This window comes from Vigna unguiculata, chromosome 5 (genome assembly GCF_037176805.1).
Source record: "Vigna unguiculata cultivar grain cowpea cultivar isolate G323 ecotype 2 chromosome 5, ASM3717680v1, whole genome shotgun sequence".
Classification (NCBI taxonomy): Eukaryota; Viridiplantae; Streptophyta; class Magnoliopsida; order Fabales; family Fabaceae; genus Vigna; species Vigna unguiculata.
This window is the reverse complement of record NC_140796.1, coordinates 43,757,403-43,829,491: the sequence shown is the minus strand read 5'-3', so window position 1 is coordinate 43,829,491 and position 72,089 is coordinate 43,757,403. Positions and strand designations below refer to the sequence as shown.

The 72,089-nt window shown below is 32.3% G+C and overlaps 5 protein-coding genes and 1 pseudogene across 10 annotated transcripts; 5 read left to right on the top strand and 1 right to left on the bottom strand.

Moving 5' to 3' along the window:
- Window positions 1–17,237: 17,237 nt before the first annotated feature.
- On the top strand, window positions 17,238–24,008 carry LOC114183165 (protein yippee-like At5g53940). Its single transcript, XM_028070082.2, has 5 exons — window positions 17,238–17,481; window positions 18,341–18,384; window positions 22,445–22,553; window positions 23,054–23,109; window positions 23,618–24,008. The coding sequence occupies exons 1-5, from the start codon at window positions 17,386–17,388 to the stop codon at window positions 23,700–23,702; spliced, it is 390 nt and encodes a 129-aa protein (XP_027925883.1). The 5' UTR covers window positions 17,238–17,385; the 3' UTR covers window positions 23,703–24,008.
- A 709-nt stretch (window positions 24,009–24,717) lies between these two features.
- On the top strand, window positions 24,718–31,737 carry LOC114183804 (zinc finger BED domain-containing protein RICESLEEPER 2-like). 6 transcript variants are annotated; one of them, XM_085673131.1, is made up of 6 exons: window positions 24,718–25,137; window positions 25,331–25,418; window positions 25,871–25,962; window positions 26,899–28,933; window positions 29,013–29,080; window positions 31,671–31,737. In XM_085673131.1, exons 4-5 carry the CDS (start codon window positions 26,908–26,910, stop codon window positions 29,051–29,053), a joined length of 2,067 nt encoding a protein of 688 aa, XP_085529257.1. In that variant the 5' UTR covers window positions 24,718–25,137; window positions 25,331–25,418; window positions 25,871–25,962; window positions 26,899–26,907; the 3' UTR covers window positions 29,054–29,080; window positions 31,671–31,737. The 6 variants fall into 6 exon arrangements, with proteins under 6 accessions (XP_085529257.1, XP_027926750.2, XP_085529258.1 ...); XM_028070947.2 differs by lacking the exon at window positions 31,671–31,737 and adding an exon at window positions 29,422–29,583 and having other exon boundaries at window positions 24,719–25,137; XM_028070948.2 differs by lacking the exon at window positions 31,671–31,737 and adding an exon at window positions 29,214–29,583 and having other exon boundaries at window positions 24,719–25,137.
- PRA1.H (prenylated RAB acceptor 1.H) lies at window positions 30,406–33,143 on the top strand. Its single transcript, XM_028070688.2, has 4 exons — window positions 30,406–30,863; window positions 31,671–31,807; window positions 32,663–32,734; window positions 32,824–33,143. Exons 1-4 carry the CDS (start codon window positions 30,478–30,480, stop codon window positions 32,892–32,894), a joined length of 666 nt encoding a protein of 221 aa, XP_027926489.1. The 5' UTR covers window positions 30,406–30,477; the 3' UTR covers window positions 32,895–33,143.
- A 3,722-nt stretch (window positions 33,144–36,865) lies between these two features.
- On the top strand, window positions 36,866–39,655 carry LOC114183320 (Tetratricopeptide repeat (TPR)-like superfamily protein). Its single transcript, XM_028070293.2, has 2 exons — window positions 36,866–37,643; window positions 37,896–39,655. The coding sequence occupies exons 1-2, from the start codon at window positions 37,042–37,044 to the stop codon at window positions 38,728–38,730; spliced, it is 1,437 nt and encodes a 478-aa protein (XP_027926094.2). The 5' UTR covers window positions 36,866–37,041; the 3' UTR covers window positions 38,731–39,655.
- A 5,417-nt stretch (window positions 39,656–45,072) lies between these two features.
- LOC114184671 (uncharacterized) lies at window positions 45,073–47,708 on the bottom strand (annotated as a pseudogene).
- A 12,481-nt stretch (window positions 47,709–60,189) lies between these two features.
- Window positions 60,190–63,420, top strand: HPY2 (RING/U-box superfamily protein). Its single transcript, XM_028071027.2, has 7 exons — window positions 60,190–60,379; window positions 60,454–60,525; window positions 60,611–60,721; window positions 60,827–60,937; window positions 61,803–61,942; window positions 62,976–63,061; window positions 63,140–63,420. Exons 1-7 carry the CDS (start codon window positions 60,287–60,289, stop codon window positions 63,265–63,267), a joined length of 741 nt encoding a protein of 246 aa, XP_027926828.1. The 5' UTR covers window positions 60,190–60,286; the 3' UTR covers window positions 63,268–63,420.
- Window positions 63,421–72,089: the final 8,669 nt, after the last annotated feature.

Here is a 72,089-nt window from a genome sequence, read left to right as displayed (position 1 = left end):
CGTCGTTAAACCTTGACGATGCAGCTAACATGTTTGAGATTGCCTTACCTTCATCATGTTTTCCACTCTTTACAACCATAGGCCCGAAAAGCCAATCCTCCCTTATCCAACGTTTTCCCCTGAACAATCTATTCCACCACTACCTCTCTTCTAATGTTCACCAAATTGGCAGTCATCCTTGTGGTTATACTTAGTATAAGCCACTACTTCTCCAACATCTCCACCTCCGCATTTACTTCAGACTCGCGGTAGGAACCATTCCATTAGGGACTATTGTATCAAGTTCCTCTTCAGGCACCAATGCAGAGGGGAACTTTATCACACCAAGGTCAAAACTCTGGTACTTGTTTCACAACATGTCTATAACTCCTTTACCACTGAGATCCTCTTCGTCTATCATCCACTTTCCCTCGTCAGATATCTTTGATTCACGTGAAGCTTTGTTCCCACTATTTAGCTTGATCCATACTTCACACGCCACAATTGAATAATCTCTTGTTAATCCAAGAACACCACCTCGTTGGTTGTCCCAGCTCATCGGAATGAGATTGAGAAAACAATTGATTCACCCTTGAGACTACGTCCCAACATCACATAATTCAGATCGGGTTTAAATTTAAATACTTTGATCACCACAAAGGCACCATACCCCCGAGCGGGTCTCCATTTGGTCGTAATTGTAGCAAAAACCATCGTCTCAACCTCAGTCCCTTCTTAAAGACAACCATGACTCCTTTACCATACTAGCGACATCAAGGAGTACACGATCCCAAGAAAATTGGCCCTTAGTCCAAGCATCTCTTAGTAAGGTGCATCTTTGTATGAGATTTATTCGTGCTAACCACTTTAGCATCAACCATCGTAGACACCATGTCAACCACTCAAAACTTCTCTTTTAATTTCCCACATCATTGTGTTATGACATCAGTTGGGTTGTCCTTCCTTACGAGAATAACCTTTAAAGGTGTGCCCTTCCTTCTGGTACGTGAAATCTTTCACTTTATACCCAGGGTCAGATGTCCTACTCATGGGAACTACTTTCCCCTTGAAGCATCCCACTAACAAATTTGAAAAGACCCATCATTACCTGCTGACTATTAATCCTAGTATGAATCCCTTATGTCACTTCTTTCCTATCCATAAATTGTTATTTCCCCTACTTAGGAACATCATCTTTCCTGACTGATCAGTAAACCCTCATCCATCTCAGCCTCTCACTAGAGGTTTGTCATCCTTTCGCACTTCCCGGCCTCCTCCTTTCTTACCTTTCTCGTCGCTAAGCAATCCCTCCACTTTCAGCAACCTATGGTTTGCCAATTGTCCCTCTTCCACCACTCCAAGAAGCACTAGGTGTGACAATATGGCTATATTCCATGACAATCCATCTAACACCGTCTACATTTGCATAACTCGGAACCTCACCATCGTCGGAGTGTAGAATCAGCTTAATTTCCTCAAACGATGTGGCACTTGCATGCGCTGATACCCTCAGTGTTCTTACCCTTTGGATTCAACTCCTTTTAGAAAACTTGTAGCATCTGTTTTTCGAGAGTCTATCCTTAAAGTTCCCTCTGACCAATCGTTATTTTGGGAACTCTAGCATATTCCCCCGTTTATTAATCCAAGACATTGAATCTGCATTCCCTTATCTCTGTAGACACTAGACACAAAGCACAAAGGCGCAACAAGACAAACTAGATCATACCAAACAACAGTCTATCATTTACAGACAATGAACCCTTTTTTATCTGTCACCCTTCTCTCCCCAAACCATTAGAATTAAGAAAGGAAAGCAACCTTTAATCTAGTCATGAGTGTGCACCCTCATTACTCTATCAAGGCGTTTTCTGTTCCTAAAACTTTTGGTTTCACTAACAAACTTGACTAGACATGACTACTTACGCCTGCAAGGCACGACAAACCCACAACCTCAGGTCATCCTAAGGACGAACTGCTCTGATACCATTAATGTAACGTCCCATTTAAATTAATAGCGTAATTAAAAGAAACGTCACACAATAATAGTTTCTTAACGCAGCCCCAGAGTTTAAAAGTAACTCCATAATACCAACCAAAACACGTAACGCGGTCAAAAGAAACAGTTACAAAATATTCTACAGAAATCAACTTGAAATGTAAAAGATAGATGCTACATGGGCTGTGGCCTTAAAAGAAAATCATGGATTAGGATCCAGTCTAGGCGGGCTACACAGTGGAGTCACCATTCCCCTGTTGACCACGAGAACCTCTCGCTTCTGCTCACATCAATAATTTGATGATCATCGCAAAAGAGAAGTACCACACACAAGACAATCAAACAAGCAAAGGGTAAGCTAGAGCCAAAAACCATTTCATTAGAGAAATCAGATACATATTCACAGCCCATTATACATATGTTACACAAGCATGTTACGACCTTCCAAACAATACACTAAGACTCGACTCGACTCATCCGGATACATATAACCTAGTCGGATTCAGCAGATGCTTGCACTTGTGGTGGATACCTCTGCTCACCCCCGAGCTATGTGTTACAAGTGTTACAACGAATCAATTTTCCCTCACCACAAGGGTAGCCCTTAATGAATTTCAAGCCTCCTACTACTCTCACCACAGGAGTCAGTCCGCTCTAGGTGAGACTAACTGACTCCTTAGAGTGTCAGGATGCAACCTTACCTTGAATTCTTACCTAGTTATACAGATGGGGCACCACCATGGACACCCACTAACAGGGGCCATGGGATTACGTCTCGACCATTGAAGCACGACCCTGAGAATCTCACCTAGAGATCCCAAGGAATTACGCACTGACATGGACCAACATTCTAAATCAATCAAACAGATTCAACATGCGTATACACATATATACATATACATCACATACATTCTCTCATAATTCACCTCTTTCGTATTCCCAACCAAACCATACCAACTCACTATTCTCGAATCATGAATATGGAACCTTGTCTCATATCATTATCATGCCACATTTATACCAACCCTTTCGTGTCTCATGTCGAACTCATACCAAACTCATCATTTCAATTCCATGAATCATCTCATACATATGTCATACTCACATCATGTAAAACTCATAAATCTCAACATTATCATCTCATGCATACAAAATCACTCAATTCATAACTCATGAACCACATCCCTCATGCATAAACATCCAGAACATACTTTAGCATAATAACCCAGTCATACATGTGATATTCACCCAATTAACATAGAAGAAAACAGTACAGGGTGCATCCTCGCCCAAATCTCGCTCAACCTGGGGGTACTCGCTCAGACGAGAGGTTTCCCTCGCTCAGGCGAGAATTCGAGGAGTGGAAATAGTGGATCCCTACGGGGTCTTGCTTAGGCGAGCCCTCCTCGCTTAAGCGAGAATGCATCTCGCTCAAAACGGGGACTCTTCGCTTAAGCTACTCTTCGCTTAAGCGACCCCTTGCGTAGGAATCCTGGGCGAAACCTCTGCTAGTCTCGCCTAGGCGAGAGAAGCTCGCTTGGGCGAGATTATCAGACTTCGCCACTGTCCGCACCTGCATCAGTTGTATTTTACGCATTTGCAATATTACCAACCCTTCCCCGCATTCACAATAGCATACTAGTTCAAGAATCACAAAACACCAACCAGATAACGGACAAGCACATGAAACAGAAAAAGAGGTCTAGCTTCCCTTACCTGGAAAAGACTAGCACACGACCTTGACCCCAAACAGCGGAACGCAGTAACTCGAGGGACAACACAAGGAGCTGGAAAAACATAACCAACAGTGGAAAACATGAGTTACCTAGAGCAACAGTTGCGGAAAAACAAGCACAGAACGAGGGAGTACTTACGTAGAGAAGAAGGAACTGGTTCGAACCCGCGTGCTCACAGTGGTGACAAACCCTTACAGAGATGGAAGGACGGCTGCGGCTCTTAGGACCAGGAACCATTTCTGAAAATGAGAATGAGTGTTAGGGTTAGGGCAGACTTAAGGGTTTTATCTATTGGGCCGACCTTAAGCCCACATACAAGGGTAGCCCTTTAATTTAGGGCAGAAAACTGGGCCTTACATAATGTAATTTAAAATTTATATTTTCATTTTGAAGGTTAATTATCAATACTAATTATTAACATTTTAATGTCATGGTTTATTTTAAATTTTTAATTATTAACTAGTTTTTACTTTCCTTGTTTACTAACTACAAGGGTAATTCAAATCAAACCTGTCCACGAAAATAGGATTAAATAATGACATATTTGATTCAAAAAATAAAAAAAATCTAACTATTTTTAAAAGGTCAAAGAAATCAAATAATTAATTATTATTTTTCTGACCTCAAATTTATTTGGTATAACACAATTTTTATCTTAAAAAACTAATGAAAGAAATAAAAGAATACACAAATTAATATTAACATCAACTTCTAAATAATTTAGGTCTTGATTAAGTCTAAACAAGTTTTTTAGTCAAAAGAAGAAGATGATGAAGTGGTTCACTTCTCTTTTTAGCATATTCTAACTTTTAAGTTTTCTAACACTATTATTGATTATCACATTTAAAATATTATGCTGTTTACAATTTCATAATTCTTATAAAAATTATAAAAATGTTTATAAACTGCCGAATATCATATATTAATTAAGGTTGGCATATCAAAATAATTAAAACCCACAACTTGATGTACAAAGTTCACAACTTTTATTATCCCCTTTGTTCCCTTTTAGAAAAGAAACTAAGTAAGACTTTTCTACCTTATTTTGGCATAACTTACAAAATAAGTGTGTTAGAATAGAGAAATAAATATTTTGTGAAAATGATAATATAGTTTATATGAGATAGTTATCAGAAAATTAAAATAGAATTTTGTATGACATAAGGTATTACAAGAGGCACGGTTATATAATTCCATAATATTCATTAAGACGCCATACAAAACTAACCATTCATTTAAAAATAACCAATTTCCCTGCAAATATCAGCTCCCATTCAAGTCAAAGGACTACTATAGTTTGACAATTCCTTCTTTCAACTTCGCAAAATTTTTTTTTCTTCTCTATTGCATCGGAGACTACTAATAATGGGAATATTTTTTCTAAATTTGCAAAAATATACTAAGAACAAGAAGTATACAAAATGATAATATGAGAAAGCTCTCCCAATATGAGAATTAAAAATTTGTTGACATAAATTAATCAATTAAATTTCACAAAGATCAAATAAAAATATGAGAGAATAAGATCAAATGTACAAACAATAAATGCTTATAATCAACAAATACATTAATATAATATCACTTTCATACCTAAGGTACAAAAAAAAAGAGAACTATCTATAAGAGTAATGATATGAAAACTTGATCTAATGGTGAATGAAGTAGGAGTTATAATTTTACTAAGGTTAAATATGTTTTTGGTAACTTTTAGTGAATTTTGAAATTAGTCTATTTCGAAATTTTGGACTAATTTAGTTCTTCATATTTCGAAATACGTGAATTTAGTCCTTTTAATCAAATTTTGTTAAGTTTATTTGATATTTTGTACGCATTTCAGGATTGTATTTGAGTTATTTATATTGTTTGACACATTTTTCCTTAATGTTAAGTCAAATACTATTATGAAACACGATTGAAATGTCCAATAAACTTAACAAAATTTGATTAAATGAACTAAATTCAAGTATTTCAAAAGATGAATGACTAAATTGGTCCAAAATTTCGAAATGGACTAATTCCAAAATTCACTGGAAGTGAAGGGACCAAAAATATATTTAACCATTTTACTAAAATATGCTAACTAATCTTTTTACTCTCTTTTTTTCGCACAAAGGCTACAAAAATTAACACTTTCTTATCTAAAAGACCCTACGTTCTCTTAGGATGACAATGGGATAAGGCATGTTTAATTATCTTATCCCACTTTCAAATAAAAATTTATTCTCATCAGTATATTCGTACTCGTCCCTTTACTATTTGAAATATTCAATGTCAAAGTGATACATATTTTCTTTTCTCCAATATAAAAAATGATAAATTATATCAAATAAGAATCGAATAAAAGTCAAATAATTCTAGAGAAGAGTAAAAATGGTCCTAATGTGTTTTAAAAGTTAATATCGGGTGATAAGATGAATATGTATATACTCATTCATCTCCAAACGTAATTTAAAAATTGAATATTAATCGTATTTATATATATGTATCCAATCAATATGAGATTTTTCGTCAAAATCAGAAAACTTTTGGAAAATTCTCATGTGACAATTCATTTGTCATTCCTATCATTCGATTAAATTAAATGGGACTAAACAAACTAATTTTTTAGATACACAATTAACCTTTCCACCAAACAATTTTTGAGTTATCTTTTGGTTAACCCTCTTCGCCCATTAAACAATTTCCTTCATATATGTTTATTCTTCCTTGTGCAATTTGGTAGTTTCCACTTTCTGAGGCAAAAGCTATCAAAAAGGGTGTATTGAATTATTGAATTATATAACCATGCTTATGGTTTCATCTTTGGACAAAGTAGAGGGTTCACTTTGAATTTGCATTTTATGAAATTTTGATGTTATTTACATGGTACACCTTCAAAATAAATTAATGTTTACTGATTAAAACATATTAGAAACCTTTTATTAATATATTAAAACCAATATAGTTTGAAATTAAAACATAATAATAATAATACGACAAAATTTAATAGAAAAATTGGATTGAGAGATGACATATTTTGTAACATTTGAAGGAGATTTTATGACTAATTTACAAACTATACAACCTTATTGAAATCCATAGTAAAATCGAAGATCATTATCTCGTGGAATTGACCTTCACCTTCAATGTTGAAAAACATTTTCTTTGCACAAGTGTTGACCCATTGTGTGTGCTAAATTACTATGATAATGATATTTGAGTGTAAGAAAGAGTGTGACATGCTGTGAATTAAAAACCATAGAGTGGCAGCAGGGGAAAATTGGTTACAATGTGGCATTTGAAGAAAAAATGCCTCGAATATAATCTCGTTCCTTTTTTAATTTGATGAAGTGCTTCAAACTTAATTTGTGATTTGTATGAATATTTGATTAGGGTTAGAAGTTCACTTAATAATCTAACTCCTTTTATTATATACAAACTCGTCTAATATATATTATTAAACTCACCTACTCATATATGGATAAACTCATTCTACATCCAAAACATATGTGTATGTCATTCATTTCCCAATATATATAATCCATCATTCGAACGTAAACAAAATTAAAATTTATAGGGCCTAAATATTAAAAAACATATTTGATAAATGTCTAGAATATCTTAAAATTCATATCAAATTTGCACTTATCATATATTAAAGGACTATATTTATGAGTAAAACAACTTTCTTTGGCTTAAAAATACAAAATAAGGTATTAATAATCCGAGTTTTATAAATAATGATGATATTTTGTTGTTTTTCCAGTAATTATGAGAAACATATCAAGCATGTAGAAAGGGTGACAAAAGGGTTTAGGATGCCTAAAATAAATTTAGAAATGATGTCTTTTATTTAAAAATAAATTTTTGTGATTTTTTTATGCAAAATTATCTATAAAATTATGGCAATTAGTTTCATTTAACATTTCTTTTTCAATAGATAATAATAAGGTTAATCCATTTAATTTTTGTGAAGACATTTTTTTTTATCTTAAATAAGTTTTTATCTTCTTTAATTTTGAGAAACTCCTTAGCAACTGATACTTGAATGATTCATTGCTTATTTCATCATAGATATCATCTCCATTATTTATTAAAAACTCTAACCTAGCCAATAGTTGTGAAATTCAATCCAAAAAAAATTCATTTTTTCATCAAAATATATACAGAAAAACTCTTGAAACTTATGAGTCAAAAAAGGTACCAAAAAAAAAATTTGGCAAAAGAAACACATTTATAATCCTAATACAAATAAAATAAAATAACATCAACACAACTAGAAAGAAAAACATACTAACAAGAAATGAAGATAAAAAAAATTAATATATGGCAACATGAGCTTCAAAGAATGAAATCTACCAAAACCCTCAAGAGAATAACTCTAGAATAGAAGAAAGTAAGGAGATACAATGCGTTAAATTAATATATGAGAAGTCACAAAGAGGAAAACGATGAAAATAGAAATCAAAATTTATTATTAAGAGAATAAAAATAATTAATCATTCTCTTTTTCCTAACTAAAATTACAATATATTGAAAAAGTACCAATAAAAAATAACAAATACAGATAATAATTTAATTAAATTTTATTCTTAAACAGAAAGTTATAGTTAATTTAATAGAGATATATTATTACTAAAATAATTGTTTTGAAGCTTTTTTTGTTCTTAAACATAATTTTATAATTAATTTAATAGAGGTATATTAGTACTAAAAAAATTGAGATATTTTTTTCCTTAAACATAATTTTATAACTAATTTAATAGATGAATATTGGTACTAAAAATATTGTTAGCTGTTTTTTATTTTGGAGGTCTAAAATGAGTACTTTACATGTTTCACCCTTGAGTGGGGCCTCTATGTAACTGAGCCAAAGTAACTGATGGTGAGCTATGAAAATAGAACAAACATGACAACATTCTAGAACTTTCTGGCTGAGCACAACAAATTGTAGTTGAGCCACATTAGGAAACCCTTTTAGGAAGGAAAGTTGAGGCTGAGTAGTGAAGAAAACCATCCCATGAGGGAAAGCTCAAGTGCTAAACACCAAGAGAAGGGCTTGAGCTAAGAAGAAAACCAATCTATGAAGAACCCACATGTGGCTGAGCATAGAAGACAAGGTTGAGCACCATTCAAAATGTGTTATAGAAACAAGGCTCTGCCTATCGTTTAGGCATCCAATTCTCATAGCTTTAGGAACTTTCTCTCTTTAATACATAGAATAGTTGTAGCAAGAGCCATATGGGAGATTCTACAACTCTTAGAGCTTAGATTCACATTATCATGAGTGATTGAATTCTCTTGTGGGAGGTTGTATGTAATTAGCTCTAATTCTTTGTATTGCTATTTAATGTTTATTTATGCTTTGTTTCAATAGTTTGTGGTTTGATTTATGTTTATTGCTTGGATGAATTGGCAACTCATCTTATCGCACTAGTTTGAATTGAGTTGGAAAACTAATATCAAACTATGGTCCAATCAAACCATCACACTCTCGATAGAGGCTCTTACATGATTTAAAGGGTGAGATGGGTGTAAAAGTCCTATATAATGAAGTAAGGATTAATTCAACCAGGAGTAGTGTAACATCCCATTTTAAATAGATAATTCCAATTTAAATAAGCGCCACATATATTAAATATTCGGAGAGTGCGGAAAGACGGAATATGACGTACACAGTACCCCAACATATCCATAACAAAAGGAAGAGGCTCCATGACCTAAACGAGGTACAAAAACTCGCCAAGAGCGAGAGGAACTACTACTACTAAACTCCAAAAGTTGAGGCCCCCATAGTGAGCCTGATAGTCGTCCAAGGTATCATCAAACGGCAGCATCTCTATTATCACCACTGCCAGAGGTTCTCACATCTGCTCACATCAACAAGGTTGATGATCATCGCAAAGGAAGAAACCACACACAATCATACAAACAAGCAAAAGGGTAAGCTAGTGTAACAGATCCTTATATTATAACACTCAACAGGTAAATTCAAAACCAATCATAATTAACAGACATCCACACATGATATACCCAAACCACTTAGGGCTTTTAGACTTGACTATTCAGATACATACGATGAGGCACCACCACCAAACTGTGGAATTACGTCCTAGCAGTGAGACATCACCACGAGGCCTTCGCGAAATTACATCCTTACATGAGGCATCACCACGAGACCTCCGTGGAATTACGTCCTGGCCTTGAGGCACTACCACGATACCCCCGTGGAATTATGTCCTTATGTTGAGGCACCACCATGAGCTATCACCCCGAGGTCTATGGAATTAAGTCCAATAGGGGCACCACCATTGACTCCCCCCTAAGAGGGTCCATGGAATTATGCCCATACGATGAGGCACCACCATTGACTCCCCCTAAGAGGGTCCATGGAATTAGGTCCTATTGCAGAGGCACCACCGGAAACTCCTCTGAGAAGGGCCCGCGGAATTACGTCCGTAAGATGAGGCACTACCACGAGCCCCGCTACAAGGGTCATGGAATTATGTCCTAAACCACCCTTACTCATATATTATCAATCAATCATGAAATTCCTATGCATACCCTTAACATGTCATTTAGTATGAGTGATCAACCATCAAATATATCTCATGCCAAGCTCATTTCCAATTCATTTGTTCTCCCCCATAACATACATAGCACATGTGTTGAAAAGGGGAGCCTTTCATCCATAAATGAAGAACAATTTTGATGATGTCTACTGATCTAGGATAAAACATAGCTTGGTCCAGTTAGGATATGCATTAGGCAATTAGCTTCTCTTTATCAAATGTATTTCAGGCCTGCTGTGTAATTCTGCATATGATTAGTTTTTTAACTAATGGATTAGCTGTGAGTATGGTACAAAGTAAGTGAAAATATACTCACGATAATCGATTAGGTAAATTGTTAATCGAATTAGTGACAGCAAAAACCTTTGTATAAAAGCTGTTTTGGAATCTGTTTTGGGCGTGGAAAAATCAGAAAGATCACGCAGTTTTCATCTGAGATAAAGCCATCTGAGAGACACAAAGTTTCAGAAGATTCTGCAAGATAACTCAAGTACAGATCCAAGAAGAATTGATGGTTGATTCTACCATGATGGATCTTGCTTGATTCAAGGAGCATCAAGTCAAATCTGCACAGCTTAGGTGTTTTCGTTTCTTGTTTTGTTTTCTGTATTTCTGATTACAGTAGCTTCAGTGTTTGAAGTGTGGACCTAGGTGCAATTGTGTGGATGCATTGCTCCTAGGGGGAGTTCTTGATTGTTGAATCAAGTTCTTGGGTTTTGGGGGTTAGAATTACATAGGTGTGCTTGTAATTCTTGAAACCTTTCTGTTTAGTGGAATCCTCATAAGTGTGTTACTTAGGAGAAGACTGGATGTAGATTCTTTTTGAATCGAACCAGTATAAATTGTGTGTCTTGCTTCTTTCTTCTCTCTCATAATCTTTCTTGATTGATTTAAACAGTCCATTAACCCAGAATTGCGAAATTGATTAATTGAGCTTTAAAACCTAAAGTTTTATTCAAGATTCATCTTAAACCATATAAAAGCTTGTTAATCAATTCAGATCCCTTGGTGGTTAAGATAATTAGACAGATCTGTTTTAACAATTGGTATCAGAGCTGGCTAATCGCACGATAATCGATTAGAAAGATCCTGATATGTCTAATACATCTCAAACCTTTGCTGAAGGGGCCTCCATTAACAGGCCACCTCTGTTTGCTGGTGAAAACTACCCTTTTTGGAAAATTAGAATGAAAATTTTTCTTGAATCAGTGGACAAAGGGGTATGGGATGCTGTGGTGAATGGACCTTTTAAACCAATTAAGATAGTGGAAGGAAAAACTGTTCTTAAAGAGTTCTCACAGTGGACTCTTGATGAAAATAAGAGGGCACACTATGATGTTAGAGCCAAAAATATTATATCTTCTGCACTAACTTTGGATGAATTTTACAGGGTATCTGTGTGTGAATCAGCCAAAGAAATGTGGGATGTCTTGGAAGTAACCCATGAGGGCACGAATGAAGTTAAAAGGGCAAGGAAGAACACTCTCATTCAAGAGTATGAGATGTTCAGGGTGAAGTCTGAAGAAAGAATTTGTGATGTGCAGAAAAGATTTACACATATAGTAAATCACCTCCTAGCTCTTGGCAAGACTTTTGACAAAGAGGAACTCAATATCAAAATTTTGAAGAGCTTAAATAGGACATGGCAGCCTAAAGTCACTGCAATTTCAGAATCCAGAGATCTCACTAGCATGAACCTGGCCACACTCTTTGGGAAACTAAGGGAACATGAACTGGAGCTTGGAAGACTCAAGGAAGAAGAGGATGGAGAAAAGAGGCACACTATAGCCTTGAAGAGTGCAGTGAAATCTGCAGTAAAACAGAAAAAGGCAGATTCTGCAGACCACTCCAATGATGGAAACTCTGACAGTGAAGCTTTGAGCTTAATGGTGAAAAAGTTCTCAAAATTTCTGAAGTATAAGAACAAGACTAACAACAGTTATGCAGGAAACAAGAGGCAGACCAGATCTGAAACTCAAACCTGCTATGAGTGTGGCAAAATAGGACACATCAAACCAGATTGCCCTGTACTCAAGATGAAACAAAAACTGGAAGAGAAAAGTGAGGCAAACAAGCATAAGAAGAAAAGGAAAGCTTACAACAGTGACTCTAGCTCATCTAGTGAATCTGACGGAAGCATTGAGGAAGAAACCAACCTCTGTCTCATGGCTGGAACAGGCTCTTCCAAGAGTAGTGTGAGTAGTTTTAACTCCAATGATGATGAAAATAACTATTATGAATTACTTGATGCTTTTAATGAATTACATAAGGAAGCCACAAAATTGCAAAAGTCAAATAATAAGCGTAGAGGAGAAATTAAATGGCTTGAAGGTAGAGTAAAACAACTAGAAGAGGAAAATGAAAATCTGATAACAAGTCTTGAAAAACTAGAGAAATCTAAGAAACACTCTAGGTCCAAAGATGACACAAGCTCTCCCCAATGTGAAAAATGCCCAGGACAGCTAGAAAAGATAGATTACCTAATGAAAACTCTCTCAAAATTCACTTTGGGAAGATCAAACCTTGATGTAGTGTTAGGATCTCAAAGGAGTGTGCTTAATAAAGAGGGAATAGGTTACAATGGCAAATCTAATCCATTAGGCACCAGAAGTTTTCTAGATATGAGTAAACCAACATCTGTCATTTGCTCCTACTGTTCTAAACTTGGTCATGCATCAAATTCCTGCTATTTTAAAAATTGTGGGGTTCCTAAAGGAGAGTACAAATGGGTACCTAAAGGAACACCTCAAACCACTAACATGAAAGGACCCAAGTTCAATTGGGTACCTGCATCTTCTCTTTAATCTTTGTTTCAGGTGTGTCTTGATGCAAGGAAAACAATGTAGCTTTTATATAATGGATGCTCAAGACACATGAAAGGAGATGTGAAGAACTTTTGTAGGATATCTTACAAAGCCAATTATTGGTCATGTTAGAAGAGGTCATAATAACAAAGGTCAAATTTTTTATCCATCACATTGGTCTTGGTTTCTATTTGCTCTATACTTCCATAAATGTCTGCACTCTGATGTTAACCTATGCTACTGATTTCACCTGCTGCGTTGTTAGTATTGTCATACGTTGTATGCCTACTATGTTCAAACTGTGTAGCTGCTTGCCTAACCTTGACCTTAATCCATTATCGTGTTCTGTCTGAAACTTAGTCTGTGTTAAGTTCTGCATCACATAGTTGCTACTTAATTTCTCAAAAGGAGCCCGCTAATCCATTATGCGAAATTTTTATGCATTTTGATTGTTATCCTGGTTGTTATGCATTATCTACTGCTGCATCTTTTACTTTGCTGCGCTATTTAGTTGTTTTTTTTCCCTGTCCCATCTTGAATATGTCTTTTTGCTACTGTCCAAAAAGCGGGAGAATTATTTTGCCACTACATTGATAGGCTATACTGATAGGGGGAGCATAAAATGAAAGTGATATCTGTTATATGCCTATGCTGTTGTTTGCTTTGTGTGCTTGTACTGCTGTTGTTGTTTGCTTAATGTGCTGCAGGCAGGCTTATCACAGTCCATGTTTTGGACATCATCAAAAAGGGGGAGATTGTTGAAAGGGGGAGCCTTTCATCCATAAATGAAGAACAATTTTGATGATGTCTACTGATCTAGGATAAAACATAGCTTGGTCCAGTTAGGATATGCATTAGGCAATTAGCTTCTCTTTATCAAATGTATTTCAGGCCTGCTGTGTAATTCTGCATATGATTAATTTTTTAACTAATGGATTAGCTGTGAGTATGGTACAAAGTAAGTGAAAATATACTCACGATAATCGATTAGGTAAATTACTAATCAAATTAGTGACAGCAAAAACCTTTGTATAAAAGCTGTTTTGGAATCTGTTTTGGGCGTGGAAAAATCAGAAAGATCACGCAGTTTTCATCTAAGATAGAGCCATCTGAGAGACACAAAGTTTCAGAAGATTCTGTAAGATAACTCAAGTACAGATCCAAGAAAAATTGATGGTTGATTCTACCATGATGGATCTTGCTTGATTCAAGGAGCATCAAGTCAAATCTGCACAACTTAGGTGTTTTCGTTTCTTGTTTTGTTTTCTGTATTTCTGATTACAGTAGCTTCAGTGTTTGAAGTGTGGACCTAGGTGCAATTGTGTGGATGCATTGCTCCTAGGGGGAGTTCTTGATTGTTGAATCAAGTTCTTGGGTTTTGGGGGTTAGAATTACATAGGTGTGCTTGTAATTCTTGGAACCTTTCTGTTTAGTGGAATCCTCATAAGTGTGTTACTTAGGAGAAGACTGGATGTAGATTCTTTTTGAATCGAACCAGTATAAATTGTGTGTCTTGCTTCTTTCTTCTCTCTCATAATCTTTCTTGATTGATTTAAACAGTCCATTAACCCAGAATTGCGAAATTGATTAATTGAGCTTTAAAACCTAAAGTTTTATTCAAGATTCATCTTAAACCATATAAAAGCTTGTTAATCAATTCAGATCCCTTGGTGGTTAAGATAATTAGACAGATCTGTTTTAACAACATGCATATCCACCCCATTTCTACTTAATAAGTCAATGAACCAGCCAATCAAACAACCATCAACATTCAAGAAACAAAGCATAGCAAAAACCCAAAAGAGGTCTCGCTCAAGCTGGAGTCCTCGCTCAGACGAGAAGAGTGCTCTCGCTCAAACAGCAGACTCTCGCTTAGGCGAGACTGCAACAGTGGCTCCTGGAAAATGTCCCGAGCTCTCGCTTAGGCGAGACGGTCTCGCCTGGGCGAGACTATTCGTCGCTCAAAAATACAGCAGCTCGCCTAGGCGAGCGCTCGAGCAGAAACCTGAGCGAAATCCCACTATTCTCGCCTGGGCGAGATGAGCTCGCCTGGGCGAGTATATCAGTTTCCACCACTGTTCCACGCATGCTTAAATGCAGACTCACTCATGACAGCACCCAAAGCATTTTTACATCATCATAAGCAACATACTAGCACCAGAACTCGAAACAGAACCAACACATACAAAAAGTGAATCAAAACGCGAAGTCTAGCTTCCCTTACCTGGAGAGGGCTTGTACGGGACCTCGACACCAACTGCGGAGAGCAACAGTTCGAGAAGTAGTCTATGGAGTGAAACAAAGCTGAGCTCAAGAAATCTTTGGCCAAGATCGGAGTCAAGCCCTAGCAGAGCGTCCTGAAAGGAAGGGGGCTTCACTTAGGGTTCTGTTTTGCAAGAAATAAATCAGAATTGGAAACCCTAGCAGCTTTAGGGCCTTAGCACCCTATGGGTCAGCCCTTAGGCCCAACAGATTAAGACCAACCCTTAAACATTAGGACAGAAATAAAACTGGGCCTTACAAGTAGAGGAATCATACTAGATATAAAGTCCTTAGATTCTAGGCTACAAGAATGAGTCTAGATCTACTTTAGAGTACTTCTAGGACATTAAACAAGATTATATTAATCATGAAAAGAGTAATGACAATATATATATAGTAGAAGAAGAGGAAATGAGTCTTTTCTAAATTTTGTAATGGACAGTAAAAACAGGTAAAAGTGAAGATGAATTTGAAAACAAAACAAACCCTTTCCGTAGCCAATAACCAAATAACTCAATTTAAAATTCCTGCTCCATGATGTCTTTCACCTCCATCATTTGTATTTTAACAAAATAGTGTTTGCAGGAAAGCAAACAATCAAACCAAAATAAATAAAGGAATGATGCACATGTATAAAAGACCAAAAAGCCAAATTGTGGATACCTATCATAATCGTGGATATAAAGTAAATGAACACTTTTATAAGAAAAAAAAACATTATTTAAATTTGTCACGAAAAGAAAGATGGGTAGTCCGAGTTATTATAGTAAACCCACAATATGAAAATGACAAAAACCCCACCCTTGACACGAACACTCTGCATATGTGTCCTTCAAAGAGGTATGGACAGTCATATTTTTAGTATCTGTTTTCTTATATTTATATCAGATGATAATTGAGTCGATTATTATATATTTTTAGTTAATTATGTTTTTAGTTTCTTAAGTACATTTGAATTTTTTTTTAAAATTTTAAAATTTTGATATGCAAACTTCATAAATGAATGAATATAGTTCTTTTAACCTAATTATATTATATTTTTTTAACGTTCTCGTTCTCGCTTTAATGTTTATCACGTTTGACACGTAATTCTTTTTAGTATTATTGGATTAAAATAATTACATCAATTCATTTTTTATGTTTTGAGACCAAAATGTATCAAAATTTTTTATATAAACAAATTTGAATTTTATGTCAAAATTCAAATACTAAAAACATACATAATTTTATTATTTTTATTCAACATATAAAATAAATAGAAGTAATGTCATGTAATATCGTAGCTATAAAAATAAAAGTTTTTAATTTGAGTGAAATCGAGAACAAAGAAAATTCAACGTTGATGAGGGAGGAAAAAAGAAAAAAATACAAAACCGGGGATGTAACAGGATCCATGTCAAAGAATTACTTTCACTAAACAAATCCAAATCACGATCATGGTTAGTAAAAGATTGCCACAACACACAGAGTTAATCCTAAGTTATTGTCAAGACTAATCACATTAAAGGACCAATGAATTCTTTACCAATCGCATTTATTTACTTAAAATAATTTTATTTAGTTCTTATAAGACGAAGAAGGATTGTTTGTATATTTCTCAAAATCATTTAGTTACTATAAATTCAAGTACATAAAATTCTCACGTTAAATAAAAATAAGAAAATTGATTAGAAAAAAAGGACCTATTTTGAATGGAAAATTAATCATCGATGTTAAATATATTCATTAGTATGACATATGACCTATTATTTAATTATTTATCACTAACCTTCACGAAGCAATTTAGAATACTCGAAAACTAAAATTTGCGTGTAAGGTGGTCGTAATAGACACCTATTAACTATAAGAGATATTTATTAATTCAGTAAAATTAATTAATAATAGTATTAATATTTTTATTTTCTAGGAGCAGGAAGACCAACACGTGTCCCTTTGAAGAGCAAGTTTCGAGAGAAAGAGTCACTTCTATTGTTGTTTCTGTTCCCATGAACCGCTATGAGCAATAGAAGCAAGTTACGGTGGTGACACAAGAAAACAAGAGAGAAAGCAGAAAGAATATGGGAAGATTCTTTGTGATGGAGCTTGAGGGAAGGTCTTATAGATGCAAGTTTTGTAGTACTCACTTGGCCCTTGCAGATGATCTCATTTCAAGGGTACTTTACCTGACCTTATGCATGCTTTGAATGTATTTGTGAATCTGTTTGTGAATTGTGAATGAAGAACACAACTTGCCTCATTGAACTGTAACCATAGGTTGTACCATGATTGAAGCTGGATCAGAGTATCTGAATTGAGTTAGGTTATTGTTGATATAGAAGAATTTTGTGTTGGTAGCTTTGTTAGTTAAATTGGAGATGGTTTATGCAATTTTGAAATCCGTCAATGTCAGCAACGTGTTTTGGGGTGTGGGATGTTTATTGGATTTTTTTTTTTGTGTTTTGTTCTTGTCTTATTGTTGTGCTCACCTATTCTTACGGGAAAAGAATTTCTGATGGTTACGTTGGCGACAAATCCTGATGGAAAATATGCGCTTTGCTGCATGAGTGCTTTATATTATTTAGTTCAATCCTTGTGCTTTTCAAAATTCAGCAATAATTGGGGATCAGAATATTTGGGGATCAGAATTATCTACTGGAAATAGTTGAACTGTGATGACACGGGTAGTTCTTCCATTAATATGTACTTTGTAAAATATTCAAGGGGGCCTAATCTGTCTGAATGATGAGTTCAGAAATTAATTATCGAAGGAATATACATTAGAGGTTCATGTACCAAGTTTCAGGGTAAACTCACAATATGCCCTTGTAAATTTGGACTGCTTTAATATATAAGTCACATATAGTTTGTGATTTGGGAAAAGATAAAGAACTAAATGTATTACTTCTAAAGCAATGCATAATGTCTCTGCAACTGTTTTTTCTTGGTTTTTTCCAGTATAATGCTCTAAGTTTCCAACTGCTTTGATGGGTTCTTAAATTACTTCTCATATTAATTCTGTCACCCTTCTTTCAGTTGTTTCATTGCCGGAGGGGAAAAGCATACCTATTCAATAACGTGTGAGTATATTTAAGTTTTTCTTGGGTAATCCATTGGTGACTAAGAAATTAAAGGTAATGATCGTACTGTGTATGATAAGTGATAATATGACATGCCTGATACTCATTTTTTATTGCTAGATGAAAATTGCCTGCAACATATTCTGAATTCTTCTGCATGTTCTGCAAAAGTCAAAGCTCTATTGAAATTGCATTATGTAATTTACCATGAGTACTAAATTGTTCTTAGTGTTTTTTATTTCTATAATTGAAATCCTCCGCCTTTTTTACCATATTAACTGAATTTAATCGTAATGCATCCACATCTTTGAAAACAATTTAACATTGAGGCTTTTTTATAGAAAAAAGTCACGATAGTAGTCAACCAGAACTCTAGAAGAAATGGTGCTCAGCACCTTTAAGTGCAAAAAAATTCTGTTGAAAACCAGAAATTAACAATAGAAATAGTAAACTGCCCCCAAACTATACCGAAATCAATCACAGAGGAATGGAGAAAACTGAAAGAGAGTAGAAAAGGAATAGATACTAAGGACTAATGCATATTTGTCCTTCTGGCCCTCCCCTCTTTGATTTCTCCCATCATTATTCTACTTTTCTCTCCTTTTGTCTACGCGGGTCAGTAGCCCTCACATTTCAACTTATTGCACTTCATTAGTTATAATTTTAAAAGAGGAGTGCCAGTACTAGCAGCTAACACACTATAACACACTTTCTACTGCTCCTGGGTTAAAACTTATTTAAAACTACACAATTATCGATGGCCATTGGTAAATATCTCCTGGATGTTTTTACTTATTAGAGTTCTAAAGAGAGAAGAAAAGATAAACATAAAAAGGTAATTTCTGTTAGTGAAAAGTTACATACAAAGGTTCTCTTTAGATAGAAAAAGAAAAGAAACATGATAAACAAACTATAACAGCAACTATAATAAACTTGATACAACACTAACACCCCATCAGCAAGTCATGCTGGGCAACCACATTGAGTTTGTATTGAATAAACATGAAACGTGTAGGAGATATAGGTTTGGTAATAACATCAACCCATTGCAATTGAGTTGAAATATGTTGAACATATAGACACTTGGATAGAACTTTTTTATGAGCAAAGAAGAAAAGATAGAACCCAGTGGCACTTTGATTATCATAGTAGATGGTAGGAGGACCATGTTATATGCCAAGTTCTTTAAGAGTTTGAATCCATAGAACTTGAGTAGTTTTTTCAGCAAGAATGCGATACTTCACTTTTGTAGTAGACCTTACCACAAAACTTTGTTTATTAGACCACCCGGAAATGAGATTTTATCTAAAGAAATATGACAGCACTAGAGGTTGACATTTGATCATTAAGTTAGTAGCCCAGTCTAGATTACAGAAAACTTGTAAGGGAAAAGGAGAGGCAGAGGTCATAGGAGTAAGATGAAGAACATGAAGAAGAATACCTTTAAGATATCAAACAGTAACTGGTTTGATAACAGGAGGAAAGTTTTATGAAAACCAAACCAGGCTGGTGATGAAAACCTTTAGCAACAAGATGAGTTTTATACTTGTCTAGAGAACCATCATCATTTTCCCTGACTCTGAAAATTCACTTGCAACCAATAGCTTGTCTTGTAGAATGAAGTGAAACTAGAGTCCATGTATTATTGTTAACGCATCATATTCATGTTTCATAGCATTGTACTGGTTATGATATTTTGGAACCATTTTAACATTTTTAGGTTCAAAAATTTCTAGAAGAACAAAAGGATCTATATACCTAGTTTGCATAGGATAAGTATTGATAGGAAGAGACCAAGTTTGAGTAGTGAGAGCTTCAAAATTAGTATGAGAAGCAAATTGAGGGAAAGAAATGTTCTCAGAATGAGAAACAATAAGGACAAATTCAATGCCATAAGAGGAAATAGTAAAATCAATATTATTATAATGGAAGAAAAAGAGGAATGAGACTGAAAAAGGAGGAATTAGTTGATATTACTAATGTCCTTGATGGAAAATAACTTAGTTTAGGGAAATCTATGTTAATTAAAGATAACATCTTTGGAGATGAACATTTTATTAGCAGGAGAGAGACATTTTGTACCCTTTGTGAGATGGAAAATGGTTAAGAAAAACACACTCATGAGATCGAAAATCAAATTTGTATTTGTTGTAAGGTCTAAGACAAGGAAAACAAGCACAACCAAAAGTCTTTAAGAATAGAAAATCAGGAGAAACCTTAAAGAGAACAATATAAGTTATTTGAAACTAAAGAGAGGTTCTGCGAAGTCTATTAATAAGGTAGGTAGACATATTGAAGGTATGAACCCATATCTTTAGAGGGAGAGAAAGATGACTAAGTAAAATAAGGCCAATATCAATATGTTTGTGTTTCCTTTCAACAGCTCTATTATGATGATGAGTCTGAGGAAAATAATCTTGTGATGAATTCCTATGTCTGTATCAACATCAATGTACCATGAACCTTATCTCTATAGCTGGCCTCCAATTAGCTAATCCGGTGGATAATCCTCTTGAAGTTAGTGTTAAATATCATTGTGATGAGTTGATCTTTTTGTCCGATCCTTTATATTATTGGTAGTTTGTGGGCTGTCAAAACCTTTCAGCGAGGCAGCTTGTGGGCAGTCGAAACCTCTCAGTGAGGTCTATTCTTTCCCCTTAGTCAATTATTAAATTAATTGCTTATAGTGATGCTAAGTGGGATAAGTGTCCTGATACTCGATGATTGATCACTGATTGGTACATTTTCTTGGCTCCTCATTGATCTCAAACAAGAATCTCTAAATCATCTACCGAATCAAAGTTTCATATCATGTCTACTACTTGTCCCGTGGAAATACAATGCCTCTTTATTCGGATAAGACAAGAGTTATTCAGATTGTTGCAAATCCAATTTTTCATGAGCAAACCAAGAATATTCAAGTAGATTGTCACTCTCTTTGTGAGGTTTATGATGACCATGTTATATCAATCCCCCACATCAATACTCAGTTTGAGGTTGCGGATATTCTTACCACGACTATTCCTTAGTTTTTTGTTAGCAAATAGATGCTCCTTGACCAGCCACATCAATTTGAGGGAGGATGTAATCATGAATTATTTTTTTCTCCTTAATGATATTAATCTATTTTCATAAGAATAGGTTAGACAAATCATGAATTGACTTTCTCCTCGATTGTATATAATCAAACAAATTATGAATTGACTTTCTACACAAATCAAACAATAGAATATTTATATTAATAAATGAATAGTATTACTTGTAAATGCTCCTTTCATTATTTACAGAATGAATAACAATGTACAAAAGCATTAAGCCATTCTCACTATCAAAGTAACTCATCTTGATAATTGCCTATTTTAGTAGGTTACCTTTTTTGACACAAATCCTGGAGGGATATTGGGAGGTCTCATTGTCTGTCTGAATTCTTGGATTGCAGGTTATATATATGTTAGACAACTTCACTTACTGTCAATTGAATTAGTTTTAAAATGAGATCTGACAGTAAGTATATAGAGGTCTATTGTCACTCAATCCATAAGGCTTTTGATGGTCAAGCTATATCTTTATCAAAATTTCCCACATCCTCATAATCCGTTCCTACTTAATTAATTATTGCTTATGTATGAACTAAATCAATTTGAGGGAGATATTAGTCATGGATCAGGTCATGGGCCCCTTATTATAATTATTGTTTCCTTTTGTTTGGTGAATGGAATCTTCCTAATAGTTCGATATTATTATATTCCAGTTTTTAGCTTATACAAATCAGGAATTATATTTAATTATCATTTAGAACTGTAATTTGATATTTGTTATTTATAGAAAGACAATACAATAGAAGAAGGCAAGCAGCCAAAATTTATTTGACAGAGAAGACGCACATGTTATTTTTCTTACTAACAACTTTATATCTAACCCTCTCTCTTTGATAGTTGTGATTTTAGATGACAATTACAAACCTACTTGCTGCTTGCATTATAAATAAATAAAGTTTGGGAATGTTTAGTTTGCCATTATTAGTTGAAATGTTTGCTTATGTTTCGGGACTATGATCCAGTGTCAACTTCACACTCGGAGCACCAGAAGAAAGGCAGATGCTTTCAGGATTACATACTGTGGCAGATATCTTTTGCTGTTGTTGTGGTCAAATAATTGGCTGGAAATACGTAATACTCTTCTCTTACCCTCTCTTGATTTCATGTAATCAGGAATCAGTGGAGTCCAGATTCTCTATTGATTTTCTGGGTGTTGTCTTCTGTTGTGCTTTCAAAATACATTGATGTTAGTACTTAATTTTTTTTTTAATATATTTTAGAACATTAAAATAAGTGTTCATCAGTATATTTTAAAAACACAATAGATAACCAGTACAGCAAAACACAGTAGAAGACCAGTATAGAAAAATACAACAGAGAATCCAAAATTTTTAATACATACAGAGATAGTTTCATGACAATACACAATCACTCTAAAATTTATTTTACACTGTTATCTACTTATAAATTATTGCTGATAAGAGATAGTTACTGTAATAGTCTACAAACTGAATCTTTTTTGTTTGTGATTTGTTGATGGTATATATAATATTATCTATCAACCATCATTGTTTAGTTCAAGCTGGTTGTTAGCTTGCCACAACTTTTTAAAATTTACTATTGTCTTTCAGGAATCTGCACACGAGAAGAGTCAAAAGTATAAAGAAGGGAAGTTTGTTCTTGAAAGGTACTTGCATGTAAATTTAAATGGGTTAAATATGTTTATAGTTCCGAACTTTGATGAACATTGACCTGTTCCCTAAAAATTTGATTGATTTTGATTTCTAAACTTAAAGAATGAATCAATATAGTCCTTTTAACTTAATTATATTAAACTTTTTTTACGTGTCAAATGTATTCTCTCATTGACATTGAAGCGGGAACATGTAAAATGATGTAAAGAACTCAAATGTTAGCATGATAACACGTTAGAAAAATTAAAAATTTAATGTAATTAGATTAAAAGGACTATGTTCATTCATTTTAAAGTTTGAGATTAAAATATATCAAAGTTTCGAATATGGACGAATTTCAATTTCACGTTAAAGTTCGGGAACTAAACATATTTAAACATATTTAATCCAAGTTATATATTTTTCCATTGGCAGCTGTATATTGGTTAAGGGAATTTGGTTGCAGTTTTTTTGTTATGGTGTTTATACTAACTTCGCTCATCGTGTGTGTGAATACAAAAGAGGAAGGATAGTTGATGAAGTTGAGTTCTCTACTGAATTCTACATCGATAGTCGTGTCTGCGTGAGTGATGGTGACGAGGCTTAAAAGATATGCTGCTGGGCTTGTTCTGTATATGATTAACAATAAAGGTGACCCTTGAAAAATGTTCAAGATCAGTGAAGGTTTTTTTTTCATTTACATGTGGTATATGAAATGAGAGTTGCCAATGGTGTGTGAATTGTGGAGAAAGAAAAAGATGAAACATTGAAATGGTAGTTTCAGATTTGCTGCAAAATACTTGGAATGAACTTGACTGTGTACTCGGTGTCAGTATAGACCTCTTAAAAGAACTTATATATTAGTAAAAAACTTGTTTGAATTTTTCTATGAAGAAAAAGATTAGCCTGATAATTTGGTTGCAATAATTGAAAAATAAGAAACTAGATTATAAAAAATTAGTTAAGGAGTGAACATCAAAATTCATTATAAGAGAGAAAAAGAAAATTTAAACTTAAAATAAAATATTTGTGATTTAAATTAACACTATTAAAAAAAATGTCCCTTAACATATTGTAAAATAAAATCAAGTTGGGTGGAGTTTGACATAAGTGAGATTTAAATCAGTCAACTTATATAAAATTTAGGTGGATCAAATTTGTCAAGAAACTTTTAATTGATTCGGTTTGAACTCAATTACATTTATAATTTACCTTTTGTATATGAAAAATTTAAACACAACCTATAAATTTTTTCACTAAATTTTCACTCATTTTACTTACATATGAATCTCTTTTCTAATCCTCGAAACTTTTACATACATGAGAACGATACAAAAAAGTATCAACAAAAATAATTTTAACAAGTAAATCAAAAGGATATTTTTTATTAATATCAATAAAAGGAATCTGGTCTACATAAAGTATAAAGTAGTTATCTTAATGTCGAAATATTAACTAACATTTATAAAAAAGAGTTCCGACTTACCTTATCTAAAAATAACTCTAAACTGATACTGATTACAAACAAATTTTAATTAACATTAACTGAAAATAACATTTTTTGACATAAGTTGAAAAATAAAATATGACATCAATAATATATAGTATGTTGACTAAGAAATTCCTTATTAACGTTAATTGAAAAATAACTATAATATATTTTATCATAAAACATTTTAAATTTTGTACAAAAGTAAATTACGCTCTTATAGTTTTCGATCCTAACTAATACATAAAATCAACTCCAAGCGTAATTAGTGAAAGTTGTACATTCACCAGGCAATATGAAAGTGTCACCATGGAGGATTGTGAAGCAATAGATGATATGTATGGAAGAATGCAAGTTCGTTTTAATGGTTTCAAAATTTCAAGATAAACCCTAAATCCCTTGAAATGCGCGGTGTGTTTGTGCGAGTGTGAGAACACCGAAACGCTGCATTTGATCCCGGTGTGTGCCGCACCAACCTCGTACCGGCAGAATCCTAGGATTCTGGCTCCAACAACGGTGTTGCTACTGTTCCCGTTCGCCAACCGTGGCTAATGTACGTAATCTATGATCTTGATACGCATCTTACACTTTGAAAGTGTATATAAATCCACCTTCTGCTTGACTATGGCATAATAATGATTAAGAACATTGAACCAAGAAACACACCCTGTTTCAAGAATGCGTTTCATCATGCAATATTTTGGTCTATCTATTTGTGTCAATGAGTGGCTTAAATTTATTTGCAGGGGTATTGATTGTGAATTTCACTGGGTAGGATAGCTAGCTGGTTTTCTTTAATCTGATTGATTTTGAAGGGTTTCTTCTGGTTCCAAGGTATGGTAACTTTTCAATTTTATGAATTAAAGGGAAAAGATTTTATGTGGCTGTCATATGGTTTCCTTAATTAGTAGAACTTTATTACAATTCTGAATCTGTATCCCGCATGTATTGCTTCCTATATCACCATACTAGGCTTGTATCGTATCTGATACCGATTGTATCTGTGCATCATTGTCGTGTTTGATAATTCTTTTTGCTTATCTAGAATCTTCATGTGTGTTTTTTTTCCTTTCCAGATTGAATTGGTCACGTTTGTCATGCTTGTTCTAAATTATGAGTAATTTTCTGCTTGTGTGCTATTCAACACAATTAAGAATAAGAAGTTGGAGTGTTTGTAAATATCAGGGTTATTTAGAAATTGAGGATTAAAATTATGCTGGTCATTTCTGAAAGCTACATCTTTTCCCACTTCCTTATTCAGTGTATATTATTGTCTTATTTTCTAGGAGTATGCTTTCTCAACTCCAGCACAGGCAATAGAGCTTCGAGCAGGGGAGTCCAGAGAAGTTATTTTCCAGGCCACGCGTGAAGCCTACAGGTTTCACTTTTTTTATTTCACCTTAGTTTCCTTTTCTTTCATTTATTGCAACAATAAGTATTTTTAGCTTTGTCTGAATAGTGGTTCCAACTTTTCTTTAAAATCATGAAAATTTGAAACTGACTGTCCAACACTATCTTAAACTTTACTTTGAATGTCCCTTGGATTAGAAAAGTTATCTAACTCTAGTTCAAGTATTGCCTTGCTTATATCTTGTCCTGATTTATGTATCTGATCTCATTTGTTATTTCTCTATCGATATAATATTTTTGCAATAATTGTAGGCGTAGTTATACTGAGACACTAGACTAATTTTGAGACATATATATATACTGTAAACTGTTTAAAACAAGTACCTTATTTAAGACTGTGGGAGGGGCCACTAATAGTTTAGGAGCTTAGGTGAGGGACTTTATTCTGAAGCCCTGGGATGCCCCACTCATCAGATATAGGTCTGTTGATTGTGGAATTTGGGTAAAAGTAGTTACACAGGATAAGTTCTTTGAATTTGCATGTCAGGCCAGTCCCCACTGCACCTATTTTAAGTAATCCAAATTTTTTACATACCTCAAGTAGCAAGCACAATAATTTTTTTTTTTCTTGATTGCTGAATTGTTTCGTGAATAATATTCAATTGCTTTACATGCCATAGCCTTCTCTATCCTTTTCTGTCCTTGCATTTTTCTCCTTGGGCATACTTTACTCTAGAAGATGCTGAAGTAAAGAAACTCTTGCGCACACAATAAAATGTCTGCTTCTGAAACTGTTGTCTTAGCATGGTAAATCTTCCTCAAATAATTGAAAGTTTTGCAAGGACAGTCCCTCTGTTTTAACCGGTTTTGGTCCATTCATGTTGAATTATATATGTACATGTCTTTGGAGTTTTAAACTGGGATTTTAGGTGATTAATATATAGTCCTGAAACTTATATACCAGGCTCTATAAATGTCGTTAAAGCACGAAGAAGATGATGATTGTTCTATCTCAAAACCAATTGAGCATGGACTTTCTACTCCACCAACAGTCAGTGGCTCTACAAATATGAGACTACCTTCCCATAAGAAACGGAAAAATCGATCAGAAGCTTGGAATCATTTCATTCAACTAGAACCTAAATCGGATAAGAGGGCTCAATGCAAGTATTGTGATATCCTTATTCGATATGAGAAAGGAACAACTTCAATGCGTAATCATGTGTTGAGATGTCCAAATAACCCCAATAAAGAAGTAAACAAGAGGCAAAAAGTAAGTGCATCTTCAACAACTGATGGGAATATCAACTCTCTTTCTTATGGTAGATTTGACCAAGAACTTTGTCAAGAAGAACTACTAAAAATGTTTGTGGAAGCTGAACTTCCCTTTCGATTTGTAGAGCATGTTGCTTTTAGGAGATATTTAAATGCCTTGCAACCAAGATTTAAGATCCCATCACGCCATACCTTATCACAGAATATTGTAACATTATGGAATGCAAGGAAGGTACATTTGAAGAATTTTCTTTCTCAACATTGTCAAAGAGTTTGTCTCACTACCGATACGTGGACTTCACCTCAAAATCAAAGTTATATGTGTTTGACAGCCCATTTCATTGACAATGATTGGAATTTGTATAAAAAGATTTTGAATTTTCGTCAAGTAATAAGCCATACTGGAGAGGCCATAGCTAAATTTGTTGAGTCATGCTTGCATGAATGGGGGTTGAGTCGTGTTTTGACCTTGACAGTAGATTATGCTACATCAAATGACACGAGAATTCAACACTTGAAACAAAGACTATTGTCTTGGAATAACTTGGTTTTGAAAGGTGAATATATTCATATGCGTTCTTGTGCACATATCTTGAGCTTAATTGTGAGTAGTGGGCTAAAAGAGATTAATAAATATGTTTTAAGAATTCGTGCTGCAGTGAAATATATTAGATCATCTCCTTCTAGATTTATGAAATTCAAAGAGTGTGTTGGAAAACAAAATATTGAACATAAGGGTCATATTTGCTTGGATGTTGAAACAAGGTGGGATTCAACCTATTTGATGTTAGACGCTGCTTTCAAGCATAAAAAGGCATTTGATGAGTTTGGGTTTCATGATACAGAATATGCTAATGAGTTAGGAAAGGGAATTGGATTGCCTTCTTATGAAGATTGGGGATATGTTGAGTCTATTCTACCTTTTTTAAGCATTTTTTATGAAGCTACTTTGCGCATCTCTGGTACCTCTTATGTTACTAGTAATATGTACATGTTAGAGGTGTTTGGAATTTGGAATGGGATTAATCATTTGCTTAAGTCCAATGGTACAAGCAGTGCTACATATAAGATGGCTGAAAAAATGAAAAAAAAATATGTGAAATATTGGGGTGAACCTAACAAGATGAATATGTTGTTGTTAATTGCGGTTGTCTTGGATCCTAGATATAAAATGGGTTATATGAATTGGACAATTAATCAACTTTTTGATCCTGAAAAGACAAATGATGGATGGGTGTTAAAGTCAAGGTTGGATATTTCCTTAAAGTTGTTGTTTGATGAATACAAGAGTCGAAAGGAGGGAGTTGAAAATGTCCCACAACAAACACATGCAGAGATACCTAGTTATAAGAATGATCCATATGGTTGGAATAAATTTTTGCAAACAACCGGATTAACCTCTTCAAACAAATCTGAGCTTCAAAAGTATTTAGAGGAAGAGCTTGAAATAACTACAAATTTGAGCATTCTTGATTGGTGGAAAGTTAATTCTGGTAGATTTCCAATCCTTTCAAACATAGCACGAGAGTTATTAGCTATGCCTGTTTCTACAGTAGCATCTGAGTCCGCATTTAGCACAAGAGGAAGAGTGCTTGATCCATATCGTAGTTCTTTATCACATCAAAAGGTGGAGGCACTTATATGTACACAAGATTGGTTAAGAGACATACCTTTACCATCATTATTAGACTATGATTTTGAAGAACTCCAATGTGTTGACCAAGGTATGTTGATGTTTTAATTATATAATAACATCACAATTAAATAAATATTAAGTAATTATAACTTTTTCATTTCTTATAGAGTTGGTTTCAAATTACCACAACATGATTTCTTTGAGTTAAAGCTCAACACCATGCCTCTTGCAACCAGTAAGTACCTAAATGGACTTCCATTGTTGTTTTCATATATAATTGTTTTTAGGTGGCTCTCATGTTTCCATTAGCTTAATGTTAGAAATATATAACTGTTGTCCTTTTTTCAATGATCAAATTCTTACTGCAGGTACATTTGTTGTGAATGGGCTTTTGGTATGGAGATAGATAGTGATAATATGACCTATAACACTCCCTATTTCATTACGTTTTTTTTTTTTTTTTTGCATTTATATTAGGCTGAGTGCCCCTTTCTATGATTGAGCTTTTGCACTGCGAAACATATAGCTGTGGAATTGCCAGTTTTAAATAACATGATGTATTCTTTTTCTTTGCAGTGTGTTACCTGCCTGCTGGTAAATGTTTTCGTTCAACTATAAATTTCTTCTATGTTTATTTGATGATGTGTAGCGAATTCTTAGATATAATGAATATTTTGTATGTACTTATTATGGGTTATCAAGAGTATACTTTTTTTTTAATATCAATTTTTATGGCCACATTTTTTCCTAGCTTTCTTTTTTAAAATATTTATAGCTCTGAAATAATGTAAATACATTCTTTAACATTTCTCCTTTGAACAAAATCAGATTCATTATGAAAAACAATCTTACTAGCAATAACAACTAGTCTATCAGCAAGGATTTTGAATATGATAAAAATCTAATATTCGCCAAGTAATAGATCTAAAATCCTATGTAGAATTATAGCTCCATTAAACTTTGGATTAAAAGAGACAACTTTGAAATCCATCCCAATAAGAATCCAATTATGAAGAAAAAGTTCTCGAACAACTTTACAAACATCATTACCAATTATATTCCAACAAGAATGATAAAAGGAGCCCCAAACCCATATGGAGTAGAACTATAAGCATTAATATTGAACACAACTTGCTTTATTTCCTCAAAATCAAGACACTTAGTTAACATTCTATGATCCATTTCGCTAACAAGAGGACGAGTAAGATCATAAATAAGTTTTGATGTGTCCTTTGAATGGTTCTACATAAAAAGGTTCTTATAAAGAGAAAGAACGTTGTTTTTCTATTTTAATCGGGTCATGTATTGGAAAATAAAAGTTCAAAATCATGTATTGAAATTGAAAGTATTCATTTAAATTGAATTGAAACTTAAAAAATAAGAACAAAAATAATTTTTGAAAAATAAAAAAAAATACTTAAAAAACATGAAAATGTAATTTAGAATAAAATAAGAGACATTCATAAAATAAAAAGTTAAATGTATGCTTTTTAATAAATTGTAATGAAGAATGCATTAGAAAGAGAGTGAAAAAAGTGTTATTAGCATTTATTAACCAAACAAACACGGTGTTGTAAAGTTAGTTAGTTAGCGTTGTGTGTGTATGGTCTTAGAGAATAGTGAAGCGAAGCGATGGTGTTTTCTTCCAACCCTTTAGCTCTCAGCGTTCCGGAACCGGCCTTCGAGTCGTGGCTCCGCGACACCGGCTACCTCGAAATCCTCGACCACCGCACCTCTTCCGCCGCCGCGGCCTCTCCCGCCCCCTCCTCTGCCGCCGGCAGCTTCTTCTCCCGTCTTGTCACCTTCTTCTCTCTCTTCACTCTCAACCCCTTCGCCAAGCTCACCGCCGATGACTTCGCCGCCGATACTCCCTCCTGGTCTCGCTCCTTCTTCGCTTTCTTCGACTCCTACTCCTTCCCTTCCTCCCCCTCCCAGGCGCGCCTCAGGGTTCAGGAAAACATCAAACGCTACGCCCGCAACTACGCCTATCTCTTCATCCTTTTCTTCGCCTGCACATTGTACGCTCTCGCTCACGCTATCTACTCTTTGTTAATTTCAAGGTTTTTGGTTTAATTGGAGAACCCGTGGTCTGTTTAGTGAAATTAGGTTCTTGAAATTGTGAATTTGAAGCGGAGATTCTATGTTTTGTTTGGTGAAACTAGGCTCTTCAATTTTTGGATGCTCTTGATTAGACAAGCTTCTCTGTGGGGAAAAACATAAAGGAAATTAAAGTTAACTTATAGGCCACATGCACATGGAAGAAAAAAACTGGGAATACAAGCTAATTTTTTTTTCAAGAATTTTCTGTATTAATTTTTCCAAGAAGTTGATTTTCACTTACAGGTTAATGGCTATATATTGTCACTATGAACACAGTCAACCAATTAGAAATGACCTTCGGTATGATTTTTAGTTTGCTATAATAAAAATCGATAAACTTACTGTATGAGGTGGTTTGTAGTTAAATTAGATGACCGTATAAAATTGCCTTACACTGTCAATGCATAATCTGTTTTTTTTTTCTCTTTAATTTATGTATAAACAGCTTTTAGTTTACTCTAACCGGTCTTGATTTTATAAAAAATATATCATCTGACTTTAACAAAAGCTGAGGTGTATAGGTTGATTTTTTATTTTCATTTGCTAGAGAAGCTGAATCATTTTGCCTCCTTATTTTTTTCTTCTATAAAGACTTCTGAAGAGGTTTATCTAAACAGAACTTTGGTGTTATTCTTGCTTAGTGAATTGGAGATTTTAATGTACCTATTTTCATACCTTGCTATTTAGTCCAATGGAACTCTGTGTTTTGGTTGTTATTGCTGCAGGTATAAGATGCCAGTTGCTCTTGTTGGGTTGATATTGTGTTTGGCCTTGTGGGATTTCTTCAAGTTTTGTAGCCACAGATGGGGATTGGAGCAGTATCCCTTAACTCGCCAGTGTTTGATTCGTGCTGCCCAATGTGGTGAGCAATCATTTCCTACAGGAGAGATTTTGTTTTTTTCTTGTGGTTTAGTACCTGGAGTATCTGCTGGTTTTTGATTAGGACAATGCTTAGATGCAGTTTCTGAAATGTTTCCAGTCTTGTTCTTCAATTTTATTTGAAGTCTTTAAATATTTCTAGAGTTGTTTCTCTATCATATTTGATGTTTTATCTATATATCGAGATAATGAAGTTTTTTCTCTGGGGACAAAACTTATATGTAATTTCATGAGGGAGGAGTGAATCAAACAGGCCCTTTTGTCTTCTTTGTTTTCATCACTTGGAGTATCAACTGATTTTTTATCAGAACAAATGCAATTCTTGATTTTTTGGGTGTTATTTTTTTATTTGAATTACTGCATAATGGAGGTTTACATTAAAGAGGAATATAGGTTATTGAGGTGAAACTCGAGTTTCACTGAAAAACTTCATCAGAAACACCTAAAAACTTATCGTAGTTTTATCTTTTTTTTTATTGAATTTACTTAAAAAAATTGTTGTTTTTTCCTATGATTTTGTAATGACCTTTTGGGTATCGACAATATTCAATTGGCATGTGCTGTCTAGACTTAGCTTAAGCTGTTGTTTTACCCAATGCATACTCCATCATCCCCACCAATAAAAATGAAGAAATTCACTCACCTTCCCATGCATGAATAGAAAATTTTGATTATGTCATGTATTTGGCTGCGCAGTAGAAATGTCTTCTACGAAGCTCATGTGGCCGGAATATCTTGTTCTTTACAGCAAATATCTTTTGATGCTGGAAATATATCTCTCAATTTGATGTGCACAAGGTTAATTGGAACTCATGTTTCTCAATCTCAATTTTTGCAGCAACCGCAGTTATTCTGATCTTTTCTAATGTTCAAATGGCTCTCTTTTGTGCCATATGCGTCAGCTATGCAGGTTAGTGTTTCTACTTATGTACTCTTATTGCTAACTTCTTCCTTTCCAGTTACACAACGGATTATTCAGTTAAAAAAAAATCTATGTAGGCGTGATACTTCATGCTGCATTTCGCAAGTTGACCCCTGTAAAGCAACCTTCAGTGGGAAGAAGTAGATAGTTGGCTAATCAAACAAACTATGATGCACTTACCTTTATCTAGCACGTATTACTTCAGTGATTCAAGAGCCTTTGGTATAGAAGATTTTGGGGTTACACTGTAGATTTTAAGGGACAGGACTGGTAAAGAAGATGAGGCACTGTAAAGAGATTGGATTATTGTTTGTTTTGGATTAGCATTAATCGATGTTTGGAATAAATGTTGAGCTATTAGATATATCAATTATCGAGATTATTAATTTATCTTTAACACTTGAGTTGATACAACTGGAATTGAGCTTTTGGATGATTCGTAATGGGTTAAGCACACTCATCTATTATGGCACACTCATCTAATATGAAAATATGAAAATTAGTAATATTTTTATGTTGAAAATGATTAATACATTTAATTTTAATTTAGATTTATATAATAGGAATTATATTTATATATTTATCATATTTTAATAATTTTTGTACATTTTTTAATATGTATATATAACTAATGTGTCCTATTATTTTCAAAGTAAATCTATCGATCTTAAGCATATATCGTATTTGTACATGAATACTCATGTAGTAAGCGTGTATATCGTATTTGTACATCATGAATATTCATGTAGTGTTCATTGCTAGGTTTGTCTATCGTTTTCCATTGTCATCAACGAGAAGGTTGCCATTTCACATTTCTAAGTTTTTCTTATTTCCTAACGACAATTGAACAAGGCCATTTCTAAATATTGTAAATGGGTTTTAAATTAATATATGTTTGGATATATTACTATTATTATTATTATTATTATTATTATTATTATTATTATTATTATTATTATAGAAATGGGTGTTTTTAATAGGAGTCTAACTTGCTGTGTGATTGAGAAAGGAAATTATGTTGGCTTTCTGTTTTACTTTCTAAAAGTTAAATAGTTTTTATAACGTAAAAGGAATATAAATATATAAGAAAAATATTTTGCCCACTTACTCATCAAGTAAATGATGAATTTTCTTGCACTTTTTTTTATACATTTAAACAATGTACTTAAGTTTATTTTATTCCCTTTTATTTCTATTTTCATTTTTCTTCCTTACTATTTTATTTAAAAAACAAATTTATCATAATTGATAAATACAAAGGGCAAATTGAGAAATTTCTAGCGTCAATAAATAACTTGAAGTTCATTTTGTGCACATTTAGGTTTATATTGGAATAACTCTTTCCTCCACCAATGTCAACGTTACAATGCATCATTATCTTTAGGTTAAAATAGTGTCCACGTTTACCAAAATCTCAAATTGATGCACAAAATTTTTTTTTTAATTAAGTTTATATTTTTGAAAATGCGTAATAATTAGGTTCATTTGGTTAGTATGGTATTAACGGCATTAGAAGTGTGTCATGTGTCAACTCTTCATTTTTTGAATCATTTTATTTTATTTTTAAAAATTTTAATTTTTTTTAATCTCTTTAAAATATTTTTAAATTTTTTTAAAATATTTTATTTTATTTTTTAAATTATTTATGTCACATGTTACGTCAGTATTATGCCACGTGTCAAGTCAGTATGGTGACACGTATCAAGTCATTGTCTAAATCTCAATTTGCTCGATATATTTGTTATTTTGATTTCATTTCAATCCTTTTTTTTAATTTTCAATTTTATCCCTCTAAATTGATACAAAATTTAACTTTTATATAAATATAATAATATTTTTGCTATAAGTAATATTTTTATTACATATTTTTAACAATATTAATTTTATTTAAATTTATATTTTATATTAAACTCTATTTATTTATTTAAAATTTTGAATATATTTATTTTAAATTGTTACAAAATTATTTTAAAATTTTATATTTAAATTTATGAAATTGTTATTTTTAAATTAATTCTAAGTATATAAATTATTTAAAATAATTTTGTAACAAGTTAAAATAAATATATTTAAATTTTTAAAACAAAATATAAGTATAACTTAATGTAAAATATAAATTTAAATAAAATTAATATTGTTAAAATAATTAATAAAAATATAAATTTTAATTAAAATATTATTATAACATTTATATAAAAGTTAAATTTGGTCGAGGAAATGAAATTGGAAAATTTTTTAAAAATTATGGACTGAAATGAAATTAAAATAACAAATATGTGGATCAAATTGAGATTTAGATAATGACTTGACACGTGTCATCATATTGAATTGACATGTGACAATGTATTGATGTTGACATTAATGATTTTAAAAAATTTAAAAAATTAAAAAAAAGTTAAAAAAATTTAAAAAAAAAGAAGGTAACACGTGACACATCTTTAAATGTTAACATTATACTAATGGAAAACCTAATTGTTACGCATTATGAAAAATATGAACCTAATTTAAACTAAAAAAAATCTATAAATCTATTTGAGATTTTGATAAAAAATATGAAAATAATATGAAAATGAAACCTCATGTTTAATATCGCACATAAATCGAAAACGTGTATTCTATTCTATGAACCCTAATCATATTGTGTGAATGAGTTATTCTATTAACTCATCTTTGAATTAAAAGCAATCAAACGTACTCTATAGTGGATAGATGAAAGATTCGGGATGGGCGAAGAAGGCCTCTACATTCATTTCTTTGTTTGCTGAGGTGATTGACAACACACATAAAAAAGGACGGGTTTTACACATATTCCTTTCCAAATTTTAATAGGGAAAATAATTAATTACTTTGTGAACGATAAAAATATTGTTAATTATTTTTAATTTGAATAGAGAATTGATTCTTGTTCATAAATCAATATTTTTTAGTTATTAAATTTTAATATAAAATTAAAATTTTTTTGTTTAATGTATTTTAATTTCCAAATTAAAAAACATTGATATAATTTTTTTAATTATGTTAAATTTTTTACGTAATATTTACATTATTTAATACATATATTTTTCATTTTTCATATTTCCTCTGGGTGAAACAAAATATTTTTTTTTATTTTCTCCGCAATATTTTTTTCATTTTTTAAAATAAAAATTGTCTATACTGTCCTAGAGCTTCAGCAATGTTACCTGCACATTTGAAAATTAAATATGTAATTTTAGTTAGGGATGACAATTAGGGCCTGGCCTGCGGGCCTGCAGGCCTGTAAAAAAAATGCAGAGCAGGCCAGGATAGTGAGTCCGCAGGCCCGTGCGGGCTCGGTCCGAATAGGTCTGTGGCCCACACGGGCTAGCCCGCGGCCCGCGCGGGCCGGCCCGCAAGCCCACATAAAAAAAAAAACTTGTACTTGTGTATATTAATTACTTCTTTTATGGACTCTTCCATTAACATTTCAAATTCTTGTATAACTGTAAAAGACAAGTATTATGTAATTTTTAATGTGCTAAAATTTAAAGAATACATTGTGTATGTCATTGTATGAATATGATGAAAATGTTGAATTATCAATTTATCATCTAATTCCCCAAAGTCTTTACTTAATTTTGTGAACTTCTTAAAGTTTCCCAATTTTTAAACATTGAAAGTTTTATCATAAAAAAATAAAAAAATAAAAAAATAAAATAAAAAAAAAGCGGGTCGGCCCGCGGACCCGCAGACCAACATATATGCGGGACGGGTCAGAGTATGCGGCCCACATAAAAAGTGCAGGGCGGGGCGGACCGACCCGCGGTGTGCGAGCCTTATGCGGGGCGGGCCTAAACGGGGTGGGCTGGCCCGCATTGCCACCCCTAATTTTAGTGTGACTGAGTTCTAGTCCACCAGGAAAAGTTTAAAATATGTTTCAACGTAATCATAATTTTAATAAAATAATGATATTTTATCTACTTTTAACTTGTTATTTCAATCACCTCAATTAATCTTAAATTATTATATTTTTAAAATAATTAAAATAGTAAATAAAAAAATAAATAATAAAAAATGGATAAAAATATCAAAAGCTACTATCACTATAAATCCTATGAATACTGCATCTTTCATTTTTTTACCCAACTGAGTGTCAGACAATGGTGGATTCTCATTCTCTGCTACCTTTATTCTCACTATATATAAAATAATATTGTGAAATTCTTGTAACACTTTATTTGGATTATTGTTCAAAATAGTTTTTCCCATCTTCTCCTGAATGAGCATTTGCAAATTGCGACAAATCAAATAAATAAATTCATTGTTGTTATTGAGGCATGGCTTGCAACCGTAGAAGCAGTAGCAGGGTTTACAAAGGATTCTTCCAAACACTGTTCAACGTTGGAAATTCAAGCACACGATTCGTGCATTCGTGTCCAGCCTCGTTGATCCAGAACATTCTCAAGTTCCGAAGAGACAAGCCCACGGACCAATTGCATCGAGCCCTTGACCACTGCGGCGTCGACCTCAACCACCACCTCGTTCTCGACGTTCTGCGACGCCACCGCTCCGATTGGCGACCCGCCCACGTCTTCTTCAACTGGTCAAAAACCGCCGGCTATGAACCCAGTTCCGATGTCTGCAACGAGATGCTCGACATTCTCGGCAAAATGCAACGCTTTCAGGAGTTGCACCAGGTGCTCGATGAAATGTCAAACAGAGAGGGGCTTGTCGATGAAAAGATGTTTGCCACACTGCTTCGTAGGTTCGTGGGTGCTCATAAAGTGGACGATGCAATTCAGTTATTCCGCCGGAGGAAGGAGTTCGGGTTGGAGTTTGGTTCCGAGGCTTTTCGTACCCTCTTGATGTGGCTGTGCAGGTTCAAGCACGTCGAAGAGGCCGAAACGTTGTTCCATAATGTGATGAAGAAGGGTTTCAGGTATTCTGGAAAAGATTAAGGTATCACTGACCAGAATTAGTGATGAAATTGCTTTCATTCAGGGATTGTTTATTAGAAGAGAAAAATTAATAGAAAAAATGAAATGAATTTTTTCAGTAGTTCAAATTAGTTTATTATAAACTATCTTATGAAGCTTTTTATATAGTTTTTTTAATGTTATACTTATGCATAAACTAAATTTAGTTTATAAAACACATACCTCTTTTTTATACTTTTTAATGTTTCTTGTAGTGCGGATATAAAGACCTGGAACGTGATCCTGAATGGTTGGTGTGTTTTGGGAAACGTTCATGAGGCAAAGAGGGTGTGGAAGGACATAGTGGCTTCTCCTTGTAAGCCTGATGTATTCACTTACGCCACCTTTATCAAGGCGTTGACCAAGAAAGGAAAACTTGGAATGGCACTGAGGTTGATCCGTGGCATGTTGGACAAGGGTTGTAAGCCAGATGTTGTGATATGCAACTGCATCATTGATGCTCTTTGTTTCAAGAAGAGGATTCCTGAGGCCTTGGAGATTTTTCGTGACATGAGTGAGCGAGGTTGCGAACCGAATGTTTCTACTTACAATTCTCTTATTAAGTACATGTGCAAGATACGACGAATGGAGAAAGTGTATGAACTGGTGGATGAGATGGAGAGGAGGAACGGGAGTTGCTTGCCTAATGTTGTTACTTATTGTTGCTTGCTCAAGAGCTTGAAGGAGCCGGGGGAAGTTCACGAGGTTTTGGGGAGGATGAAGAGGAATGGGTGCAGCATGAATGATGATGTTTATAACTTGGTACTGAGATTGTACATGAAATGGGGTGATGAGGATGGAGTTAGAAAAACATGGGAAGAAATGGAGAGGAATGGATGGGGGCCAGATAGGAGATCATATACCATCATGATTCATGAGCACTTTGGAAAAGGGAGGGTGAAGGATGTTGTGCGTTATTTTGAGGAGATGGTAGCAAAAGGAATGGTGCCAGAGCCAAGGACAGAGAAGTTAGTAAGTTCTTTAAACATTCGGATGAAGGGGAGGACTGAAAAACAGGAAGATGTGGAAGAGCAGAGAACTGGGCTTTGAGGTCTTGGAATTTGGTCCTATTGGAATTGGATATTCACTCTACAATCTCTCTCCTGTATTTTTATGAACCTTCATGTGTCTCATCATGTCATGGTTGCGAGTAAAATGGGGGTGGTTTTCATTGCCAATTTCTCAACCCTCGACAACTTAATTTGCCATGTTTGTACATGGAAATTGAAGTGTCTCAACCCAATGGCACCACCGACAAGGTACTGCAACTGCCAGAGATTTTGCAAAATGAACGAGGATTTCCGCCGTTGTTGTCCAAGACTTCTGGCCTTGTGGATGAACCATTTTTGCCTCACTGTCTGTTTGCAGAGGAATTGATCTACACAAGCATTCCCAATGGGATCCAATTCTGGAATGGGAGAAACATGACATTTATTCAGAGACAGTCTGAGGCTACATGTTTGTTTGGATCTTCCTCTTTATGTACCTTTGCTGATATTTGTTTGCAATGATATGGAGTTCTTGCTGTTATTCTCCTAATCACTATTCCTATAATCTCCAAATTGTAAGTGTTCTTTATTCCATAACTTGCAACTGAAAGTTTCATAATATTGGATAGCAGGGCAATTTCTTCTAAGTTGTGTTAGAGTTTGCAGCTGAGAACAAGGGGAAACATGCTTTTTTAAGCATTGTGTTAATTACTTATTACTCTTGATTGTGTCGCATCTCACTTGAAGGTGCTTAAAAACACTCAAGAAGATTGTCAATGGCAGTTAGTAGTTAAGGGATTAGTGAAACTCAAACATAGTTGGTAGTAACATTACTGGTATGTATATGTATTTATAGTCCAAGTAATTTTTAATTTTCAATTCAGTTGTAATTGTTTTATTGCCTATCTGTCACATGTGAATCCTTAGAAGGACTATGTGAACAAGCTCTTTATCATAAATAAAAATATTTTTTATTTGTGCAATAATGGAAACATGTTAAGGGAAGACATATAATGTGACAAAGAACACTTTCGCATCTAAGATTTCATTTCCAGCACAAGTTAGCAACCAATTCCACCTATTCAGTTGCATGATAAGATGTTTATGCACTGTAATATACTGTTAAAAGTTGATTATAGGTTAGAAAGTCAATGCAGCTGTATAGACACCAGTGGTGGATAACTATAGCAGTTAAAAAAATTGCAAATTGTCTGCAGTACTCAATAATAATTATTAATTAGAAAGTCAATGATTGGGATTTTAAATAATTTTAAATTTTTATAATGTTAGTGTAAAGTTAATAGTTAATGGTTTACTATGGTCAATGGTCAACCATAGTCAATCATTATTAGTTTTAAATCTCTTGTACCAGTGTACATATTGTATCGTGTAGTATAAATACAAGCTGTACAAAGCATTCAAGTGTGATATTCATTAAATAAAATTTAGTTCAATTCAATATATGTTTCTTTCGTTCTAGTGCTTCAACATGATATCTAGAGCGTCTTTTACATTGATCCATTCTCTTGAACTTTGCTTTCGCTTTACCTAGTTCAAGTTTCAATCGGTGAAATGTGTTTTCTCTTCGTTTTGAGCTCGTGATGTTCGTCAATTGTAGCGATGCTTTGTGAATTAAAGTTTCGTTTGTCCGTTCTCGTTGATTTTTCTTCGGACTTGTTGTTGTGAGGATTTTAATCAGTGCAGTTGTCTCACTTTCTTGTTCGTGATTGATTTCGTGGTTAATTCAAGTTGCGATTGAAATTTTGTTCTGCTTTTGCTCGCACCTCTCGTTCACTAATTGTGGTTAACTCAAGTTCGCACCTATTCTTTCTCAGTTTTTGGCTCACGCCTTTCTCTCACAATTTCGTCACGAGTCCTTTCCTTTTGTTCAATGGTTCGGTTCAGGGATTGTCTTCTATTTTCTCACTTTGAGATTCTTACGTTTGCATTACGTAATCTCTTCGGTTGGAGTTATGGCTTCTGCTTCAATGAATTTTCCGCTTCAATTGCTGAGAAATTGGATGATACAAATTATCTTCACAAAAGGCAGTATGTTGAACCAGTGATTAAGTCTCACAAATTCCAACGATTTGTTGAAAATCCAATTATTCCTCATTGAACATGATAGAACACTTGATATTGTTAATCATGCATATGAAGCTTGGAAAGTTCGGACCAGACTCTACTTGTTTGGTTCCAATCTACACTTTCAAAGTCTATTCTGTCGTGTAGGCTTGATGCAACTCATTCTTATGAAGTTTGAGACACAATTCATGAATATTTTGGTCTGCAAACTAAATCTCGTATACAACAATTGCGTACTGCAATGTGTATTGTAAAACTAGAGTCTAAATCCATGGAAGATTATCTTCTTAAAATTAAAGGTTATATTGAGAACTTGTTGGTGTAGGTGTGCTTGTAACACATAAGAAACATGTTGATGCACTTCTCGAAGGTCTTCCTTCTAGTTATGCACTTGCTGTGTCAGTAATTGAAAGCAAGAAATGTCCTCCTTCTATCACTAAAATTGAAGCTCTCATTTATAGACATGAAACACATCTCAGTTGTTATCCTCAAGAATCACAGAATTTGGTTTCACCTTCACTCAATTACACTCAAAGCTTCTTTTGGACGTGGTCGTGGTGGTTCCAAATATACAATTGGAACATCTTTTTGTGTAGTGGTTTTGGAAGAGGTCATGGTGGATTTTTAGTGCCAAATTTGTCTTAAATTTGGTCATACTGCTAACGTTTTCCATTTTTTATCTGACATCTCTTATCAACCTCATGAGTCTCTATATTTTATTGATCCAGCCACACAACAGTCTGTTCCTTATTCAACTAGTTCACAAAGGACTTCCAACTAGGGATGGCAACGGGGCGGGACGGGTACGGGTATCATGATCCCATCCCCATCCCCATAATAAAAATTCATCCCCATCCCCAAACCCAACGGGTATACAACTTTTGACCCATCCCCATCCCCACCGGGTAACGGGTATTTTCTTATACCCATACCCATACCCATTTTTTTATTGTTCCATATATCAATTAAATATTTTTTATAAAAAAAATTTAAAAATCACACCAACGGAATCATGATACTATCAAAATATTCAATATTAAAATAACATACTCATTTTGATTTTCATGATGTCAAATATTAAGAAAAATATTATAATAGTATAAATCTCAAATTAAAGTATCAAATAACAACTAAATAAAATTCAAATAATTATATAAAAGCTAAAAAATTACACATTACTAAAATTTTATAATAACCAAAATATTTATTAATTTTACAAATGATCAGTGGTTTCATTTGCATTCGATCCACCTACACATAGAAAAAAAATGAAAAATTAGATATGATATAATAATTGAAATTGAAAATTTTAATTACTAGAATATAATGTACCTTCTTCATCAGATTCATTTTCACTCATGAGAACATCTTTTCCTTTTAATTTTTTAACACCTACAAACACCAAATGTAGAATATTAGATGAGAATTCACAAAAAATACTAACAAAAAATATTAATAAATTTGAGTAGATGGATTCAATGGAGATTGACTGTCATTATTGGAACTTTGAAAGGGAGTTGGTTGTTGTGAACACTGTGGTGGACTTGGTACCTGCAAATCTTGATCTCCTTGCTCATTTTCTCTAGAAACTAACATACGTAACAAAAAAAAATCAAACAAAGTAAAAAGGTTAATTTCTTTTTTAACAAAATATAAAAGGAAAACCAATAATCAAGTTTAAAAATATTTCAAATATTTTTTATACTATTAAAAATTTATATTATACCACTTAAACGAAATAGCACAAATAACAAAATTAAATTAATAATAATTCAAATTTAAACATAGATTCTTCATCTTTTGATCTTGAATTAAATTAAGGATTTATGCAATTGAGCACTTAAAATTGAGAATTAAACATTATCATGAAACAAAAAATAAATAATAAATAAAATTATCATAAAGGAGTAAAGATAATTAAATGTGTGACCCAAATTTGAGAATATCCATTTGAACATAACATAACGGAAAAAAAAAATGTATAATTAAGATTATGATAAAAGGAAAAGTACCTTGAAGATCTGCTTAAACCTTAAAGAACAAGCCAAATAATTAAAAGAGAGTAAAAAAGTGTATAACCAAAGTAACAAAAAGAAGAACTACAAAATAAGAGTCAAACATTTTTATGAAAATAAATAAATAAATAAAGATAATCAAATGTGTAACCTAAAAATTATTTCATAGAATGAAATTGAGGAACACCTATTTGAACATCACCATGTACAGAGAGTAAAAAATATGTAATAAGAAGAAGAAAAATTACCTTCAAAATTAAATCTTGAAAAACAAACCAGACAATTGAGAGAGTAAACAAAGTGTATAACAAAAAACAAAGAGAATGAGAAATATGTTATATATATATATATATATATATATATATATATATATATATATATATATATATTATATTATATTATATTATATATTATATTACTATGTATATATATATTATATGTGTGGATATCTTATGTTTATATATATATAATTATTTATATATATTATATTATATTATATATTATATTATTATTACTATGTATATATATTATATGTGTGGATATCTTATGTTTATATATATATATATATATATATATATATATATATATATTTTATAGATATATATTTATTTTAAGTATATATTATATTATATTATATAATAATATAAATATAATAATATATATTATATTATTATGTATATATATTATATGTATATGCGTAGATATTTTATGCTTTTATATATATATATATATATATATATATATATATATATATATATATTTCTTTTAAACTTTTATAAATTTGTAATGTTATAAATTTGTTTATAAAAGATCTCACTAGTTAAATGATTAATTTGTTTTATACATATATATTATATATATATATATATTATATTATATTATTATGTATATATATTATATGTATATTATATTATATTATATTATATTATATTATATTATATTACATGTATATGTGTAAATATATATATATATATATATATATATATATATAAAAGTATATTTTATTTATATGTATATATACTATATTATATTATATTATATTATATTATATTATATTTTATGTGTAAATATATTATTTATTTATATATATTTTTTAGATTATTTAATAAATTATAAATAGTTTAGTAATTTAAGCGGGGACGGGTATTTGGGCGGGTATATATATATCCCCATTCCCATCCCCATCCCCAGTTGAAAATTTCGGGTATTACCCATACCCATACCCATACCCAGTCAAAGCGGGGATTCCCCGTCAAAACGGGGACGGGTTCGGGTGATACCCACGGGCACGGGTTTATTTGCCATCTCTACTTCCAACATATGGATAAATCCTAATATTAAGTCTGGAAACACCGGAAAGTACTCAACCTACTGCAATGCTCACAAAGTCTACTTCTCAAGAGGACAACAATACAACCTGGATACAAGATTTTGGGCCAAGTTTCATGTTACGAGTGAACCTCAAAATATCAAACAGATTCAATAATTTGATGGTCCTGATCAAATTTTCATAGGCAATGGTGCAGGTCTGAATATTTGTGGTGTTGGTTTCTCTTCATTTTCCTCCTCTTATGGTCCTAATGTCCTTCTCAAATTAAAAAATTTGTGACGTGGTCTTCCCATTACTAAAAACATGTCAAGTGTTAGTCAATTTTCCAAAGATAATTAGTTTTCTTTGAGTTTCATCCTAACCATTGTTTTGTTAAATCTCAGGGGACAAATAATATTCTCCTTCAAGGTGTTGGTGATGATGAACTTCATACTTCAAATAATGTCTAGTTTCATCTTTTGTGGTTTTCTTTTTCTGTCTCTTCTAGTTGTAATTCCAGTTTGAATAATGTGTATTGTGTAGATAACATTGTTCATGCATGGCATAATAGACTTGGCCAGCATAATAATTGTATTCTACAAATTGTACTAAAACATTGCAAATTCTTGTTGCCAAATAAAGTTGATTCACCTTTAGAATTATTGTTTACTTATCTTTGGGGACGTGCTCATTTTACATCTTTTGCAGGATACAAATATTATAAATATTATGTATCATTTATCGATGCTTATTCTAGATATACTTGGATCTTTCCAATTAAATCTAAAGGTGACACAATGTCAATATTTCAGAATTTTAAGCAATTTGTTAGGTTGCAACTTGGTTTAAAAATAAAAATGTTCAATCTGATTTGGGTGGAGAGTACAAACCATTCACTAAGCTTTTAGTTGCTTACGATATTAATCATAGACTTGTTTGCTCATATACACATAATCTAAACGAAGTTGTTGAATGGAAACCAGTGTTATTGATATCGGATAACGGAAAATATTAGCAACCCCAAAAACCTTTATAAAGTTATAACGGAAACCATAACGGGTTATGGCGGAAGTAATTATAACGGAAACCATAACCTTTATAAACAAAATATAATACCACCACATATAATTTTAATGAAAAAGTAATGATATTATGTATAAAAATTCAAAACACTACAAATTTAAAGTTCAAAACATAAAATAGCAAAAAATCATTAAATGTATGTATTAAGTTTCTTTCTAATCATCATATTCTTCTTCAACTCCAACATAATTGTCTTCAATGTCATCATCCAATGGGGCATATCCCTCCTCCTCTTCCCCTTCTGAGAGACTCTTGTCAAAGTTAAGTAATCTTTCAAACTCGTAATCAGAGCTATCATGCAATTCATTTTGAACTTGAATTTGAGTCCTCTCTTTACCCTTCTTAGATTGTGTTGGAGTTGGAGTTGGAGTTGCACCTGGACCTTTCTTAGAAGCATGGGAAGATCCAATAACAATACCATCACTTGATGGTTGCTTTCTTTTATTAGTTGCTTGTCTCCTTGTATAAACTACTGGTTTTCCAATACCTGAAGCTTCATAAATAGTTGCCCAATTAAGAGTGGGATCATCATGAAAAAACAAATCATTACCTCCCTCTTCATTATCGTTATCATCATCAACTTCTCCCACTAACCACTCATTACATTCATCAATGTCATTCAATAAAATAGGGTCTATTTCATCCCTAATATTGTATCTTTGAGCAAGTTGTTGATTATACTTTATGTAAACCAAATCATGCAACCTTTTGTGGTCCAGTCTATTCCTTTTCTTTGAATGAATCTGCAATGTGAATAAGTAATATGTAAATTAATTTCTTTCTACGACTTACAACTAATATAATAATGAAATGAGTTGTCTTTCTACAACCAAATCATGCCCATAATTCTTCCACTATTGAGCTACACAAGCAACGAAAGTAGCTTAGAATGTAACCATTATATCTTAGCACAATTTAAAAAGTGTTTAAGTGTCTTACCTGGGGCTATGATTTTCCTTGATTCTTTGGCAAAATCATCACCAAAGAGTCCATTTGCACTCTTATAAAGAGGCAACTCAGTTAAAATTTTTTGCTGCACATCTTTACTTGGCACCAACCTCTTAATGCAATCATATAATCCATTTATAACTTCCAAATCATATTCCATGTCTGGGTTGGAATAAAAGAACTTTGGGTTCAAAAAGTGACCAGCAGCATGCAAGGGACGATGAAGTTGACATGTCCATCTATTATCAATAATTGTAAATACATCATTGTATTTACTTTCATCCTTGTTGAATGACTTCATTATTGTTTCCTTGGCTTTCTCCATTGCTTCATATATATAACCCATAGCTGCTTTTCTTTCCCCATCAACTAAACGAAGCACATGAACAAGAGGAGCCATGACTTTGAGAGTAAATACTACTTGATTCCAAAATGAAGGCATAAGAACAATTTTTGTAGCCTCCCTCCCCTTGGCTTCCTTTGATAGCTTGTTATTGCTCCATTCATCAGAAGTGAACATCTTTCTCAAACTTCCCTTCTCTTGATGCAACCTTTGTAATGATAAATAGGAGGTAGCAAACCTTGTAACTGCATGTCTTACTAATTCCCTCTTATTTGTAAATTGTCTCAACAAATTCAAGGTACTAGAATGGCTATAGATAAAGCCAACAAGAATAATTCCTCTTTGAATTGTCTTCTTTATCAAAGGAAGCTTTCCAATATCCTCAAGCATCAAATCTATACAATGGGCAACACAAGGAGTCCAATAGAGATGAGGTCTTTTCTCTTCTAACAACTTACCAGCCAACACATAATTGCTCCCATTATCTGTTATAACTTGAACAACATTTTCTTCTCCAATTTCCTCCACAAGGGAATCAAGCATCTGAAATAGTTTTTCTCCTGTCTTCACAAAGTCTGAACCATCAATGGACTTGACAAACATTGTCCCTGCAGGGGAGCTCACCAAAAAGTTAATCAAGCATCGTTGCTTTCGATGAGTCCATGCATCTGACATAATAGAGCAACCATGTTTGCTCCACTGCAATTTATGATCTTGCAACAACTTCTCAGTGTACTGAACTTCCTTGTTGAGAAGCGAAACTCTAATTTCATGATAACTAGGCGCGGGTAAATTGGGTCCATAAGCACCTATGGCATCAATATATCTTGAAAACTTTTCAATTTCACAAGGTTGAATGACAAGCCTGCTTGGTACCAAAATCGAACAATATATTGATGAACCGAGGCCTTTAAATTTTTGTCACATGCCTCTTTGATGTTAGCTTGCCTTAGTTTTTCCTTTTTTCTCTTCTCTATCGCAGCGGCTGGATTTCTGCAGAACATATCCATTGGTCCTTTCCTTCCACCGTTATTTTTCCCTTTATCATTGCTAGCCGTAAAAATTTCAACTTCATCTTCACTCTTATGGTTATCATTGGTTGCATTATATCTAGGATTGATAGAGGAGCTATCTGCTTTTTCTTTATATAATTTCCAAAGTTCTTCTCTCACATTTTTCGGAGTCTTGGTGCAAGCAACAACATTGCCCTTCTTTGCCATGAGATGTTCTTTTTCTCTAGTAACTCCTCCTTTCATAACTTTCCCATAATAATTGCAAATAATTGTATTTAAATTTGGTTCATCCATCGGATGACAATATTTCCATCCCGGATCACTCCTTTGGGATGTTCTTGAAGGATCATTATCATTGACCATTATTATTGCTGAAAAATAGGTATATTTTTTACAAAATAATTATAGTAAAATTAGACAAATAGAAAAGATAAATAAAAAAAATTGAAAAAAAAACAAACTTGATGGCGGTGGCGGCCGGCGGTGGCAGTTGGTGGCAGTGGGTGGCAGCTGGTTGCAGTGGTGACAGCGACAAGTAGGAAAACTTTAAGGACTTTTGGTGTTGAATAGAATAAAATAATAGAGAATGAAGAAAGTTTTACACAAAGCTAGGTTAAATATTAGTTTATTGGGCCAGGCTTAGATTTAAAAAAATAAATATGGTAACTGAAATTATGGTAGAAAAATAAAATCATAAGAGAAGAGTAATTTGGACGTAATCAAATTTTTAAGTTTATTATCTGGGAATAGAATAAAAATAGAATTAGAGTTGAAATGAGGTAACAGTGGAAAAATATGGACAGAATCAAAGTTGAAATGAGGTAACAGTGAAAAAATATGGACGTTTGATCGTGGCTGAATATTAATGAATATTAAATAGGTGAATGAAGAAATTTGGATGGTCAGAGTTGAAATGAGGTAACAGTGACAAAATATGGACGTTTGATCGTGGCTGAATATTAATGAATATTAAATGGGTGAATGAAGACATTTGGATGGGGAAGCGGGCCAAGGCCCAATTTCAAACCAGTTAGGTTTATTAGGTTTAGGTTTTTAGTTTTTTTGCTATCTTCTCTTTCTTCATGCAACCAACACGCCGCTACAACCAACACGCCACTGCACAGCTCCTTTCTTCTCCTTCTTTCTTCTCTTTTCTTTCTTCTCTTCTCCTACTGTCCGAGATTTTTGCCACGAGCGCTCCGCAACCACCACCCGCCACACGCAAAACGGCCGCCACGGAAATTTCGATTCGCCCCCGCCTTGTTATGGCGACTGGCCGAAAAACTGCTACCGATTTCCGCCATATCGGCACCATGGCCGATATTAAACAACACTGATGGAAACATAAACATATGGTTGATCTTGGTCTTACTCTATTATATAAAGCTTTTCTATTGCATAAATCTTCTCTAGCTCTAAACTTTTGGGCTTATGGCTTTATATATTTGTTTGTCTTATTAATAGACTTCCTACAACTTCTTTAAAATTTGTTGTTCCTTATTTTATACTCTTTGGTAAAGATCTAGATTTTGCTTTTTTCAAAATTTTTGGATGTGCATGTTTTCCTCTTTTAAAACCTTGCCATTTTCATAAACTTGATTTTCGGTCAGAGGAGTGTATATTTTTAAGGTATTCTCAAATACATAAAGGCTATAAATGTTTGTGCCCTAGTGGTAAAGTTTACATTTCAAAGGATGTTCGGTTTAATGAAGAAGAAATTTTTTACACTTGTCTTTGTGCTAACACTCCTAATATTGTGTACATTTTTAAGGTATTATCAAATACATAAAGGCTATAAATGTTTGTGCTCTAGTGGTAAAGTTTACATTTCAAAGGATATTCGATTTAATGAAGAAGAAATTCTTTACACTTGCCTTTGTGCTAACACTCCTAATACTGTTAAAGATTTGGAGTTGTATTTCACTTGGAATCCTAATCTTACACCCCATCACATGTTTACCATTGTGACATCTAATCTTGTTTTTGTTAGCTTACAACAACATTCATCCTTTTTTATATTTATGTCTTACACTGCTTCTACTACTAATAATAATGAAGCTTGCCAGAATATTACTATAATGGTTGTCAAAATCATGACCCAAAATGTAAGATAGTATGATACTACGATCTTTTGCATCCTCTCCGGTCTCATTCCACTTAAAACACGCGATCTTCACGGATCGTATTAGATCCCCGTTGTAAATCGCAACTCGATTGGGAGCGGCGATTCCGGCGATGCAGTCCCTTCCTATTGCGACAGTGCTTCTCTCGCAATCCCTTCCAACAGTGAGGAAAGATGATCAGATAGACCTTGTGGCAGCAGCGGCAGCGCCCTCTATCAACGACAACTCTTGCAACGTCGACTCTCACAGCAACATCGATGATGACTTTCGCATCTCACAATAGCAACTTTCACATCTCGTAGTAACAACTTTTGCATCTCGCACAACCTCTCTTTGTGAGGGTGACGAAACAAAGACACATTTTTAAAACCTTAAATCTTTAACCTAATCTTTTAAACTTCCAAAAGCCCAATTTTAAAAGCCCATTTTTGAAAAGTAAAAACCTACGCCATAAAAGCTGTACCATGAAACCTATAGAGTAAAAGTTGCATGTAAAAGTAAAAAGTTACTATCTCCCTCTCTCTTACGTTTAAAAAAGTGGTATTTAACATTAAAAAAATAAAAAAGTGGGATTAAAAATTAATAGCCCCTATTATTCCCTCCTTTTATTATATTAAAAAATATGCTCTTTAAAGATTAAGAAAATATTTTACATATGAATTTTGGGTGACAATAAAATTTGAAGGATCTTATGATCCATGTTACAATCTTCCGATTTACGATTTATATTTTCCTTTCTAATCTTGAGTAAGATCTCGATTTTGACTACCATGATTATTATTCCTACTAATATTCATCCCATGCAGACTCCGTCTAAGTCTGGTATTATCTCACACAAAGTTTGTCCTTCCCTGCTTCTTTCTCATTGTGAACTGAAAGTTGTGAAACAATCTTTGAAATATGGTAATTGGTCTACTACAATGTAACGAGAATATGATGCTCTCATCAAGCAACATACTTGGGATTTAGTTCATTTACCCTTTAATAGACAAGCAATTAAGAGTAAATGGGTGGTTTGAGTCAAGAAAAATGTAATGGTTTAATTAATAAATACAAAGCAAGAATGATGGCATCAGGTTTTCATCAAATACATGGATTTGATTTTCATGAGACATTCTCTCCAGTTGTGAAACTTGTCACAATTAGAGTTGTCATCACTCTTGTTTCCTATGGATGAAAATTGTTTCAGATGGATGTTAATAATGTATTTTTAAATGGCTTTCTTGAGGGAATTGTTTATATGGTTCAACCACTTAGCTTTGAAGTGAAAGATAAGACTCTTGTTTGTAAATTAAATAAAGCTATATGTGGTCTCAAGCAAGCAACTCGTCAGTGGTTTCATAGACAACAAACACTTCACCAACTTGGCATTATCAGCCATACCTATGACTCATCTCTATTTGTTTACAGAAAACAATTACAAGTAGCTTATTTTCTGGTATATGTAGATAATATTGTCATCGCTAGTAACTCTCCTGAACTCATTCATTCTATTACATCAAACTCCATGTTGCTTTCTCTTTGAAAAAACAGAGATGACTGGACTATTTTCTTGGTCTTGAAGTCAAATACTTATTTGATACATCTATTTTCATGACTCAAACCAAATATATAAGAGATTTGCTACACAAAACAAATATGTTGAAGCTATCCTATTTCTTCTCCAATGGTAATTAATTGTAAGGTTTCTAAACATGGAGTTGATTTATTTTCTCATATACATAGCTATCATGGGTGCTTTTTACTATGTCACCCTGACTCGCCCTAAAATAAGTTATGCTATGAACAAGATTTACCAGTTCACGGCTACATCTCTCAAATCTCACTATACCATTGTTAAACATATTATGAAGTATCTCAAATTTTAATCACAATTTTTCATCACACTTTTTAATCATTTGGTTTAATCACAATTTTTATGTTAAATTTTTAATCAATTCACTTTAAAATATTCAAATAGGTATGTTTGTCTCTTTCACTTAAACAATGTCACATAAATCAGAAGCATAAACATAGTTGCAACTGGAAGACTTATTTTAGATGATCCTTCTTGTCAACAAGTGCCCCATAAAGATTTGAATGAACCAGAGATATCTGAACCCACACTTCTATTGATTCAAATTGAAATTTGAATTTTTCACTTCTCACAAATAACAAGAAACAATGTCCCTTCACTTTTTACCTCAACAACAAAAATCAATAGTCAAAGAAAAAAGGTAAAAATGGACAGTGATAAATATCTTCTATCAACTCTAACAAAACGACAACTTTGCACTTAATTTTTCAATTGGAACCACTTAATTTAAGTTGTTAGATAGATCTAACGTTTCATAACTATGATAGAGAGAGCATGTTAAAAGAGATAATCATTTTTCATTATATTATTGGATCTTTTTTCTTTTTATGAATAAGTTAGGGACTAAATGAGACAATAAATATTATAGAAATAAAAAGTTTCAATTTTTTTTGGCAGAAACTAAAACTAAAAATATATTTATAAAACATCAAACACATTTGAACTTTTCCAATTTCCGTGAGTTACAGGGAAGCACTAGTTTTCCAAGTAATAAATAAATGGATAAAGTATGATTTTACTATTGAATTTTTTTCCTACTCAAATAAAATAATTGAAATTTTTAGTTAAAGAATGTGATATCCTATAAAATAGTATAAAAGTATTGGTGGTTTTATAAAAACTAGAACACTACAATATTTTAATATTAAAGAGTTAAGTTATATAAAGGTCTCAATAATTGAAGTTCATTTATATAAAATCATCGTCTCTCTACAACCAAACTCTTTAAACTTTCTCTGACTTCTCTCTAATTTATCTCACTTATTCTTCGTCTCTTTGATAATCAAGAATCGCACTTGTAATCATTGTGAAGAGTTTTACGAAACCACCCAATCAAAGAGTCAAGTAGAGTAAGTCACATTTTGGCCTTCTTTTTAAGTTTTGAGCCCTAGAGTTGCATGTGGTTCTAGAGCCATGCATGTGACTTATGGTTGTCATTGACGACTCTATGTTGCTCTCTAATCTTAATGGTAGGCTTAGAACTTTAATTATGGTTTTCGTTGTTTGTCTAGGGGATCCCGTGTGGTTTGGTATTCTAGGAAATCCTTGTTTGGGCAAAAACGTCTTTGGCTAAGGTGAGGCAAGTTAATTTTAGTTATTTCATGTTGAATTTTGTTTTAACTACCGGTTGTATGATGTATTTGTGTTTCTAAACCTGAAATTGCATTGTTTATTTGAATTGAGTGATTGGGTTGCATAAAACATCTTGAAGGGAAATTTTGATGGCTAAGTTGTGGAAATTGGTTTCTTTTGTTGAGAATTTGGGTTTCCTATGGTATGTACTGGCTGGTTTAGAATGACTTTAATACTAATTGATGTGTTTGTAACTTGTATGATATGTGGAATGGCATTTTGGTATGGTTCATTGTCAAACTGCAAGATTTTAAGAATGAATTAGAAAGCATGAGTGTGGGTGTGCGTGTCGTGAAATTATGGACTATTATAGCTTATGGGTTTGAATTTTCATATAGTATGAGCGAGTGGTAATGTGTGATTTTGGTTACTATTGATTGAATTTCGAAATGTGGCTTGAAATTTGATTTTGGATTGCCTAACTGGTTGGTGAGGTTGGTGTTGGCTCAAATATGTAGGTTTTTTTGTATCGACAGACCAATTTGGCTCTAGTAATCGATTACATCCCATTGGTAATCAATTAATACTTGCATAATTGTGTTATCTTCAAAAATATGACTTTGGTAATCGATTATAGCATGTTTGTAATCGATTACCAGTTGTAGAGTTGTGTTTTTCTATTCTAAGTCGTATTGAGAAAATTTGGATTCCTGCTTCGTTAACCGTCAGATTGAGCTGAAATTTTGACAGCTGATCTTAGAAACATGATTCTTTACTTTGACCGGTGGGATCTTTGATTTGATGTTTGTAGTTATAAATTTGAGTCTCTTATGTTTGATCTTGGAACAAAGAAAATATATGGTTATTTATAGAATTTTTTATGGATTAAATGATGAATATGCATAAGTACAATGATGTATGAAACAGCGGTGATGTGGGCTTGTTAATGGTGTGATCATGTATGAAAAAGTATGATGATTGTAATTGATCACAAACATGATATTGCTTAATATGGATGAATACAAATATGAGTGATTGTTTGGTATTTTGAATTTGATATGGAATCATGTTTGTGGATGAAACTATGTGTTTGGCGTAATTCCAGAGGTCTCATGCATAGATTCTTTGGTGGCATATGTGTTTGTCGTAATTCTAGGGGTCTGGTGTGAAAATTCTCTGGTAGTGTACGTGTTTGGCATAATTTCAGGGTGTCGTGTGTAGATTCTCTAGTGGCGTATGTGTTTGGCGTAATTTCAGGGGTCTCGTGTGTAGATTCTTTAGTGGCATGTGTTTGGCATAATTCTAGGAGTCTCATGTGTAAGTTCTATGGTGGTGTTCCTATAGTAAATTCGGACATCGAGTTTAGTATTCTAATTTACTTAGGTGTCTATGAATGGTGTGATGACTATATCCCCTATGTTTTGAATTGGTTGAGATATTAAGTTATAAACTATCTATGTATGTTCTTGTTAGCATTAGCTTACCCTCTTTTGTTTATTGTTGTGTGTTTTCTTTACCTTTGTGATGATCGTCATTTTGGCATGAGCAGAGGATGTTTCATGAGCTAGTGGTAATAGCTAGTAAGAGTGGATGCGCTTTGTGGTAGTGTCTGTTTCCTTGGTTTGTTAGATGTACATAATATAGAATATTTAGTATAGCTCGTGGTCTGATGACATTTTTAAAAAAAATGAAAAATGTCTATAGAAGATTTTGGAGGAACTTAATTGTTAAAGACTATGACTATTGCTATGATTTTGTATTTGTGTATGTCTAGATCTCCTTCCTATGGTTAGTTTTGTTCTATACTCAATTATATATAACCTGAGATAGTAATAACGCTTATTCCCTTGGGGTGTTACATTTTTTGTATCAGACGCAATTCATCCTTAGGACAACCTGTGGGTATTGGGTTTGTCATGTCATTTCTATATAAATGTTTGAACTTAGATTGTAAATATGGTTATCAAGCTAAAACTATTAGGAAAGAAATGATCTTAATGGAGTAATGAGAGTGCAAAGTCATGGCTACATCCAATATGTTTTCCTTCTTAATTCTAAAAGTTTGTGGAGAAGTGTGACAAACAATAGGTAGTTGGAAGAAAGTAGATTATGTAGTCAGTAGATGTTGAGATAGTATGTGTTGAAGAGTTTGCTTGTTAAAAGAAAGGTTGTAGTTTAAGTTTTGGTTTCAACATCGACTTTTAGTTAAGTTATCACCTTTGTGGTTTTTGTGTAGTGTTGAATAGTGGTGGAGGAATGCAAATATAAGGTTAAATTGATATGGTTACCTTTACCGAAGATGGAGAAAGTCTTTGAGGCAGCATCTTGCCTCGAAGAAGGAGTTATTTGTTGCCTATTGGTAGGCATGGAAAGTTGAGTTCTGATTTTGGGGATTTGTTGAGATGTTGGAGTCCAAAGGTAAGGCGTTGGACAAAGCGAGCTTCAAGAAATTTTCTTGAAATCATATACCACAAGTTTTGCAAGAGGAGTTGAGTTCAGAAGTTAGAATAAGAGGGAGATGTTGGTATGCGCGCTACATAGCAAGGTTTGAGTAATCAACTTGGTTTTACACCTAGGCAAAGCCTGAGGTCTAAAGGTGGAGAGTTATGGAAGGTTTAAGGTTAAAGTTGAAAAGAGTAGATACCTTGGAGTGTATAAGGAAGACCATTCTTTTGTATGGAGGAAGTAGAGCTTAGAGGATCAGTTAGGCAGGGTGGTGTTTCCTAAGTAGGGAAAAATAGTCTTTTGATGAGGATGAAGTATTATAGGGGTTTATGCCAAGTTCAACATCAGTAGAAGGTGGTTGGATCTTCTCAACAGTATTGGCATCAAAGTCAAGGGTGGAAGGGATGTTCCAAGTAAGGAGGCTCGCATGGGATGCGGGTTTGAACTCGGGCAGAGATGCAATGTATAATGTGTTACAAGGAAAGGCACATCGCCAAGTTTTGTCCTCAAGGGGAGGGATAGGTAGTGCTATCAAAGCACATCCAAATGAGGAAAGAGATGGAAGGTCTCAAGTAGTGAAAAAGGGTGTTCACAATGGTTATTGTTAAAGTGGCTAGTCAAGAATAAATGCAAAAGGTCTTAGTTGTGGAAGGGTTTCTAGACATTTTTCAAAGCAAGTGTTAGGACTACCACCTAGAGGAGAGGAGGACCATTGTCAATAGCTTTTTATAAGATGGCTCTTGCCGAGTTGGTGAGGTTGAAGAAGTGGTTGTTTGTCAAGCTATCCACTTGGAAGTTTAGACTAAGGAAAGTGTATCTCTTAAGGTTGGTGGATCTGATGAGTGGAAACAGTGAGAAGGAATAGAGTTTTAAGGGTGTCATTGAAGGAAGAAGCTTCAAGTGTCTTATCGGTTTTATAAGTTTGTGGGAATGTGTATTGATGCAAAGTGGTGACGGAAGGATGGTAGGTTATGTTTCTCAGTAGTGGGAGGTCCTTGAGAAGAAAGAAGGAATTATTTAAAACAACCAAGGTGTTATCCTTATGAGGTTAGTAGAAAGGTGTTCTAAATGATCAGTAAGAGTTAGAAGTAATGGGTTGATCAGAAGAAGGTGGACAAGAAATGAAGGAAGTAAATCAAGTTCTTAAAGGATATGTTCTTCGGAGTGGTGTCATCTTATTAGCGAAAATGTGATAATAGATGTTTTAAGCAGAAAAAGGATTCAAGTTATTTGTTTAATGGTAGAGAAGTAAAATTAGTATGAAAGTTTAAGGATCTAAGCTTGGAGTAAAGTTGTGAGGAGGCTTCATTAGTGTAAGCATGTGTCTATAACTAATGAGTTCCTTAAAATGGTTAAAGGAAGGTCATTGTGTGATCTTAGTTTGAGACATATCATAAGGTTGTTAGGCACCGATCAAGCTAGAGATTTCAAGATGAGAGAAGATGAGTTCTTAGGTTCAAAGGGAGGAGTTTGTGTTTCTACAAATGATAAGTTAAACAAGGATGTTGTTGAGAGATGATAGCATATTAGTGGGTTAGAAAGCAAAGGTGAAACATCTGAGATCAGGTGGTATGATACAACTGTTTTAGGTGTTAGAGTGGAAATGAGATGACAATGTTATGGACTTTGTTGCCCATTTGCCACAAATAATGTAAGGCCACGAAGTTGTTTTGGTGGTGATGAATAGTTGACGAATAGTGTTATCTTCCTGCCAGTGAATCTTGGAATGCTTATCTCCAAGCCAACTCAATTGTATATGAACGAGATAGCAAGGGTATAGGAAGTATCATCAAGTGTCATATTGAACACGAACCCTAGGTTCACTTTCCATTTTGCCAGACGCTACAAAGTGCGTAAGGAGCTGTTTGAGGATGATTTTGCCTATCATTCTCCATCGGATGGGCAATTTGAGAAGACACTTTAGTCACTTGAGGATTTGTTAAGAACATTTGTTTTGGAGGTTGGTGAGGTATAAGAAAAGGAGGATTTGTTTGTGACAGGGATTGAGTAGTTTCAGGTCAAACAACTTAGAGGAAGAACAATCAGTGATGATAAAGGAATATAAAACTAAGCAATCAAAGGGAAAGGCAACCGGTTTAGACCATTGAACACTAGAACAAATAGCACAAAAGTAAGGTTTTGAGTTGGTACGAATGTGGTGGAACACTAGGTCAGGCGATGTCATGTGGGAGTTAAAAGAAGGAATGAGAGAGCCTCATCCTCACCCTTTCCCTAGCAAGTCATTTTTCGAAGTCGAAAAATTTTCTTGTTGGGAGAATATGATTCCCTATAAAATAGTATAAGAGTATTGGTGGTTTTATTAAGAATAGAGAACTACAATATTTTAATATTAAAGGGTTAAGTTATATAAAGGTTTTAATAACTAAAGTTCATTTGTATAAAATCACCATCTTTCTACAATCAAACTTTTTAAACTCTTTCTGACTTCTCTCTAGCTTATCTCACTCATTCTTCATCTTTTTTATGATCAAGAATTACAATTGTAATCCTTGTGAGGAGCTTTATGAAACCACCCAATCAAAGAGTTAAGTAGAGTAAGTCACATTTTTGCCATCTTTTTAAGTTTTAAACTCTAGAGTTACATGTGGATATAGAGGCATGCATGTGACTCAAGGATGCACTCTGATCTTAATGGTAGGCTTAGAACTTTAATTATGATTTTTGTTGTTTGTTTAGGGAATCTCATGCATTTTGGTGTCTTAGGAAATCCTTGTTTGGGGAGAAACGTCTTTAGCTAAGGTGAGCGAAGCTAATTTTAGTTATTTCATGTTGAAATTTGTTTTAATTGTTGGTTCTGCAATGAATTTGTGTTTCTGAACCTAGAATTGCATTATTTATTTGAATTGAGTGGTTGGGTTGCATAAAACATGTTGAAGATGACATTTGTAAAATTGTATATTTTGATGGTTGAAATTTGTTGAAATTGGTTTCTTTTGTTGAGAATTGGGGGTTCTTATGGTATGTACTGCAATTATGATTATGGTTGTTGGTTTGGAATGGCTTTAATGCTAAATGATGTTCTTGTAAATTGTATGATATGTGGAATGGCATTTTGGCATGGTTTGCACTGTCAAAATGCAAGATTTTAAGAATGAGTGTGTGTGTGTGTATGTGTGTGTCTTGAAATTTTGGATTGTTATGGGTTATGGGTTATGGGTTTGGATTTTCATATAGCATAAGCAAGTGGTAATGTGTGATTTTGGTTGAGCTATTGATTGAATTTGGAGATGTGGCTTAAAATTTGTGTTTGGATTGCCTAATTGGTTGGTGAGGTTGGTTTTGGCTCGAACCTGCAACTTTTTGTGTATTTGGAGACCAATTTAGCTCTAGTAATTGATTAGATGCCATTAGTAATCAATTACTAGTTGCATGATTCTGTTATCTGCAGAAATCTAACTCTGGTAATCGATTATAGAGTTGCATTTTCAATTCTAAGTCATTTCAGGAAAATTTGAATTCTCACTTCATTAAGCGTCGGATCGAGCTGAAATTTTGACCAGTGATCTTAGACAAATGATTATTTACTTTGATCAGTGGGATATTTGATTTGATGTTTGTAGTTAGAAAATTTACTCTCTTATGTTTGATCTTGGAATAAAAGAACATATAAGGTTGTTTATAGAATTGTTGATGGATTAATGGATGAATATGCATGATGTATGAAACTATTATGATGATGATGATGATGATTGGCTTGCTAATTGATATGAGCATGTATGGAAATATATGATGATTATAATTGATCACGAACATTATATTACTTAGTATGGATGAATAAAAATATGGGTAATTGTTTGGTATTTGGAATTTGATGTGGAATCATGTTAGTGGATGAAACTATGTGTTTGGCGTAATTCTAGGGGTCTCGTGCGTAGATTCTTTAGTGGCGTATGTGTTTGGCGTAATTCCAGGGGTTTTGTGCGTAGATTCTCTAGTGGTGTAATTCTAGGGGTCTTGTGCATGGATTCTTTGGTGGCGTAATTCCAGGGGCCTCGTGTGTAGATTCTTTGGTGGCGTATGTGTTTGGCGTAATTCTAAGAGTCATGTGTGTAGATTCTATGGTGGTGTTCCTTTAATGAATCCAAATATCAACTTGAGTATAATAATTTACTTAGGTGTTTATGAGTGGTGTCATCATTGTATCATTAAATCTTATGTTCTGAATTGGTTGAGATATTAAGTTATAAATTATTTATGTATATTCATGTTAGCATTAACTTACCTTCTTTTGTTTATGATTGTGTGTTTTCTTTACATTTGCAATGATCGTCACTTAGGCGTGAGTATGGGATGTTTCAGAAGTTAGTAGTGATCACGAGTAGAAATGGATGTGTTTTGTTGGTTTGCTAGATGTATATAATATAGAATATTTAGTATAACTCATGGTAGGATGGCATTTTCAAAAATGAAAAATGTGGAAGACTATGACTATTATTATGATTTTATATTTGTGTATGTCTGAATCTCTTTCTTAAGATCATGTTTGTTTAATACTCAATTATATTTAACTTAAGATAGTAGTAGTGCCTATTTTCTTGTTGTGTTACAAAAAATAATTAAATTTTTAAAATTTAATAAATGCCATATATATATATATATATATATATATATATATATATATATATTTGAAAATACAGGTGCAAGTGTTTGCTTATGGTAGTAAAATATAAAAAAAAAAAAAAACTTATAACCGTTATAATAGAAAAAGTATTATTAAATTGTAAAAGTAAATAATTTTACGTGATTTTATTATATGTATAATTTCTTTTAGTTTTTTATACTATGAGTTGTTGTCTGAATTTAAAATAAAATTATTAAGAATTTAAGTATTTCATTACATATTTTATAATATATATTTTAATATATATATATATATATATATATATATATATATATATATTAATTTACGATTAAATAACTGTATAAAAAAATTGTCAATTCAGTGCATTTTAATTAGATTCTGAATGATATTTGTAAAATGTTACGTACTTTATTAATCTGATAAAATAAATAAAAGTAACGGTCATAGCCTTGAAGGAACGCTGTGTTTTCTCCCTCCAAAATTCCCTCCATCTCGTCGGAGAATGGCGTCAACTTCCCATGGCAGCGGTGGCGTCGCTGCACGAATAAAGAACGCCGCTTCCACCTTCTGCTCCGACTCTCAGCCGCTAATCGCCGTAACTAATTCCCAGCCTTCCCCTTTTCTTTACCGCTTCTCATTGCTCGTCACTCATTTTTTAGGGTTTTTCAGGATATCCGAAAAACCGTGCTTCTGATGAAGGACATCGCAATTCAATTGGAGAAAGACAACCTCCCTGATAAGGTTTTTCTCTTTTTCAACCATTCAACTTCTTTGTGTTTGGTGATATTATTTCATGAACTAGAGTGAAATGTGAAGATTATTTCAGGTGAAGGAGCTTGAAGATGCGGTTATTGAGTTAGTTGGGTTATCTGAACTAAGTGTGCAATTTTCTTCCGCGGTTCAAGTTTTTTCCAACAGATACCAACCTGGAGAAGAGGTTCCCGAAGCTAACACCTTTTGTTTAGTTCCTCTTATTATTAATATTTGCATGCTATGACTTATAATTTGGAATCTAATTATCTTATTTTTGTTCCAATTGCAGTTCACTAATTTTAGTAAGCTGTTTGAGGATGAGCTTTCCGAGTTTAAGGCCAACCAATCTTCAGATCTTCCTAAACATCCTTTAATACGCCAGTTTAAGGAAGCTGTGTGGGTATGTTGTTTTGTTTTATCATGTGGATAAAATTAACTATTTCGTTTATTTCTTATTTTTGGTTAGTAATCAATGCACTTCCCTATTTTTATAGTGTAGTGTCATTTCTTTTCAAATATCTTGTTCATGCAATGAGTAGTGGTGATTGAATTTAAAGATTGGGAAATCTACTACTCATCTAGTGAATAGAGTGTTGTCTTTATTGCTGCCAATGATAGAGATATAACTGCTGTCTCTGGTAAGAATTCCCATTAATGTAATTTGCTGAATCCTTTATTTACAATTGCATGAGAGCTAGTGACACGCATTCTAATCCATTCCTTCTTTCACACTCTATCATTGGTTAAACTTAATTTGAAAATACAAAATCACTAGTGGATCTTATTAACTAGGAAGTGGAACCTACACAATTTCATAATTTTCAATAAATTTTGGTCAATAATAAAGAGTATGTTTTAAGCAGCATATTACTTTGACTGTTGCTGACATTTCTCTTTCAACTAATATTTTTGTCAACTTTTTCTTGACAGTGGTGATCTTGACTACAATTATTTTGAGGAGCCACTAGATACTAGTTAAAATGATTTAATTAGCATACACTATTCGTATATAATTTTTTCACACCCACCAGTATTTATATACTGAGACAGGAAGGAGAGAGAAGAAGTAAATACTGGTTTACAATTTCTACGTTTTAATATGCATTTCAGTTTATATAATATTGTGCTTCCATGATCCTTTTTAATATGTAAGTTTTGTGATATTATCATAATACTGCCTACTGAGACTTTACTAAGTCCCTTCTGCGAAGTGTTAACTGGATTATTGTAACAAATCTAATTTGCTTGTTTATCTGGATCCTTAGAATGTTCATCATGCGGGACAGCCAATGCCAGGGGAAGAGCAAGAGGATATTATAATGACCAGTACGCAGTCTAATATTTTAAATGTTAGTTGTCCATTGACTGGAAAGCCTATCACTGAGCTTGTAGAGCCAGTTCGCAGGTAACATATGAACCATCCTGTTTCTGTTAATGTTTTTCTTCTGTGTTTGTAGTTTGAGCTACAGCTTTTTTGTTTTTGTTTTAATTAACGTTTACATACTTTATTTGACTGAATTGTTTTTCCGTCACAACTTTATTTCTTGACATATGTGTATATTTGGAATGTATGCATGTCATTTGTTAGGCAGAATGGGTAAACAGGAAAAAAAATCCTAGGTATATGGTGACAAAATTGATTGCAAAATTAAAAGTGCTATATTCTAGATTTAGTCTAAATTTTCAGAAAATTCTTGTTGAAAGGTAGCATATTGAGCATGTTAAGTCAGCTATCTGGTGGACTATGGACTCATTAAAAACTGTGCTACTGATTTATCCAGGAGATAAATGGGTTTGGCTTCAGGTTTAAGTCTGAAAAATCCACATGCAAATCAATAAGAAACACATGTTTGCCTCTTTCTAATTATCAATTTGGCTGCGTTTTTTCACAGCCGTGGCCTGAACACCCAAATAAAATAACTGATGTTATAAGAAGTTATTAGAGTTTGAGTTGCAATTTTATCACAATTCATGCTTGAGAAACAAGTCTTCGGCTGTGCTTACCATATATACTCCTCAGAGTTCGTATTTATTTAATTTTCAGCATCACTTGTCCATAAATACATACCACATCTCTGTATGTAGGAAGTTCATTACAATTCCTGGAATCATGTAAACATGGAAATGAAAAATTCAAATTTTAGCTGGCAGGAGTTCTCTCATTGTATATGGTTGAGTTTAGTGGGGTTAAGGATTCGTGACATGGCTGACCAGCTAAATCTTAGATGCCCTTTATGTTAGCGCCAAGGCACGTTATGAGAAACAAAATGGTTATTGATACTACAGCAGACTATTATTGAGAATTGACTCTGAAGTCTGAAGATGGCTTATTTTGTTCTGAACTGTAACAACTAATGGGAAGAACAAATATTGTGATGCTTTATGAAGATGATGATGATATAGTATATGTTACTCATGGTTCCCTTTCATTGATGCAGCATGGATTGTAGGCACATTTATGAAAAGAAAGTAATTATGCAATATTTGAAGTCAAATCAACAACGTGGTCGATGCCCAATATCAGGTAGATCATTGCTGTCTGTCTGAACCTTTACATGAATCCTATGCCTCCACTGTTTCTCTTTAACCAGATCTTTGTCAGGTTGCCCAAGGATATTGCAGGCAGATAAGCTGGTGCAAGATCCGTTGTTACTGATTGAGATCGATGAAATGCGCAAAACGAATAAAGAAACTGAAGTAGAAGATTATACCATGCTCGATGAGGATTAGTGATTGCTCAAACCTTCTTCAGTTAGGATTTTCTCTGTATATTTTAAAGTACCTTTGGGCATCCACTTACTCCCTGGTCCATTACTGTGTCAATATTTTTGGGCTGTGTACGTTTGATTTCAGGATAATCATAATATCCTAGTTGACCTGCTAGATTGAAACTTCAGTTTTTTAAATTTTGGACACATGATAAATTAATTAAAATTTAATTTATAAGTAAGATTTAAACTATAATTTTATTTTTTATTAACATTTTTTTATCAGCAAAAAATATATTAATATCATAGCACTTGAGATGTTAACCCTTTTACAAGACTATTTACAAAAATAAAATATTTCATGAAGGACAAAAAAGCAAATCATAGCATTCCAAATGTTATTCGTTAAGCTTCTACATCTTCTGATTTGTGGTCCTTTTGAATCCAGTTACTACCATATGCCTCATTCCTTTCCTTACATTCCATGAGTATGATGCATCTTCATATTGATTGTCACATTGCAACATATTATTAATATCTTCAGTCAAGCTTCAATCAACATCATCCAGTACTCTGTCATGGTTTTCATCTTATAAATTAAAGTTGAGAAATGTTGAATTTGTCTCTATCACTTTCCTAAAGTTAGAATAACACTTATATGTTTTCTATATATTATAGATACTATGGATTAACTCCAAAAAAAACAACAGATTTATCTCATAGTAACTTTAAGTAATGAATTTGGCATTGGTATCAATCATTATATAAGAGAATGTTCTATTAGATAACTTATATGTCAATCATATCTATACATGTATTTCTACCATACAAACAATTTTCTTGAATTTATCTTTCCTTATTTAAATATTATCTCATTTTTATGTTTCTAAATTTTCCGGATAATCCTGTTCCTTTCCATATTTTAATACATGAAATTATAAATTTCAAATTTATCTAAATATTATGAATTTAAAATTTATAAACTCTTTCTATTTTTAGTATGACAAAATGTGTTAGTTTAACTTATGTACATCTGTTGAATAAAATATATTTTTAAACGAAGTGTTTAAAATTTTAAATTATTTAAATTAAATATATTTATTTTTAAAACTTTTGTCACATGATTAATTAATCAAAATTTAGTTTTTAAGTAAGATTTAAATTAAAAATTTATTTCTTATTTACATACTTGTTTTTATCAGTAAAAAATAAATTAATACTAGAGCATTTGAGATGTTAACCATTTAACAAGATTATTTACAAAAATCCATAAGAAAAAAAAATTATTTCATGAAGGATAAAAAAAAATCATGCCACTCCAAATACTCTCCTAATTAAGCTTTTACATCTTTCTACTTGTGATCCCTCTCAATGTAGTTATCATATGCAGGGACGACTCACGAGTTTAGGAGACCTCAAGTAAACTTAAAAAATGAGACATTTTATTTAAAATTTATTTTTTGAGTTTTTTTATGCAAATTTATTTATTAAATTGTCATTATTAATTTCATTTAACATTTCTTCCTCAATATATAATAAATTAATTCATTTAATATTTTTTTAGACATTGTTGACATCGAAATTGTTAACATTATTCTATAAGTTATATATGCATTTGGTAAAGAATCTAATCTTTTTATATCTATAACCTTCTCTCCTTCTTTTCTTCCTTATTCATCAACAGTTATTTTTTTTATCTTCTCTCCATTCATTTCACTGTATTTTTAATAAATATAAATTTATTTTATATATTAACTTAATAAAATTACAATATCATTACCTACTAATATAATGTCATGCATATTTAAAAAATGTGTACATTATCGCACATGTGTTTAACCTAGTAATTAAGAATGTCAATTGGTTTATCATTTTTCAAACCTATAATTTTTCTTAAGATATTTAATTATGAAAATAAATCAAATACATAACTATTCAACAAATTATCATGTTCTAAAGACTTTTCAAGGTTTAAGCATTTTTCTTTCAAAAATGTAAATCCAATGACTTTTATTTTTTAACACTAATAAAAAACAAAAAAATGTCTTCATATATTTTAAATTGTTCAAATCTACTTTGAAGTGTGATAATTTCTTTATCTATCATATACAAAAAGTAATCAATTCTAAATGATTCTTGAAGAGATTTTACAATTTTATTCTCAATATTTTCATCAAATTGTTTCTTTTTGCGTCTAATACATTTATCACAAAACTTGGGTTCTTCTCAACTCGATAGTAAGTATTTTTTTTTTCCTAAACTTATTATCTTTCTAAAAAAAGTCTAATTTTTAATTATGTTTCAATTAATCTATTATCTACCAAAAGACTAACCCATAATCTAACTAATAGTTTTGTAGGAAAATTTCAGTTCCTCGTCAATATATATGCAAAAAGAAAAACTTTTAAAACTCGTAAGTGAAAAGTACCAAAAAAAAAATTGGACAAAAGAAACACATTTCTAAGTCTAGTACAAATCCAAAAGAGAATAAAAACTACAACAATACAAATAAAAAGAAAAAACATACTAACCAAAAATGAGGATGAAAAATTGATTCACACGAGCAATATGAGATTGAAGGAATGTAATTTGTCAAAACCCTAAAAAACGACTATTAGAAGGAAAGAGAGATAGAAGAGAAGAGAGTAAGAAGAGACAAGAGAAATCACAAAGAAATAAAAAAGATAAAAAAATAAAATAAATTATAAGACAATAAAAATAGTTAATCATTGTCTTCTTTGTAAACAAAATTATAATTAACTAAATAGAGGTTTTAACTCACTAATTATCATTTTTAATGCCAAAAAAAATTAACATGCACTAATAATAATTTAATTAAATTTTATTCTCAAATATAAATTTATAATTAATTTAATAGATCAATACTACTAGGAATAAAATATTCATTTGTGGCCTTTCTTTTGTCTCAAACATAATTTTATAATTGCTTTAATATAGGTATATTAGTACAAAAATATTTTTTTGAGGTTTTCTTTTTAAAAATAATTAATTAATTCATAGGGAAATATTAGTAGTAAATTTTTTTTGAGGTCTTCTTTTACTAGAAGCATAAAGTGAGTGGCTTTAGTTGTTTTACCCTTAAGCGAGTCCTAACCATGTGCCTCCTTCCTTTCCTTGCATCCCTTAACGTTTGTTGGTGCATATTCATATTATTGTCCCACTGCAGCATATTATTGATATCTTTATACTAGCTTCAATCAGCATCATCCACTTCTCTATTGTGGTGCTTATCTTATAAATTAAAGTTGTGAAATGTTGAATTTGTTACAGTCATTGTCCCTATATGCTAGAATAACACTTTTATGTTATCTATAGGGTATAAATACTTTGGATTAACTCCAAGGAAAGAAACAGACTTGTCTCATAGTGACTTTAGGCATTGAACTGGCATTGGTACCAATCATTATAGAAGATAAAATGTTATGTTGGATAGTTTATATTATATCCATATCCATGCATGTATTTGTGCCATACAATAATTTTTCTCTGACTTTACCTTTACTTATACAATTAGACCATTTTAATATTTTAAATTATAAAATTTCAAACTTTATTTAAATATTAAGAATTTAATAATTTATAAACACTTTCTTTTTTTTAGGTTGACAAAATGTGTTAATTTAACTTATTTACATTTGTTAATAAAAGATATTTTCAAACGAAGTTTTTAAAATTTTAAATTATTTAAATGAAGTATATTTTTAAATTTTTTGTCACATGATAAAGTAAATAAAATTTAATTTTTAAGTAAGTTTTAAACTATAGTTTTATTTTTATTTACATAATTTTTGTTGTCAGCAAAAAATATATTAGTATTAGAACATTTGGGATGCTAACCCTTTTATAAGACTATTTATAAAAATTTATAAAATAAAAGTTTACATGAACAACAAAAAAATAAATCATAGCACTCCAAATGTTCTTCTAATTAAGCTTCTATATCTTCTCACTTGTGGTCCCTTTTAATGCAGTTGTCATATGCTCTCTTCCTTTCCTTGCATACTCTTGATGTTTATTGGTGCATCTTCATATTAATTTCCATTACAACATGTTGCAAATATTTTCATTCCAGCTTCAATTAACATCATCCACTTCTATGTTTTGGTTCTCATTTTATAAATTAAAGTTAAGTAATGTTGAATTTGTTACAGTCATTGTCCTTGTAAGGTAGAATACACTTGTATGTTATCTATAGAGTATAGATACTCTGGATTAACTCCAAGAAAAATAACAAAATTATCTCATAGTGACTTTAAGCATTGAATTGACTATTGATACCAATCATTATGAGAGAGAATGTTATGTCGGATTATAGTTTGTATTTCATTCATATCCATGCATGCATTTGGGCCATACAATCAATTTTCTCTAAGTCTACCTTTACATATTTAAATGTTTAAATATTACCTCATTTCTATGTTTCCATATTTCCAAGATCATATTTCTTTTCCATATTTAATTTGTTTGTCATTTATTTGCATTTTAGAGAAAATGTTAGAAATTAACCGTATAATAGATATGACACACTACATTAACTTTTATTAATATGAGTACTTAAGCAATCAGACCATTTAAATATTTTAAATTATAAAATTTCAAATTTTATCTAAATATTAAGAATTTAATAATTTATAAGTATGACAAAATGTGTTAGTTTAACTTATTTACATTGTTAATAAAATATATTTTCAAACAAAGATTTTAAAATTTTAAATTATTTAAATGAAAGATATTTTTCAATTTTTTTCCACAAGATAATTTAGTTTATCAATAAACTTTAAACTATATTTTATTTCTTATTTACATACTTCTTTTTGTCAACAAAAAACATATTAGTATTATAGCACTTGGGATGCTAACCCTTTTAAAAGACTATTTACAAAAATCCTCAAAATAAAGGATTTCATGAAGAACAAAAAAATAAATCATAACACTCCAAATGCCCTTCTTCTGATTAAGATTCTACATCTTCCCACTTGTGTCCCTCTCAATGTAGTTGACATATGCCTACTTCCTTTCCTTGCATTCCTTGATGTTGACCGATGCATCTTCATATTGACTGTCTCATTTTAGCATGTTATTGATATTTTCATTCCAACTTCAATCAACATCGTCCACTTCTTTGTTGAGGTGTTCATGTTATAAATTAAAGTTGATGAGTGTTGAATTTGTCACAGTCATTGTCCATGCAAGCTAGAATAACACTTGCATGGTATCTATAGAGTATAGATACTCAGGGTTAACTACAAAAAAAAAATAAGAGACTTATCTCATGGTGATTTGAAGCATTGAATTGAGCATTGGTTTCAATCATTATATGAGAGAATGTTATCTGAGATACTTCATATATATATATATATATATATATATATATATATATATATATATATATATATATATATATAAAGACAAACTCAGAGAAAATTTGTGGTAATGCAAAAGTGTGTGCGCGCACACACACACACACACACACATATGTGTGTGTGTGTGTGCGCACATTTGCATTACCACAAATTTTCTTTGAGTTTTTCTTCCCTTATTTAAATATCACCTCTTTATTATGTTTCGAAATTTCTTAGATAAAAACTATCATGTTCCTTTTTAGATTTCGTTTGTCATTTAATTGGAAGAGGACAGAATGTTAGAAATTAACGATATAATGACTATGGTACACTATATTCATTTTTTATTAATACTAGAATACTTAAACAATTAGAGTATTTTATTACTTTAATTTATAAAATTTCAAATTTTATCTAAATATTAAGAACTTCAAAGTTATAAACTTTTTTTAGGATGAGAAAATGTGTTAGTTTAACATATATATATATATATATATATATATATATATATATTTGTTAAATAAAATATATTTTTATACGAGGTTTTTAAAATTTTAAATTATTTAAATGAAATATATTTTTAAAATTTTTTTCAGATGATAAATTATTTAAAATTTAATGTATAAGTAAGATTTAAATTATATTTTATTTCTTATTTACATACTATTTTTTATTTTTTAGCAGTAAAAAATATTTTAATACTAGAGCACCTAAGATGCTAACCCTTTTATAAGACTATGTAGAAAAATCCATAAATAAAATATGTCACGAAGGACACGAAAAAAAATAAAAAAGGCACTCCAAATTGTTCTCCTAATTAAGCTTTTATATTTTTCCACTTATGATCTCTCTTGATGCGGTTACCATATGTCTCCTCTCTTTCTTTGCATCTTCATATTGATTGTCCCGCTGCCAATGGCGGAGCATACTTGAGGCAGGGAGAGGCCACGCCCCCCCCCCACCCACCCACCCACCCAAAACTTTTTCATTCTTTTAATATTTTAAATCTTTTAATTTTTTTAAAAATTATATGTATGTTTAAAATTTGTTAAATTATTTATTTTTTAATTGTTTTAAATACATATCTTTTTAAATTAGATAATAGTATATTGAAAAGTTAATAAAAATAAAATTAGGTATTTTTTATTTCTATTATAGAGTATAACTTTTAATGTTAATAAATTGTAAAATATAAAATCAAATATAATAAAGAAAATAAATTATTAAGATAATTTTTATTTTCTATTTTAATTGTCTTTTTAGTTTTTCACATATTGAATTTATCTCTCACATTTATCTAATTTCATTTTGTTATTTTACGAAGAAAAACAAAAGTTAAGAAAAAACTTATTATCTCTGCCTTCATTTTTTATATCTTCTCCTTCCATTCTTAAAAAGAAAAAAAAGTAATTTTCTCCAATCTCACTTGGTAGTGAAATACATTTAATATTTACCACTATCTTTTTATCTCATGACCCTTGTGTGTGTGTGTATATATATATATATATATATATATATATATATATATATATATATATTATAGACAATTTTTAATTGTGACTTGTTTATCATAATTTTTTAGTAATTATGTCTCTCAATTATTGGTTATATTATGATAAATTATTTTTTAGTGTTAAACTTGTTTTTTAAATAGGTATATTAATGAAAAACAAAAGAATAAATTCATTTGCATACGATGGACAATCTGTTAGATAGTGTAGTGTGTTTTATAGTTATAGTTATACTAAAATATTATTCATTTTCATTGAACGAGTGACAATAATGTTAAATATATAAATTTTAAGTATATTATTTTGGTTCCCCTAAAAATTTTGATCAAGATCTGCCACTACCCGTTGCAACATGTTATTGATATTTTCATCCCAGCTTCAATCAACTTCATCCACTTCTCTATTGTCGTGCTCATCTTATAACCTGAAGTTCATGAATATTAAATTTGTCCTAGTCATTGTCTCATGCAAGCTAGAATAACACTTGTATGTTATTTATAGCATATAGATGCTCTCGGCTAACTCCAAGGGAAGCAACAATTATGTCATAGTGACTTTAAGCATTGAATATAGCATTGAATAAGAATTTAATAATTTATAAAATCTTTTTTTTTAGGATAACAAGATGTGTTAATTTATTTATTTACATTTGTTAATAAAATATATTTTGAAACAAAGTTTTTCAAATTTTAAATTATTTAAATGAAATATATTTTTAAAATTTTTGTCACATGATACATTAAATATAATTTAATTTATACATAAGCTTTAAAATATAATTTTATTTCTTATTTACATACTTTTTTTCCAGCAAAAAACATTATTATTAGAGCACTTGAGATTCTAACCTTTTTACAAGACTATTTACAAAATTCTAAAAAATAAAAGACTTCATTAAGAACACAAAAATAAATCACAGCACTCCAAATGTTCTTCTAATTAAGCTCCTACATCTTTCCACTTGTGGTCTCTCTCAATGCAGTTGTCATATGCTTCCTTCCTTTCCTTGCATCCATCCCTTGGTGTTTATTGGTGCATTTTCATATTGATTGTCCTACTGCAGCATGTTATCGACATATTCATTCCAACTTCAATCAACACCATCCACTTCTTTGTTGTGGTGCTCATCTTATAAATTAGAGTTGAGGAATGTTGAATCTGTCACTGTCACTGAGTCTACAAACTAGAATAACACTTGTAAGAATAGGGCATTAGAAACTCTAAGAAAATAAAAGACTTATGTCATAGTGACTTTAAGTATTGAATTTGGAATGAGTACACATCATTATGTTATGTATATATATATATATATATATATATATATATATATATATATATATATATATACACACACACACACACATACGTGCAAACTAGAATAACACTTGTATGTTATGTATATACTATGGGTTATCTCCAAGAACAACAATTGACTTATCTTATAGTGACTTTAAATATTGAATTGGGCATTGCTTCAGATCATCATATCAAAGAGAATGTTATGTTAGATAGTTTATATTTGGGTTAAATATGTTGTTTGGTCCTTCAAGTTTTAGTGAATTTTGGAATTAGTCCATTTTCGAAACTTTATACCAATTTAGTCCTTCATTTTTAGAAATGCATGGATTTAGTCCTTCTTACCAAATTTTGTTAAGTTTATTTGACATTTTAATTGCATTTTATGATAATATTTGAGTTATCTTTGAAGCGAAAATGTGTCAAACGGTGTAAAAAATTCAAATACTATCATGAAATGCGTTTGAAACATTAGATAAACTTAACAAATTTTGGTTAAAATGACTAAATTCACGCATTTTTATAGATTAAAGACTAAATTGATCAAAAGTTTTGAAGAGAAACTAATTCCAAATTTCACTGAAACTTGAGGGACCAAAAACATATTTAACCCTTTATATTTCATATATGGATAATGATATTTTAACTCATCTTTTTTTTATCCATTTTTAATC

What these genes read in the sequence shown, in the direction of transcription:
- LOC114183320 (XM_028070293.2), top strand. Translation starts at nt 37,042, where the DNA reads ATGGCTTGCAACCGTAGAAGCAGTAGCAGGGTTTACAAAGGATTCTTC. An exon ending in GTGATGAAGAAGGGTTTCAG is followed by an intron (nt 37,644 to 37,895) that starts GTATTCTGGAAA and finishes TGTTTCTTGTAG; the next exon opens with TGCGGATATAAAGACCTGGA.
- HPY2 (XM_028071027.2), top strand. Translation starts at nt 60,287, where the DNA reads ATGGCGTCAACTTCCCATGGCAGCGGTGGCGTCGCTGCACGAATAAAG. An exon ending in GATACCAACCTGGAGAAGAG is followed by an intron (nt 60,722 to 60,826) that starts GTTCCCGAAGCT and finishes TTCCAATTGCAG; the next exon opens with TTCACTAATTTTAGTAAGCT. An exon ending in CTTGTAGAGCCAGTTCGCAG is followed by an intron (nt 61,943 to 62,975) that starts GTAACATATGAA and finishes TCATTGATGCAG; the next exon opens with CATGGATTGTAGGCACATTT.
- LOC114183165 (XM_028070082.2), top strand. Translation starts at nt 17,386, where the DNA reads ATGGGAAGATTCTTTGTGATGGAGCTTGAGGGAAGGTCTTATAGATGC. An exon ending in AAATAATTGGCTGGAAATAC is followed by an intron (nt 22,554 to 23,053) that starts GTAATACTCTTC and finishes ATTGTCTTTCAG; the next exon opens with GAATCTGCACACGAGAAGAG. An exon ending in GGGAAGTTTGTTCTTGAAAG is followed by an intron (nt 23,110 to 23,617) that starts GTACTTGCATGT and finishes TGAATACAAAAG; the next exon opens with AGGAAGGATAGTTGATGAAG.
- PRA1.H (XM_028070688.2), top strand. Translation starts at nt 30,478, where the DNA reads ATGGTGTTTTCTTCCAACCCTTTAGCTCTCAGCGTTCCGGAACCGGCC. An exon ending in GATTCGTGCTGCCCAATGTG is followed by an intron (nt 31,808 to 32,662) that starts GTGAGCAATCAT and finishes CAATTTTTGCAG; the next exon opens with CAACCGCAGTTATTCTGATC. An exon ending in CATATGCGTCAGCTATGCAG is followed by an intron (nt 32,735 to 32,823) that starts GTTAGTGTTTCT and finishes AAATCTATGTAG; the next exon opens with GCGTGATACTTCATGCTGCA.
- LOC114183804 (XM_085673131.1), top strand. Translation starts at nt 26,908, where the DNA reads ATGTCGTTAAAGCACGAAGAAGATGATGATTGTTCTATCTCAAAACCA. An exon ending in ACTCCAATGTGTTGACCAAG is followed by an intron (nt 28,934 to 29,012) that starts GTATGTTGATGT and finishes CATTTCTTATAG; the next exon opens with AGTTGGTTTCAAATTACCAC.